Source organism: Sodiomyces alkalinus, assembly GCF_003711515.1.
Source record: "Sodiomyces alkalinus F11 unplaced genomic scaffold SODALscaffold_1, whole genome shotgun sequence".
In the NCBI taxonomy this organism is placed as follows: domain Eukaryota; kingdom Fungi; phylum Ascomycota; class Sordariomycetes; order Glomerellales; family Plectosphaerellaceae; genus Sodiomyces; species Sodiomyces alkalinus.
The window spans coordinates 382,899-438,112 of record NW_021167079.1 but is presented as its reverse complement, the minus strand read 5'-3'; the positions used below and the strand labels follow the sequence as shown (position 1 = coordinate 438,112).

Here is a 55,214-nt window from a genome sequence, read left to right as displayed (position 1 = left end):
CTTTTAATTCTTTAGGGTAGTATTCTTATTATACTATTCGCGGAGTCTAGGGTTTATAGTTATTAGCTATTTAGAGGCTTTACCTAATAGGTAGCAGGAGATACCGCGGGTAAGGGCTTTACTATACCCGGGGCTTATCCCGGTATATTGCTTTATAATATCCGTAAAACGGAATATATCGAGGATGATTAGCTTAATACTTTCCGTGCGGATATCCTAAATAGCGGTAAAGTATTCTAGCGGGTTAAAGTATCCGAGGTCGTCCGCCTTAAAACGAACCTAGGGTTATTACGACTATATTCCGTGCTAAAATTCGTCGATAATAACTAATAAGTCCGACTAACGTATATATGTTTAGTCTCCGCCCGTAAGGGGCGGCTAAATAGGCGCCGGAGAAGGGAGAGGCGTTTTATCCGGCGGTCTAGTACTTTAGCGGATATTCTAATAGCTAAGTCCGGGAGCGCTAAATATTATACTCTCGGAGTTAACCGGGTAGTCGGCTAAAAAGGCCCGGTTAGGGGTATTAAACGTTTAGTATTCTATAGTGTTTAAATAGCGAATAATAGTCTTAGTAGGAGATATATAGGACACGGGCGATTATTATAAGGAGGATTTACTTAGGGAGTATATTAATTCCTCCTCCTTAATTACGGGCTCCTTATCCGTGGCCTTTATAGTAGGACAGATAAGGAGCGAGGCAGGCTTTATTATAATAAATAACGGTTCCCCTAGCTCTCCCGTGATCTTAAGGCGACGCTAATTACCTGGCTCTTATATCCTAAGCCCTATCGTGATAAGCTAGGCGGAGCTAGGTAGAGTAGAGCTAGTATTAGCGGAGCTAGTACTAGTAAGGCTAATACTAGTAAGGCTAGTATTAGCAAGGCTTTTTTAATATAGTCGATTAGGTTAGCCTCGGAATCTAGCTCGCCTATATAAGGAGCGGGACTAACAGTAAACGGTTATATAGGTTATTTCCCCTTAATATCGCGGGGTTCTCCTATACCCGTTAGGATCTCCTTATAAGTAGGTTTTCTATTAAGCTATTTTTCGAAGGCGTCCATAAAGTTATCCGGTCTTCGGATCTATTTCTTTAGGTAGGATATATCGGACACGGACTCCGATCACAAGATTCTTCCTCTTAAGGTTAGGCCGCTCGCGCCGGCTATCCTTAAGGCGTACACGGCCCTCCTAGCTATATTAAGTAAAGCTATATCTTTAGGCATAGGAGATTAGCGATAAGGTCTGGGAAATTATCTAAGAACTTAATAAGATTTTTCGCATTTTTAGCGCTTCGCGGATAAGGATAGTCGTTAAGGAGGTTTATATTAGTTATAATAGCGGAGCTTTAGGTTCTATAACGGATTTTTCGTTTAGTAAAGTCGGTATAATCGCCGAACCTACGTATAAATAGCCGGCTATAATTCGTATATACTCCACGCCTTAGTCTAGTAAAGGAGAGGCGTTTTCGCTTGGCGTGCCAATAGTCGTATAGTTCTATTAGTATACTATGTGTCTATATAGTCGTAGAACACGTAGCTTGCGTTAAGCGGCGGTACGCGAACCTCGCTTAAAAGCTTAGTTACTATTATTTAATATGCCCTGTCTAGGTATATCTCTAGCTAGCTAATACTATCGGACCTAGGGCTTCTAGGGTTCGGAATAGCGACCTTTAGGTATAGAAAATAGGGTATAATAAAGATATCTTCTACTAAACTAAGGGGGAACCGCGCCGAGGATATATCCTTTAGCCGGTTTAGTCTAACTATAATCCGAGTATCTATACCGCGCTATTCCCGTGCGTAGTCCGGGCGCTATACATTCCCTATCCGTATAGATAGTGCCGGAGCTATACATTCTTTATCCGCGCGAATAGTGCCCTCGCTATTCACTCTATAGCTAAGCGGATAGTGCTTAGGCTATCCTTACTAGAGACGTATTAACCTTTTCGGCTATAGCTCTAACCCGGGTGCGTACCCTCTCCCTTTATTCCCTTAACTAAAACCACTAAAGCTAATATTCTACCCGGGACCCTAATAGGTTCCCGGCCGGTTCCGTTACTAGCCCCCTGGTCTACCCCTTTATTCTTCTAGGCTATCCCTTTAATTTATCCATAAAGACTCTCGAAGCCGGTATTATATAGGGTCCGTTATTACTCCTTCCGTGGATTCGTAGCTTCCTTCTTTATACTAAAAATAGGTGTCTATATTACTGCTTTTTAGAGATATCTTATAACCTGCCGTTATTCTCTCTTCCTATTCCTTTCTTCCTCTCCTATACTTAATTTTCCGATTATACTATTCTTTATAAGTTTTCTCCTAATCTAAGATACTGCGTACTAACGTCTTATAGTCTTCTATTAATTAACTACTATCTTATAAGTATTCCCGTATATCCCTTAATCCCTAATACTAGCTAACCACGTGTAGTCACTATACCTTCCCAGGAAGATAATAATAAACACGCCGCTACTCCCGCGAGTATAACGCGAGCCTCTAAGAGGCTTAAGACCACTTCTATAGCGTCGTCCTCGTAGTCCGCTAGGCAGTCCGCCTTATAGCTAGCTACGCCGTAGTCGGCTATACTAGAGCCTCCTACTCCTACTACGGCTACGCCTTTAATATCGATTACTACGCCGTTAGTCGCTCCACACTAGAGGGTAGTGGATATCGGTATAGGCGGGGATCTAAGGGCCCCCTATATACGTTATACGGGTAAGTTAGTAACGATTAACTTTATGGAGAAAATATATACTATCAAGGCCGTGACCTACCGATACGCCGATAACGGTTAGCGTATAAATAAGTGCTACTACTACTCTAAGCATAATAGCCTTATATACCGCGTGGTAAGTTATATATCTTTAATACTATCCCTATAGCCCCTCCCTTCGTGGACTACTCCGTAGGCCCTATTAATCTAATACGTGTAATAGCTCCCTATTACTAGTAAGAACGCTGCTAAGTAGCTATAAAAGGTTTTAGTTATTACTATCGAGAAGGGTAGCCTAAATAAGAGTCGCTATATACGTTTTTCCTAACTATATCCCTTTATTAATTCTGTATAGTACCTTTACTAATCCTATATAATACTAGGCTATAGTAGTTCGATGCTAGGTTATCCTTAGAGAGGCTTTAGGTTAAGCGGCGCTAGAGGTTAACCGGTTATCTACCGAGGAAGCTATATCTACTCGGCGTTAGGCTAAGGAGGTTACCGACGCCCGCTAGAAAATAGCGGAAGATATCCACGAGAGGCTTAATAGTATAGAGTCGCTCCTTAAGTAATTCGTCGGGTTATAGTAGTAACGCCTTACCGTTAAGCAGTAGCGGCTCGATATCGAGTAATAACGCCTAGCGTTATACTAGCGCGACCTTACGGCCTAGGAATATACGGCCGCTGCTTTCGAGTAGATAGCTACCCTTAACCTAGCCTAGGCTTAGGCTATAGAAGGTAATATACCTGTACCCTTAGGGTCTACCTTAGCCCCCGCAGGAGTTAGCTTTATAGGTAACGATATATTTAGTGAGGGTAGTCCTGCGTAACCTTAAGGCTCGCTATCGGAGGTTATAATATCGTAAGGTCCGTAGGGTCCGCCGAATCCTTATAAAATACCCGACGATAACGATATAGTGCCGACCTTATTAGCGAAGAAGGGTAAGGGGAAAAAGGCTTTAACGCCCTCGACTCCTTTATTAGGGAAGAAAAAGAAGAAGTAGCAGAAGGCGAAGACGCCGCTATCTTTTTATCCTTCGATACTATACGCGGGTAGTGGGTAAAAGGGGGTAACGGCTATTACTACGGGGTAGAGCCAGGTATATATAGAGAATAACGAGGCGGTTAGGCGCGAGCCCACCCCTCTAGATAACGAGTTATTAGGGTTTAAGGACGCCCTAAAGGGGCCGTGATAGTATATATAGAGGAACGGTTATTTTGTTTTAGGTTTTTTACTAGCCTTCGGGTTAGGTTTTTCCTTTTTTTTTTCTAGCTTTAGGGTATTCCTATTATAACCCTAATAGTCCTAACTATAATATAGTGTAATATATCGTCTTTAATTATAATATTCGTAAAGGGGAGGGGTAAGGCGGAAGGAGTAGGGATTATGCCCGGTTAGTATATTTATAGGTCCTGATTAGTATAGGTAGGTATATAGATATAGGCGTAAGGGGCCGTTAGCATCCGATAAAGAAAACAGAGATTAGGAGCAGAACGCTTAAGGTGAAGAATAGAGGTTAAGAGCAAAACGCTCTAAAGGACGAAAATAGTAACCGAGACTATAATACCTTTATAGTCCCGTCTAGATTAAGGGGGGGTCCCTGCCTAAGAATTTATCTCTATAACTCACTAAAGGGTTTTACTAGGTTAATATAGCCGATACGTGGGCCGTGTCTTTATTAGGTCCCCTATAGGAATAGTGTATAAACCCGTTAGGTTTCTAGTAAGTCTTATTATCTGTAAGGAGGAGGAAGGATAGAGTAACGCCCTAAGTCGTGTCTATAATATCTCCTATAGGAATAGTATATAAACCCGACTAGTTCCCTGATAGTCTCGCCTTAAAGTAAGCCTCGACGAGTTTATCGGGGATATTCTATTTCGGCTCCTAAGTATTTTCTTCGTCGCTATAGCCAGCCTATTTAATTAGGTATTAGCGCTGTTTACCCTAATATCGATAGTCTAGGATAGCTTCGACCTTATACTTATCCGAATCCGGTTCGATGTCGACTACGGGTAGCTCCGGCTATAACCTATCGCGGGACCTCTATAGTTCTAGCAGAGAAACCGGGAAGACGTTATAAATCCTTATACCTTTTAGTAGTTCTAATTAGTAGGCTAGGCTATATATACCGATAATCTTAGTCACCTTATACGGCTTGATAAACTTATCGCTAAGCTTTTTAGAGGGCGTTTTCTATCAGATATTCTTCGTGGATAGTAAGACGTACTCGTCCACTCTAAACCTCTACTAGGCACGGCCGTTATTATAGTATCGTTTATAGGAGGCCTATACCCTCTTAATAAGGTCCGAAATAAAACGGCGCTAGGCTATAAGGTATTCCGCCCGGGTCTTAGCTTCGGCGGCGCGGACCTCGCCTGCCCTCGGAAGCTATACTTTATTAGGTCCCCTCGGGTTATAGCCTATTAGGGTATCGGATAGGGTATAACGTATCGTAGAATACCACGCTATATTATAGGTGAATTCTGCTAACGGTAACCGGTTAACCTAGTTATTCTATTCCTACTAATAGAATACACGTAGGTAATACTTAAGGTTCTGGTTCTATTACTCCGTCTATCTATCCGTCTACGGGTGCCACGCTATAGATAGGCGTTATACGGTGCCGAGGCACCGATATAAGGTTATCTAAAAACGACTTATAAATAGCGAGCCTTAGTCCGAGATAATACTATTAGGTAGGCTAAAAGTACGGAAGATATAATACTATAGAGACTTAGTAAGTCCTTCTACTATTAGGCCACTACTTAAGGGGATATAAATCGAGTACTTTATTAGGCGGCATACTATTATAAGGATAGTATCCCGTTTCCTATCTATAGCCGTACTATAAACCGGCGGTAAGCCCGTGATAAAGTTAATAGATATCTTCATAACGGGGCGCTAAGGTATTAGGAGACTCGCTAGCTCGCTATATAGCTTATAGTGCCGCGGTTTAGTGCGTTAATATACCCCGTAGGTAGTCATAAACTACCGTATATCCAGTAGGACATAGTCCTAGAAGTAGAAATCTGATATCCTCTTAATAGTCCGTATAACCCTATAATACTCTATACTAGGTCCGTTATAGAAACACTATAGGACCTTTTAATAGAGGCTAGAGTAGTCCGGCACGAAAACACGATTTTTAAAATAAAGGATACTACTACTCCTAGACTATTATCCGTATATAGTATCGTCGCCGTGGGCTTCTCGCTAACGGGTATAAAAAGGGTTATCCGCTTACGCCTTTACTACCTTTTCTAGTAAGGTAGGGGAGTTAAGAGCGGGAAAAACAGGGTTAGACTCGGGGGTATTATGGGAACCACGCTAGTTCCCGATAAGGCCTAAAATACATTACCTTAAAAAAGACTCTAAGACTAAAAGGTTATCCGCTTGTATCTTAACTATCTTTTCCGGTAAGACGGGAGGAGCGGGAATAGCGAGTATACTATACTAGGTCCTATATAGGTCTAAGGCAGAACGCTTCGAAATAGATTCTAAAAAAAGGTTATCCGCTTACGTCCTAACTACTAAGATAGGAGGAGCGGGCTCTGAAAAAATGTTATCCGCTTACGTCTTAACTATTAAGGTAGGAGTAGCGGGAAAATCATAACCGGGGGTACTATGGGAACCAGCCTAGTTCCCGATATAGCCTATAATAAAACGCTTCGAAAAAGACTCTACCGCCTTAGCCCGGTTAGTAACCAGGGCGCGTTTATAGGGCGTATACTAGGGCTTCCTTAATAATCTATCCGCGGGGTTTAACGTCCCCGGGCGGTACCGAATCTTAAAATTAAATAGGGCGAGCTTCTTAAGCCACCGTGCATGCTGCCCCTTAAGCTTCGTCTTATCCAATAGATAACGGTGGTTTAAATAGTCTATTAGTACTATAACAGGGCTTTAACTATAGGCTACGTAGTAGCGCTATATCCGAAAAGACTCAATAATAGCTATAAGCTCGGAGTCGGGCGTACTATAATTAAGCTTAGCACTGCGGAGCTTATAAAATATAAATGCGACGGGTCTCTAGAGCCTATCCTTAAGCTGACTAATAACGGCCTTAATTATAAAAGCAGAAGCGTCAGGCTTAATACGTATTAGCAGAGTAGGGTTAAAATACCGTAAAATAGGCGCTTTCTGGAATAGCAGTTTTATCTCCTTAAACGCAGACGAAGCCTACTAGGAAAGTATAAGAACCCCTATATAGCCCTCTTTTAAATAGTCTATAAGAAGGGCGGCGACCTTAGAGTAGTTCCGAATAAAACGTCTATAAAACCCCGTAAAACCTAGGAAGACCTATATCTTCTTAATACTATTAGGGAGTTCCTAGTCGCGGATTACCTTAACGCGAGCCGGATCTATCCGTACCCCGTCTAGGCTATAGATAAACCCTAGGAATTTAATATCGCGGGTCTTAAACTTACACTTATCGAGGTTAGTATATAGGGACTACTACTTAAGCCTTATAAGGACCTCGTGGACGTGTACGTGGTGGGTAACTAAGTCCTTACTATAGATAAGGATATCGTCGAGGTATATAATATAAATAGTATTAACGAGGCCTGTTAGTGCTTAATTAATATAGCGCTAAAAGTTTATAGGGGCGTTAGTAAGACCGAATAGTATAATAAGATATTCGTAGTGGCCGTATTTCGTGCGGAACGCCGTCTTCTATTTATTACCTACCCGTATACGAAGCCGGTAGTATACGTCCTTAAGATCCAGCTTAGTATAATACTACGCTAACGATAACCGATCTAGGATTTTGTGGATTAAGGGCAGGGGGGTATAGTCCTTAACTATTACCTTATTTAATCCCCTATAATCGATATATAAATATAGCTTACCACCCTTCTTAGGGATAAACAGAATAGAGGTGCCGGCCGGACTAGTGGATAGTCTAATCTATCCTTTCATAACGGTATCCTATAGGTACTAACATAGTACCTTAAGCTCCTAGGCGGCGAGGGGATAAATAGGACCGTAGGGCGGCTTTTTCCTTTGCTCGATCTTAATTACGTGGTCCTACTACTAATACGTTGGTAGCCTCCCGGCGTTTTCGACGTTAAAAACGTTAGCGAAATCTTAATACTATTCCAGTAGCGTAGGGGTAATTACTAGGTCCCCGTCTAGGCCAGGGTAGGCCCCGTCTTCTAAGAATTTATCTCGATATCCTACTAAAGGGTTTCTTACTAGGCCGATATAGCCGATACGTAGGCCCCGCGTAGAACCTATATAGGTTAGAGTAAGGATAGACTTAGCTTATCTAACTACCTTAATATAGCTCTCTTAGGGATATAACTATACTAAGCTCCGCGTAGGACAAGAGATAAGTCTATATACTATACTACTAATTAATATTAGGGCTAACGGCTATAAGCCACGGTCTCCCTAGGATAATTTTTACGCCCGTAAGGCTTATAACGTGGAACTCGGCGCGTTATACCCTTTTATATTCTTAGTGGTCGGTAGCGACGATAATCTTATAGGTAGATCCTAGAGTCGTCTTCGTTTATCCTTCCGTAATCCAGGATACCGGAACCGGGGACCCCTTAGAAACCTAACTAGGTCCTAGGAGGGACCGATCTAAAACGTTAATATCAGCGCCTCCGTTAAGGAGAGCCGTAGTCTATACTTAGTCCCTACCTCGGCGAAGGGATACGTATACCTTTACCGGTATAGTAGTAGTAAAGGGGGTTACTCGAGGTGGGTATTATTCTTAGGGCACCTTACCCGTGATATAGCCGATTATAGAATAAGATATAGATATCGGCTAGGTATTCGGATTACTATTACTCGAGCGCGACCACTCGGTATAAGGGCTAGAGTATATAATAGCGTAATACCCCTTTTAGTTATAGTTATAGTAAATAATAGAATCGAGGTGCGATAACAGTCTAGGGCGTATAGGGTAGCTAGGAGTAGGGGCTAGTATAATAATAGGGGTAGACGTAGGGGTAAACGCGGGGATAGTAGTAGAATTATAGGTAGCCAGAGCGTAAGGATTATAACCGTGGGCACGTAAGCGGAGACGATATTATTAGGTAGCAGACTAGAAGTCTGTCCGGCCGATAGCTAAGCCGTTAGCGATAGTTAAGGCCTTAGCCCTACGATAGGCCGGGGCTAGATCCTAGTAGTCCTTAGGAACCCCTATAGATACTATATAGTCCCGAATAGGCGGAAGGACCCTTATTAGTACTATCTAAATTCTCCACTAGTCTAGGAGTTCGCCCGCTAGTTCCGACTCTAGGGCTTCCCACCATTATATAAATTTAGTGTAAGACTCCCCCTCTCTCTAGGAGGAGATAGACTCGCTTTAGATCTACACCGCTACCTCTTATAGGCGGGTATTATTATCGTTAATCTAATAGGATAGCCAGGCCTATAAGGCTACCTAGCTAACCCTATTAGAGTCCCTATTATATTTATATCGTAGTTTAGCCTGCTAGTATTCCTTAAGGTAGTAGGGGAGGTATAATATAACGAAGTAGTTCTTCGCGGCGTCCGTGGGAAAGGATTAAGAGTCTAGGTCGAACCGCTAGTTAGTTTCCGAGATAAATGTGCGATACTTAGCCTAGGATACACTATCCTATTTTAGAAGGGGAAAATTAAACTTAGCCTATATAGCGGATCCGTGTATAGATAACGTCGTAGATATATCGTGGGTATACTAGGATCCTAATAGGGTTACGATAATACGATGTCGAGGTTTAGCTATACGGTAGTAGGTAATATCGGCCGGGCTAGGATTAATAGTAGGATTAATAGTAGCGACGGCGGCGGTAATAGTAGCGGTGGTAGTATCCGCCTTTAGCTTAGTAAGGTACGCGAGCTTACGCTTACGGTGGTTCTATACCTCTATCTATTTAATGCGTTCGTCGAGTTATTTCTTTATTAGCGTGGCTAGGTTAACGTTTATATACGGGGGCAGGTTAGGGTTATATACGGGTCTCATTATAACTGTGGTCTAAGGAACAGGGACGGTAATAAGGGTAAAGGCAGTAGTAAAGGTAATACTAGCGATAGGAGCAGGTATAGGGGCAGGAATAGGTGCCGGTACGGTGGTAGAGGTAGGAGTAGTAGGAGTAGTATTAGTTCCCGGCGTATTCCCGTCGTGTTCCTCGTCGGCGGGGTCGTCTTCTATAAAGGCGGTCTCGCTATTACGGAGCTATCGCTTAAACTAACTAATAGCCATATTAAAATTAAAGGTAGGATCGTGTATTGTATAATAGTTAGATATCTTAGTGACTCTCCTTAACGGTCTTCGCGCCTTTAGAGGGTAGAGTAATTAAAATATTAAATAGGTAGTCGTAAAGAGTGAAAAGGTATGGTTAAGTAAGGAACCAGGTATAATTATAATAGGATTATAATAGGGTTAGAATATAGGTATAGCTAAAGAGTTAGATTAATCGCTGGCCTCTCCCTCTGAAGGGGAGGCTCCCTCGCTCCTTAAGGCTATGCTCTGCTCCTCGAGGACTACTTGTTTACTTCCTTAACGGCTGCCTTATTTAGTTCGAGGGACTATTCTATTTACTATATAATAACTTACTTTGTTTATGCCTCGAGGGGTCTTAGACTAGGCATACCTGGATCCCTATGGGTTTATACTAGGGACCTATTATGACTACTACTGCAGGCACCTGACAAAGAGCTTCTAAGTCAGGGATCTAGGACTACTTAAGTGGTTTATTAGAATCCGCGTAGAACGCGATTATTAATAACGTAAGCTATAGTTATCGCTTAATAACTATATTATCGATAAGATAAAGGCGTTATAGGTGGAATATAGAGGTTATAGGGTTAAAAGCCCTCTTCCTTATTCTAATATCTTAGAGCCCTTTACCGACTAATAAGCCTCCGAAGAATTAATCTATCTATATCTTCGGAAGGTCGGTTCTATTAACTACGCCGCCTATTAGACCCGGCCTAACGTCTTTAAGGCTGTTTCGAGGCTTACCGAATTTAGTATTAATCCTTTAAAATAGTATTACGAAGCTGCCGATAGGTGCCTAAAGTATCTTAGCTCGATACAGACCCTATACCTCTACTTCGGACCACGTAAAGACTACTAAAAGCCTATACTCTTCTATACCTCCAACACCGCCTTCGCGGACGATCGTAAGACTAGGTATAGCTTATAAGGTTATACGACCCTCCTTTTTAGGGGTCCTATAGACTAGAAGGCAAATAAGCAAATAAGCGTTATAACCTCTAGTACTAAAGCCGAGCTTATAGCGCTTTCTGCTACTACTAAGTAGTATATCGCGATAAGGTGTCTAATAAAGGACCTTAGCCTTACCTTTAAAGAGGAACCACTAACTATATACTACGATAATTAATAAACTAAATAACTACTAGAGTCACCGTGGCCTTAGGTTATTTTAAAATTAAAGTATCTTAATATCCACGCCCTTTAGATCCGATAAACCGTTTAAAAAGGGACTGTCTGTTACGACGGCTTCCGGTCCTCTATAGTATAGCGGACGATAGGGGACTAGCGTCGGGGTTTTAGTTCAAAATAAGAAGAGGATATTAACTAAAGAGCAGTAACTATTGTTCGTAGTGTGTAGTCGTAGTTGCGTCGTAAAGACTAGGCGTCTTCTTTATAAGGTAGAGTCGAGCGTAGACTAATAGTCCAGGTAAAGACTTAGATTAATCGATATCTTATTTTCTAGTAGAAGTAAGACCTAGGATATTCTGGCTTATATAGTGATAGTGCCTCCTTACCCGTAATAACTATTCCTTGCGTGGTCGCTATGCCTAGGTGATTCTGTCGTGACCGATCACTTATTAGTCACTTTATCGGAGTGATCGACCCCGGTCCGTCCTGGACGGTATACTAAGTACCTCCGTACCTGGTGATACGTGACTTAGCACGTGACTCCCTAAGTCACCCTATACTATCCCCCGTCTAGGGCTATCCCGTGGGATATATATTAGTATACCTATAGGGTTAGTCTATATTAGGCGGCCGGCTATAATATTACCTCCCTCCTTTTAAGCGCTATCCTAGCGGTCGTATAAGTAGGTCGCTTTTCCTTAGTTAGTGTTCCTTAGGTTTTTCTTCTTTTTTATTACTAACTATTATATCCGACCGTGTCCAGAAGTCGTCTTATCCTAAATCTCGTTCCGCCGAAAACCGATCGACCGTTTTTGCCCTTATCGCTGATTAAGGCTACGAGGTCGTCCCCTGCACCCGTTATGCCTCTAAGAACGTACCGTGCTTTGTTCTAGACGATATCGCTCGCTATCACGCGTGTTTCCGCTTAGGTCGTTCTTATAACAGTGCTAGAATCCTAATATCTTCTGGTACGCTCCTGCCCTCGCCTTCCCGCTTAGCCTCTATTTACTTACCCCCTCGTCTTCCTAGCGGGTTATATAAACAAAGAGCTAAAGCGCCTCGAATAAGAGGAGGAACGGACCGAGGAGATACTCCACGAGGCGCTCGCCCGCTTATCCCGCCTTCGCCGAACTTATCGCCTGCTACGGAAGAAGGGGGTGGAAATGGTTCGTAAGGACCTTACCGATATAGAGGAGCTCGAGAAGGTGGAGAAGGAGGAAAAAGAGGCCTGTCGGGCCGAGTTAGAGGCGGTGGCCACTATATAAGCTGCCGGTGCTATTAATATAATTAATTGGAATTAGGTAATAGCGTAGGATATAGGTAAATTCTCGGATATTAATTTTATATAGACCGTGGCGTTTAGTTCTGGGTCCTGATAGTGTTCTGTCGGTACTGCTTTAGGAGTTGCTTATAATTAATCAGGTTATCTTTTAGTTCCTATATATTATCGCCGTGATCGTAGTTTTTCTATTTTATAAAATATTCGGTGCTATCTAGCGTCTCTCGGTGGTCAAGGATTCGTTCTGCTTTATATATATCGCTAGTATCGACTATAATCGTGTCTTATATTAGTTTTACGTTTTTCGGTGCTAGTTTAAGTAGTGAAATATAGAAATTATTATATATCCTTATTATCGGAGGTAGTGATAGAATATAGTTCGTATCTGACTTTTTCTCTAGGATTTTAAACGGTCCTAATTTTTTAAAATCCAATTTATCGCTTAGTCGTTATATTCTGATATTTTTGCGGATAAGGTAGACGCGGTCCCCCCTTGAAAGGGTTAGTCCCTTAATCCTCGATTAATTTACGTACCTACTTATTCGTATTCTAACTATCTCTAGGTCGGTTTATAGTTCTTCGTGTAGTTTTTTTATGCTTTTAACTATTTTTATCGCTCTTAGTGCGTCTAGTCCTTCTAAAGGTTTTCTAAATACTATCGGTATATATCCGTAATTTGCTTCGAATGGTGTTTTCTTTATTAACTCGTTTAACGAGCTATTATATATAAACTATATAAGTGGCAGGTATTACACCTAATTATCTTATTCGTACCCTATGTAGTATCGTAGGTATTATTCTAGGACTTAGTTTATGATTTCGGTTTATCCGTCCGTTATAGGGTGAAACGCTGTCGAATACTTGTGTTTTGTTCCTAGCTAGCTTATAACTGCTTTCTAGAAGTTACTGGTAAAGAGCTTATCTCTGTCCGTGATAATTTTATTCGGTACGCTATGATCCCTGATTAGGCGGTCGATGAAGATACTTACTAGTTCCTCTGCTATGGTGTTTTTGATATATAGAATATAAAGAGTGTGTTTTGTGAATCGGTCGATAATCACGAATATGCTATCGTAGGCGGTTCCTGTTACTGGATCTTTAGATACTGGAAATCCTATCACGAAGTCTATTATAATCGATTTCTATAGTCCGTCTGCTACTGGCAGTGGCTTTAGTAGTCCGTAAGGTTTATATCGGCTGCTCTTTACTTTCTAGTAAATATCGTAGTTACGAATAAAGTCCCTGACTCGTTCTTTAGTTCCTGTGTAGCCGTATTATTAGCGTAATCGGTAGTATATTTTGTAAATTCCTTAGTATCTATGTATCGGCGAGGCGTATACTTCTTTAAATATAGTATCGGTTATCCGATTAATACTATTTACCTCTTTATCCTTTAGAGTAAGAGCTTCTCCTTCCTATTAGAGTATAGCTTATGGTTTAGGTGATTTGTTAGGTGTCCCTAGTCGGCTGAGTGCGTCTGCGCGACTATTTTCGCTCCCTTTTATATACTAAATATAGAAATTAAATTCGGCTAGGAATTCTGCCTATCGGATCTATCGTTTATTAAGAACCTTAGTAGTAGTGAATTACGCGAGGTTCTTATAATCCGTGTAGACTTATACCGGGTGTCTTATCCCTGACAGATACGGTCTCTATTCTTTAAAGGCTTCGATAATAGCTATTAGCTCTTTATCGTGGATCTAATAGTTAAGTTCTGGTCCACTGAGTTTCTTGGATATAAAGGCTATAGGGTGTAGTCTTCCTTCTGCGTCGCGCTGTCCGAGTTATGCTCCTAGAGCTTAGTCGGATATGTCTGTTTTGAGTTCGTATTCTTTATCGGGGTCTGGTATTACTAAGATAGGTTCGCTAGTAACCCTTCCTTTAAGAGCTTAGAATACTTCTTCTATTCTTTCGTTCTATTCAAAGTCGAGTCCCTTTTTAGTTACTTTAGTTAAGGGGATAGTAATCTTACTATAGTCCTTAATAAATCGTTAATAGTAGTTTATAAGTCCGAGAAAGGACTAAATATCGCTAATATTCTAGGGTTATAGCTATTTAAAGACGTATTAGACTTTCGCCTTATCTATATAGATCTTATTAGGTCGTATCGTATAACCTAAAAAGTTAACTTTTTACGTATGGAATTAAACTTTTCCTGGTTCGACTAATAGGTTAGCGTCTTATAGGAGTTATAGGATCGTGTAAACGTGTTATCGGTATTCTTCGAGTGTTTTAGAGAAGATTAGGATATTATTTAGGTATACTATAACGAAGTGGTCTAGATACTTCCTTAGGACGTCGTTAATAAGTGTTTAGAATAATACCGGTATATTTATTAGTCTAAAAGGCATAATAAGGTACTCGAAATATCCTCGCTTTATCTAAAACGCTATCTTTTACTCTTCTCCTTCCTTAATCCTAATTAAGTTATAGGCTCCTTTTAAGTCGAGTGCTATAAACTATTACGCTCTAACTAGCTAATCTCGTATTTCTAAGATAAGAGGTAGTGGGTAACGGTTCTTAATAGTTATATCGTTAAGTTATCGATAATTAATATATAGTTATAGTTTACCGTTTTTCTTTAGTATAAATAGGATCGGGTATCCTGCCGGTGATTATAATACTCTAATATAGCCTTTTACTAGTATCTCTTTAAGATATTCTTCTAAGGTATCTAATTCCTTTTAGTTTAGCCCGTAAATTAAGAAGAATTTTAGGTATATCCCTTTCTTTAGGGGTATCTTATGATTATAGTGTCGGTATTTCGGTAATCCGGTTTCTAGATTTTCGGTAAATAGTTTTCCGTATTTACGGTATTCTAGTAATACCTTAGCGAGTCTATTATAATTACTTATTATTAGTCCTTTTTCTGCTTAGACGATTTAGTAGATTCCTTTAATAGTATTAGTTACGTGTCGGTGGTTATGCCGTCGCTACTATCTTAAAGTCTTTCGTACTTCCTTCGTCTTAGTCCCTGACTTCTAGCGGCTATCTAAGTCTCCCTAAGGCTCCTTTATCAGTAAGTCTTTCTGCTATTTTCGACGGATATCGGGATCGGGTAAGGTTTCCTTCGTGGTCTCCTGCTTACTCTTTAATCGCCACCGGAGTTAGCTAAGCTTCTAGTCTATATCGGGATTCTATTTATTAAACTATAGTTCGCTAAGGATAACGTCCTTATAACCTATATCGTATATATCGAACTTTATTATTCTAGTCTTATTCTGGATTTTAACCTAAAAGTATATAGTCTCCTGGTTAATAATAACTTCTTCGTAGGACTAATTCTTTCCCGTATACGGAGTAACCTTATACTCCTCTTCTAGGTGTTTTCTAACCTAGGGAATAAAGAACTTTCTCATAGCTACTAGTAAGATAAAGTTTCCTGCTACGCCTATATCTAATAGTGTGTTTATCTTATATTTATTAAGTCGTATTCTAATATAATAGTGCCCTATACTACTACGTGTTATAGAGTATATCTATTAAGTGCCTCTTATATACTCCTAGCGATAGTATACTCCTAGTTTTTTGCCTGTTTAGCTCGGTGTTCGAGGGATGTTTCCTTATCTAAGAACCCGTACTGGATTAAGAGCCGTTCTATCTATCGTAGGCGCTTATCGAGGGTTTAGAAGCGTGACTCCTAAGCTCCTTAGTCTTATTCTAGTCGTCGGATTTTCTTAGAAGCGTATACTACGTAGCTAGTAGTGTTATATTTATTTAACCGGTACCCGTAGCAGTTATATCTAGGTGGTTAATCGTCCGATCCTCGTAGGCTTATTATTAGGTCGGTAAGAGTGTCTCGGTTTTCCTAAGCGCGGTAAGGTCGCTAACGTGCAGTTTACTGCTATTCCCCGCTAGTATTTATAGGTATCCTACGGTAGGCGTTATCGAAGTTAAGTTTAGTGAAATAAACTTAGTGGGTCTATCTAAGGGGTTTTTCCGTAAGCTAGTTAAGTATCCGTAGCTAGATAGTTTCCTCCTTAATTAGGTCGGCTACTTCTATAGGTTAATACTGGAAGTTCGTGTTATTATCTAGGGTCCTATCAGACTCCGTTTCCTAATCTTACTCTTCGAGTTTAGCGATTCTCCTTCGGGTACGATCTCCTTCCTTCTGGATTTCTAAGATCTGCTTCTGCCTCTTAGCTTCTTCTTTTATCTATCCGTATTTTTAAAGGATTTCTGCGATAGTTTATAAAGCTAGTTTATCCTTATCCTAGTCGGGGATCTTAAGACTATAGTCGTTATCGTACTCGTTACTAAATACTATAGCGAGTATCTTCTAGGGTCTTTTAGGGTAATACCTAGCTCCGTCTTTCCCTGATTAGTATACTAGATAATAGTTATCTAGCAGGTTACCTAATAGAGGTTAATATATAGTATTTCGTCTCTATAAATTTCCAGGTATCTAATAGCGTTAATTTCCTTCTAGGGTCTTTCTTTCTTGATCGTATTTGCTTATCGTTACGGTTATTCTTTCTTAGGCTTATAATAGTCGCGTGCGTAGTAATCTAGCCTATTATAGTTATAATACTTAACTTTCGTTATATCCCTTTTACCCTGCTTATCGCTTTATCGGTTAATGTTATCGAGCTTTATAGGTCTACTATAGTATCTATATAAGGTGTTTCTGAACTAGCGTAGGTGTGATTATTTTTTCTTCGAATTAGCCGTGTAGAACGGAACGCTTATTTAATACTTTTTCTAATAGCGTTATTTATAGTTCCGGTTATCGATACGAATTACTATTACGGTGTATTCGCTAAACGTCTTAGGTTAGTCTAATCGGTATAGTTCGTCCTTTACTTCTTCCTTAAGTCCTTAGTAGTACTAATCTATAAGGGGCTTATCCGGGTAGCTAAGCTTTAACGAGATTTACTAGAAGCTTATAGTATAGTCCGTAGCTAACTTAGTCTAATATAGCTAGCTTAGTTATTCGGCCGCGACTTATTCCTTATCGGGCTAGCCGAAGATAGCGTTAAGTCTTTTAACGAATACGTCGAAGTTCTTAAAGATTACCGTGGTCCCGGGCTTCCTTAGGATCTCTATTCCTATATTCTCTAGGTAGTCTCTGTGGATAGACTCGAACTATTCGTGCGTATCTCCCGTAAGGAGTGCCGCGGTATAGAGTACCTTAGTTTCTTCTATACGGATACTATCCTAGTAAAATAGGAGGTAGCCTCTAAGCTAAGTAATAAAGCTCTAAAGCTATCCCCGAGTCCTATCGTACTTAGGGGGTATAGGGTATCTATACTTAGCCCCGATTCCAGGATAGTTTAACTAAGCTCTTAGGGTTATATTCTCCCCCTAAAGCTAAGTGATTATATCGCGAATCTGCTAAAGGTTATTACTTCTTTTAGTAGTAGTAGTAGGCGTCGCGGTGCTTATAGCGTTCGTGGTACGGTTATTATTCGATATATTAGAAGAGTGATTACTGGCTACTTCGTCGTCTTGTTAAGGTTATTCTAGTCCTTCCTCTTCGTCGGAGGAACTGGATTCTTCAGACGATAATTCTTCTTCAGATAAAGTGACTTCTTCTTCCTTAGGCGAAGTAGCTTCTGCTTCGGGCGTACTGCTTATTAGCTATTAAGGTTAGCTTACCGAACAGGATCGATTAAAATATTACGACGGCTTCCGGTCCTTTATAGTATAGCGGATAATAGGGGACTAGCGTCGGGGTTTTAGTTTAAAATAAGAAGAGGATATTAACTAAAGAGCAGTAACTATTATTCGTAGTATCTAGTCGTAGTTATATCGTAAAGACTAGGCGTCTTCTTTATAAGGTAGAGTTAAGCGTAGACTAATAGTCTAGGTAAAGACTTAGATTAATCGATATCTTATTCTCTAGTAGAAGTAAGACCTAGGATATTCTGGTTTATATAGTGATAGTGCCTCCTTACCCGTAGTGACTATTCCTTACGTGGTCGCTATGCCTAGGTGATTCTGTTATAACCGATCACTTATTAGTTACTTCGTCGGAATAATCGACCCCGGTCCGTCCCGGACGGTATACTAAGTACCTCCGTACCTGGTAACACGTGACTTAGCACGTGACTCCCTAAGTCACCCTGTGCTGTCCCCTGTCTAGGGCCGTCCCGTGGGATATACACCAGTGTACCTATGGGGTTGGTCTATGTTAGGCGGCCGGCCGTAATACCGTCTTAATTAATTAGATCGTTACTAATGATATAGTTAGCGATAGCCTAATAAAGGTACTACCCCCGTAAAAACACAGGGCGTTTATATATCTGCTTAGTATAGAGGTCCTGCCGAAATAGGATTAAAGTAATTAACAGAGATAACGTTCTTCTATTATATTTTTAATTAAAGGAAAACGGTTAATTAGACCATTATTTTAAGTGTTTTTATACCTTTATAGACTATTATTTAGGTACTGTTTTTAATACTTTTTAAATACTTTTTGGCTTTAACACCTATAACGCCGTTAATTAATATCTAGGCCCGATTTACCCTGGATTTTAAGTATTAATTCAACGAGCAGAATAGTTAGAATTAATCCTACTATTCTTGGGGGGGGGGGGGGAAAATACCCATAGCCATCTTATCAAGGTATAATAAACCATATTATATCAGACGTGTGGAGTACCTTAGTCCTATATATCCACCCTTATTTCCTCTGCTTTTTCCGTATAGTTAGACATCCCTATAAAGTATTATAAACTTCACTTAGATAAATACACACATAATTCCGCGTACCTTATTTGTGTTCTGATAATGTACGAAGTACTTTGCATGGCAGGTTCTTAAGGTAAGGTACCTTAGATACAGTGTCTCGGTACCTTCTGCGCTAGTACCGAGGGTACCAATTAGAATGTATTTATCCATAATCGTAAGGTACCTAGGTAATTACCTGACGGACTGACTGCTCCATTTTCCCTTTCTTTTCCTTTTCCTTCTTCTCTCTTTGTTTTCTTTCTTCTTTTGCGCAAGTTCGAATCCAGGCTCAGTTCCTCAGTCCCCTCATAGTTATACGAATGGATATTAGATAATACCTGGCACGTTATTAAGTTAGGTACCTTAATGAATGAAGCAGTACGTATCCCTACTTCTATGTCACTCGGCAGAACAGATAGTGGAGTCAACGGTCCATCATGCTATGACCCCGTAGGTACTCCTTGACGTAAGCAAAACTTCCCCCATATTACTAGCCTGGAAGTAATAGTACGGTACATTAAGGTACGTAGCCATGTTCAAACGGCAGCACTACCTTAATTCCGGACCAAATAATCACAAAGTATCCGTACTAAAATAATACCTATCCGTACTAGCTATGTGACTCGTCCGTCCACTGCCGCACAGAAACCTCAGCTTGCTCACCGTCCGTCCCCCATCCATGACCACTCATGACGAGGCCTAGGCACTTTGAAAGCTGGTGCCGTTGGGGTCCGTGACATATGCCGAGTTGATCAACTACCTTACCTATACTGAACACGATTGCGGACCTATCTACAGATACCGTTTCTGCTGTTGCAACGAAGCTCTGCTCTCCCTCCACCTCTTTCAACGCGCCATTATCGTCAACCTCCCAAGCCATCACAGAAACAACCAGGGTGGCGCAACCAGCTCTTCCTTCGACTTGATCCTATATGATTCCCTCTGTCATTGCCGTCTGTTCAAGACATCTCACACATGTGCGTTGCGAACATCAAGACGACCCCCCCTTAGCCACGCTTGCTCTCTTCATCTTATACCTGCGTTAGCAAGAAACCTAGCAATCTGACCTCCAAACTAACGTTAATGCTGGATAGAGCCAGGTGCCGATCCCTAGTTGCAAGCTTGACACGTATATACGGTACTTCTCTCAACTTCCCACCACAATCCAAACTCATAATATCGCAATTCTGCCCGCAATTCCCACGCCTATTTTGGCACATTTTGAGGATTCTCTCCCAGCCCCTCCTCCTCACAACCCTCGGTCCCTTCGGTGTTACCGCTAGAGTGGATTACGCCAACTCCTCCCCTCTAGCCCCACTTTGTCGAGCTCCCTGCCTCACCTGGTTGCCATCACCTAGACCGACCAACATTTATTTGCTCCTCTTTGCCTGGTCTACAAGCGATCATGGCTACTGTACCGTTTCGAGTCCGGTCCCTCTACGAGTATTCCTCACCTCATGAGGATGACCTACAGTTCCCGCCGGGCGTGATCATAACTGTGACGGACGAGGAGGATGCTGATTGGTATGGCGGAGAATATGTCGATAATGATGGCGTCAAGCACGAGGGCATCTTTCCTCGCAACTTTGTCGAGAAATTCGAACCACAGCCACCTCCTCGTCCCACGAGAGTCCGTACGAGAAAAGAACCCGAAGTTATTGTCCCGGCCCAACAGCAACAGCAAGAACCGCAACAACAACAGCCACCCCCAGTTGCCATCCCTAATGAGCCCGAACCTGAACCTGAAGCCAACCGAGAGTCCGGGCCACATCTAGAGCGGGATTCGGCTCCAGTCGCGGAGGTGGAACATGTCGAACCTGAAAGGACTGACTATGGCAAAGTGCAAACGCAAACTCCTGGACATGCCCCGCTTACTTCGGCTGCCTCTGCCGAGTCTGTCGCCGAGCCCTTCACCACCATTACTTCTGTACCGCCTCTCACCAAGCCTGCGGCGCCGGTTCACTCGACAGTCCCGTCAGTTCCTAAGTCGGTCCCGACCCAGCTAAAACCCGCTGGACCGCCGCCTGTATCGAGTAAGCCATCGAGCAATGCATTCAGAGACCGGATTGCGGCGTTCAACAAGTCTGCCGCTGCACCCATCGCGCCCTTCAAACCCGTCGGCCTGGGTGCTGGCGCACCCGGCGATCCCGGGTTTGTGAAGAAGCCATTTGTTGCCCCGCCGCCCAGCCGTAATGCCTATGTGCCACCGCCCCAGCAGCCAGCCGCTTCCAGAGTGTACAGACGAGAGGAGGATCCCGAGATTAAGGTAAGAGAGGCTGAACAGCACGAAAGCTCCGAGAAGGTAGGGCTTGTCTCTTCTGAACAGGCCGGCGAGAACGAGCCAAAGCCTACTAGCCTCAAAGAGCGGATTGCCCTCCTTCAGAGACAGCAGTTGGAACAGGCACAGCGTCATGCCGAAGCTTTGGCGAGGAAGGAAAAGCCAAAGCGTCCAGCCAAGAAAGCCACCGATAGTCACGAGCCTATGGAAGGCGGCGAGGTCACCGATACCACCGGACTGCCCACGACCCAAGGTCAGCAGCAGCAAGCGGAACAGCATGTCGGTAAAAGTTCTTTCGAGTCGGAGAGGCGCCCGGCGCCTTCCCGGCGGAAGTCCTCCAAGGGTCCGGTAGAAGTCAATAACGACGGCAATGAGGCGGACATGTCCGGCGCTGGCGATACCACAGAAGGTCAAGACGAGGACCTTACCGAGCGGGACGACAGCGACGAGAGACCTGGTCGTATGTCTCATGTGCCCACAGGAGCAGCTCCCATTTCAGGAACGGGAAAGGAAGACGAGGGCGACAATGATGAGGTAGGCGAGGAGGACGTTGACAATGATGATGACGACGTGGACCCTGAGGTACGACGAAGAGAAGAACTCCGTGCCAGGATGGCTAAGATGAGTGGCGGCATGGGCATGATGGGAATGCATGCCATGTTTGGGGCCCCTATAGGCGGAGGTGCGGCGCCGAAGAAAAAGAAAACGGAAAAGCAGCCAGCAGAGCGCCCAGACGAGAGCACTGGATCTGTCGCCACTGTGCCCCCGGTCCCTGTTCTTGGGATGATGCCATTGCTCGGCATGGGTGGTCCGCCACGCCTAGAGGATGCCGCTGACACGGAGATATCACGATCGCCCCCTTTGTCACCGAGAGCACCCCCTCCGCCTCCAGCACGGCAAGCAAGCATCTCTGAAGATGAGGATGATGTAGTTGAAACTACAAGAAGTAAGCTTGCGTGTCCCCGCGTCTGAAGTCATGGTGATTTATGGGTCGGACTGACAGGGGTTTTAGCTCCGTTGGCTGAAGGTGCCGAACCACCTCCTATCCCAGGAGGAAGACCAGCCCCTCCCCCAATTCCTTCTGCGAGTGAGTTCTTAGCCTATTCCTGACTCTGAAGTCCCCACAGTCACTCTTGTCTAACTCAAGGCAAAAACAGCACGACCTGTACCTTTGTCTCCTCGTCCCGCCGTGGCGTCCCAGAGCGAAGGTTCGGAATCTGATGACGAGCTCGAGCTCTCGGGGGCAGTTCCCACGTCGGAGACTACCGAGTACGGAGCAAGGTCCCCGCCTCCGCCTCCGCCGACGTTTCCTGCTGCCTCTCCAACGGAGTCTGGCCGACCGCCACCTCCCGTTCCGCAATCGGGTGATGATGCTCCCCCGACACCAGCGACAGAAGGTCTCCCCCCGTCAGCGAGCAAGCGGATGAGCCGACCACCTCCACCGATCCCCGGTACCATGCCCATTGTGCCGTCAACCCAAACGCGCCCACCTCCGCCTCCGCCTCCCACTGCCGCGCCCAGCGGGCCGCTGAGCCGCCAATCCACTCAGGATATGCCAAAATCCACTGGTCCTATCTCTTCACCGACGCGGGGTGAGATGGGAGGCGATGAGGAAGAGATTACGGAATACGAGGGCGATTACGACACAGACATCGCATCTTCGATGCCGCACAAGGATGCTCGGAAGTCACATGCCAGGGAGTCTAGTTTTGAGGATATCACGCCTGTCAGGTCTCCCGCGTCCGAGGTGCCTCCGTCTTTCCCGCCGCCTATCCCGACTGGCGGTGTGCCACGTTCTGCCCCGCCTCTGGTCCCGACTCAGGCGGCCCCGGTAGACAAGAGGCGATCCGTGGAAGCCCCCCGGGCAGCACCACCTCCCCCGCCTGCGGCGCCACCAAAGGATTTACCGTCGGCGGTATCTGAAGACGACCATGAAGCCTATGGGTATGCTTTTGAAGGACCATCATTCGGGCAGCGCTCTCCCAGATTAGATGACGAATTATACGTCGGAGCTCATCAACCACTACCTTCGCCGCCGCCCATGACGCGAGCTCCCCCCCCCGCGCCGCCCACCAATCGTGGACCACCGCGTCATTCTATGGACGTGTTGCGGCCTTCCGTCCCCATTCGAGGCTCGATAGACGCGCACAGGCCGTCAACGGAATCCGGCTTCATTGCTAATGATGTAGACTTGACTCCGCAGAGCGGTTGGTGGAGACAGCCAAACCAAGTGCCTCCCACCCTCCAGGGCCGTCGCGATATCTACCACGAGTCAGAGGAAGCGACGTCGATGGTTGGCGAGTCCCAAACTGTGGTGACGCGGACTATCTACATACTGTTCCAGGACTACTCACAGACGGTTGTGACGGTGCAGTACGACCCGTACGACGCGGCAAAGGTGATTGAACTGCATCAGCGGCATGAACCTCCCCCCCGCGCTCTGCGGCAGGATCAGCTGGAGCAGTCGTACGAGCGGTTCGGGCGGGCCATCGCCAGCGCCTGTTCGTCCAAGAAAGACTCGGTGGTTGGGGACGGTACGCCCCAGGGTCTTGTTTGCGAGCTCTTGCGGCCGTTTAAGGATGCGCTGGCACCTGTGGGAACGAGAGCATACGGGGCGCTAGTGTATTCGAACCTCGCGAACGCATCGACGCAGCAGTACGACGAGATTCGGCCCGGCGACATCGTGTCCATTCGAAACGCCAAATTCCAGGGGAAGCATGGGCCCATGCACGCGAAATACAGCGCAGAAGTCGGGAAGCCAGATCACGTTGCTGTTGTGGCAGAGTGGGACGGCACCAAGCGGAAAGTTCGGGCATGGGAGCAGGGACGTGAGAACAAGAAGGTCAAGGTGGAAAGCTTCAGGCTGGACGATCTGCGGAGTGGCGAAGTCAAGGTGTGGAGGGTGATGCCTCGAAGTTGGGTTGGATGGAATACTCAGCTCTAAGGTAGCTAGCGACTCAAGCAACTCTTAAGCCGTGCCAGCTAAACGGGGGAAGGTTGAAGGTTGAAGGGGTAAGGGGTAAGGGGGAAAGGGGAAAGGGGGGTGGCCTCCACTGTGTTCATGCGCCGTCGGGTGGCCTGCTGTGGACGGTTTCAACATGATATAAACACGGGGCCAATTTGGGTCGGTCTGATAAGTACCTTATTGTTCTTGTTCCCATTGCTTGAGACTGGAAACAGGAAACGGCACAGCAGCATGTTTCGTTCATTGAGCCTGGACTCACTGACTGGACCAGTTTTGAGAATTTGCGATGGCCGCGTACTCCCCTCCCCGTATGAAGAAATATATGACACAATGCTCTCTCGTTCTAGTCTTGTCCCCCTGTTCTTCTCTCTTTTTTTATCTTTTTTTTTACTTTATTTTTTCGTCTTTTTTTCTTCTTCTCCTTCTCGTCTCCTCCTCGAGGTAACGAGTCATCAAGGACCAGGTCAGGCATGGGTATAATGATAGAGGGACTTCGTTCCGCACTTCGTTTTCGTACTTATCCGTTGGGTGACTTTGTAAGGACTTGGATGTGAGACTTTTCACATCAGTATAACCAATCAATTTGGGGGTTTTGACATATGAACCCAATCTCAGCGACGGGTCGGTCAATCGAGGCTTTCAACTAACCCCGAGTAAAACGCCCGGGGATAGGCAGGCTGCTTGAGGCTCGTCTCTAATAACAGATAACAGAGATGCGATCCAGCGAGCTCAAACTCTCAGACCTCCTCGACTCCAAGGCTTGTCGGGGGGGGAGTTCTCAGCACTGCACACTGGACATGAGCTCCGAGTCTTCTGTCCGAATCATACATAAGACGACAGACAGCACAGCAGAATCTATTCCCTAATTAGCCCGTATAAGGCATCCGCCACCGGGGAGGGTTGACGCAGGCAAGCCCAGCGTGACGCGAGGCGAACCAAGGAGAACCATAGGTTCATGGCATCGTGGGTTCTTTCAACGAATAGAAACCTGCCACACGGCCGCGGTCCAGTCTAGAAGCTCGATCGGAGACAGTTGGTGCCAAGAGGTGGATGTGACGAACGAATCATGGGGAACCTGGTCCGCGTAAGACAGGCTATCTGTAGAACAGGAGAACAACGCTCGTCCTGCATGCACATGCATGACCAACTCGTGAAGGGTTTAAAAAAAGAATAGGAAGAAAAGAGAGAGCAAGAGAGAGAACTGGAGCTGGAGGACGAGATGATATTCAAGTCAAGGCGTCTAAAAGCCATTAGCCTCGAGGCGTTACGTTGTTGGGTGGGGGTTAATCGATTACTTCGTACTTTATCCAAAGAATTCCTCCTGGTGTAGGTAAAGGTACCTACCTACCTAGGTAGTCAGGCATCAGCACACTGCCTGATATGTACGCGCTGCGTATTGTGTCGTGTCGTCCTTTCCCTGGTTCGGGTGGTGTCGGCTCCCCTTATTATACAAAGATAATGATTTCTCGGTAATTACTCCTCTCCGTACATTGCCGAGTACAACATTGCAGCTCGCTGGCAATTGCCTGGGTGGGTGTACGTACGGAGGTACATGTACCTTACTTATTACCTACCTTATACAGTCTAAGGTGAGTAGGAGTACTCCGGAGTGCCATTTTAACATCGTAGATTCGTACCTCTTGGACGTAACTGCATCCTACCACTTCCATTACAACCACCTGCCTCCAAGTCTGCCTCCCCTTCTCCTTCCTCCGTGAATGAGCAGCATGACGTGGTGATGGAATGTGTTGGGTGGATGTATTAGGACGAACAGATAGAAGCTCGCCTTTTTTTTCCTCTCCTCTTTTCCTTTTCTTTTTTTCCTTTTTGTACGTCCACCCACCCAACCAACCAAGCAGCGTGTCGTGTGTTCATGCCTTCGAGGTGCAGCAGCAACAGCAGCACCAAGCCACGGAACCGGCATGCGCTTATGCATAGATGCCATTCCATCTGGTGCTGTTCTCTTAGTATTCTTGGGGCTTGGGCTGCCCTCGGACGATGATGTTCCCACCAGAGGTCGGAACTATCGGCCAGCGCCTTCATTCGATATTGGTCTCGCTCATCCACTCGATAATCGACCGCCTTGCCCATCATCCCGCCCATCATATCATCCCACTTAACCATACATCCTTCGACCCCCTTTCCCCATTTGAGAATCAACTTACTTCTATCGTGGCCATACTCGTGCGCATCCGGTGACCCGGCGACCCAGTGATTCAAGTGGTCCAGTGAATCCATCATCTCTACCCAAGGCTCCCACCCCCCAATTCACCAGGCTTAATAGGCAAGATAGTAACCTTGAACTTGAACTCAAGGCTGGCGTGAGCCAAACTCCTTGATCTGCTCTCCCTCTTATCCAACTAAGAGAAGCTTACCACTATCGATCTTCCTCTCATATTGCTTTCTCGACGCCAAATCGGTCGAGTTCAAAGAGTGATAACCTTCGCGGTGTCATCCTCTTCGGGGGTTTTTTTTTCTTCCTATTCTTTCCTCTCCATTCTCCTGGTCCATACACCTCTTCCTCATCTCCCCTCCCTCAAACCCGTGCTTCACGCTTCGCACAATGGCAAGATCCAACAGTCCGAGACCGCATACTGGCCCCAGCCGCGACACATGCGACTCTTATGAGACGTACGTGTCCGAGAACACGGCGCCTACGTCTCTCTACGCCAGCACTCAAGCATCCGTCGAGAACCCCATGTTCCTCTCCAAATTTCAACCAGTCTACGAGGAAGACATCTCCCCCTCCACGAGCTGCTGCCCCAGGTCGTCCTCCGACACATTTGACTCGGCCATTGCCTCGGAGGAGGACCTCTCCACGGAATCCGACCTCGGTACGCACGACGAAGATCAAAAGATCCCGCCCTTGCCGATCTACTACCGGCCTGACGTCGTCCATCACGACGTCCGCCCTTCCACCCCACATGACTTCGCCCAACTCTTTCCCTCCATGGATCGGCTTTCCATACGTCATGACGATTTGACTCCCGACGGGAACATGAATCTCCGCGTCGACACCATCGTGCCGGGACGACGTCAGCTCACCATGCAGCTCTTTCACCTTCGCATGTACGACTTGACCAGGAGGGAATTCTCTCTACGGAGGTACTGCAGGGATTCGGGTCGCGAGGTGTGCCATTCCCAGCGGAAGTATCTCGATACAGTGAAGGAGAACGGCGGCCCAGTAGTCACACGACGACAGTCCATGTCCGCTGCCCTGAGGTCCATCGCCTCCAGACGCCCGCAGTCTAGCCATTCATATGACAGCCAGCACTTCTCCCCCTCCTTCTCGTCCTCCTCCTCTTCCGCCTCTTCCATCCACAGCCAGCGGAGGAGGGCCCCTCCATCCTCCACAAACACCATCAAGCTCGAGTTCGCCAACTATGCTCGGGTCGAAGTCTCCAGGCGAGGAAACAACAAGTCCAAGCGCTACGACTTCGAGTGGTGGGGACATAAATACCAGTGGAAACGTGTTGTCGACAAGAACATCGACATCGTTTCATTCCACCTCCTGCGAGACGGCAGCAGCTCTGTCCCTGTCGCCCACATCGTCCCCGAGACACGTTCCCCCAACCAAATACACATCGACGAAGCCACCGGCGGCTGGATCCCCCCTTGTCACATGTGGATTAGTGACCAGAGCATACTGGATGCGGCGACTGATGTGGCCCATGTCATCGTCGCCACAGGCCTCATCGCACTCATCGACGACTGCATCAAAAGGCGATGGCAGCCCAAGAAAGTCCATCGCATCCCCGTCCCCTTGACATCCAAAACCGTCGACTTGGAACAGATAGGCCCGAAAGCCATCATGCGCAGCCTTTTGCAGCGCCGTGCTTCTGAACCTGCACCCAGACCGAGCAGGTTCCGTCCCGTTCATCGTACCCCCCTGTACTGAAACGTATACACTTTATGCGGCTATCAACAACCTCTGTTGTGTCATGGACCCCAGGAAACTAACACCGCTTTCCTCTCTCGGGCTGCTAGGGCGAAGAAGAGTCCATACCTGTTCTCTTCAGTCGTTGCGTCCACGGATTTCCTACCTTCGATCCCCTGTGTTATATACAATTTTCTTATCTTTCTTTATTTCTTCTTCTTTCTCTTTGACCACTTTTTTTCTTTCCTCTTCTCATACTCCCTCATCTAACTTCGGGAGTCCTTGTCTTATACTATTTTTCTTTATATTATCTGTGTCATATCAGAGTCAAACATGAACCTGGTGAGCAGCCGAAGGACGAGCGAGACAAACGGGTATGTTCAATCAAAACATACATATGTGATATGAGAAGAAAATGAAGAAACAAAGGGAAAAGGACAGCAAAACAGAGTCATCATACCGATGCAGCACAGAGATCTGTGGCCGTGGGCTACCTGCTTGGATTGCCGAAAGCCCAATGTCACAAATCAAGTCGAGAAATCGCACCCAGTCCACGAAATAACAGATGATGCGGTACATAATATGCATAACATAGTTAATTCGAATGACAAGCATGCTTGACTATTCCCAGTTGACCGAACCTCAGTGTCACGAGAGGTGTGATGTAAGTCACGACACCATATCTACAGACCACCAATGCTCTTAAAGATCATCTCTCACGTGTTTTCATGATGCCTTCTAACGTTACCGCCCTCGTCTTGCGCCAAAGAAGAAGCCACACGGGTGATCATGGGTCCCGTAGCGGCCAGAGAAATAGGCGGCTCAGTCCCCCCAAACGTCGGAATAAATCATGCATGGAAAATCGCGTTCCTTGTCATCACCACCCAGTTGGTCTTGGGTGCCCCAGAAATTCAACTGCAACATACTTGAGCCTCTGATATTTTTGATCACCCCGCCGGCAACGTTCAGTAAGTCTCGTTGCCCAGTCCGATGGCTTCTGCGCCTGATCCGGTAAACCATCCTCCAAACTCCAGCTTCATCAGCAGCCTTTCCACGCCGCCGGCCCTCTCTGGAATATATTGTCCCTGCGCATCATAGACGCCGTCCTCACCTGGGTCTGCAGATGCCACATTCCTTGAAACACGATCAATATCATCGGCAAACCCAGTATCGGCCTCCATCGTCCTCAGCGCAGCGATGGCCTCCTCCACGCCTCCCTTCACTTTCCTCTCCACCTCTTGTAGGGCAGCTTTGACGTCAGCCTCCTCGTTCTCCAGGTCGATAAAGGCGTCCACCACGCCCGCGTCGGCTTCCAGGTCCATCGACGTCCAGATCCCCTGGAGACGCTGAACCAGGGCGACGAGGTGGTCGATGTTGACGAGGAGGCCGAAGAGCGAGTCGGTCCACGGAGTCGAGGTGAGGAGAAGGCGATGGGAGAGAACTGCGAGGTAGCAGGCGTGTGCTGTTGCGAGGCTCTGGGGGTCATGATGGCGCCGGCAGGCCGGGGTCGGAACGGCGGGGTGTTCCCCCCTGCTTCTGGCAGAGATGCGGAGTGCCGAAGTGGACTGGGCTAGCCAAACGTCCTCGGTTCCATTGTCGCATGTACCCTCGAGTGGTGCGGTCGTCGTCACCTTCGGAACAGCTTCCGACGACGGTGGTCTTGGTCGGACCCTCTCTTCGTGCGCAGTCATCCAAGCGTGAAAACCGTCCCAGAGGACCGCGACGACCTCGGTCTGCAGATACGACTCCGTCTCGGCGAGGAAGAACAGGGCCGCGTTCGCCGTCACCCACGTGCTGCGCATGACGTTGGATCGTACCCTGAAGCGATCCCGAAGAAGCCGGACCTTGGCCTTCCCACTGCGCGTGCTACCGGCGGGTGGGCCCGGAGGCGCCGGGTGATGTTTTCGAAGCGATGTGATCTTCCATAGGTCTGTGAGATGAATGTGTGCTCGGCGGATAGAGAGAAGATAGGGGTTGGCGATGGAGTAGGTTTGCAGGTCCGAAGGGCTGAGGAACATATCTAGCGGTGAGGGGATCTCCATGGTCAAAACCACGGGTACGGAAAAGAGGAGATTTCGGAAAGGCGTCGTAGCCAGCGTTCGGGGGATCTGTTGCGAAGGACCGTAGCCGAGGCTCAGAGGGGCATCTGGCTTCGACTTGGTCAGCTGCAAGTGCAGCAGCTCCCGGGCCAGCTCAAGATCCTGGTCCTCGTCCGCGTGCTGTCCTTGCATCAAGCCCATGGAGGCCCACGTTTTGGCTAGCACGGCCATGACCTCGCCTTCTTTGACGGCGAATGCCCCCAGACCCTCGCGCTTCTCGTAGGCGAGGTTATCTGCTCGCTTCCACCGGCTACGAAGCTTTGCGTCTGCTTGCTGGGTCAGGGCCATTGCGAACTCCCCCCTCCCCAAGAGGAAGAAGTCGCGAAGAAATCGTAGGGTGTCGATGACTCTTGAGAGCGGCAGCAGCTTCTGCAGCGTGCTTCTTGACAGGCCAATCCGTATAGTGGTAATGGCTCTAGATAGGCTGGCGGGTTCAAGGGGATACGTCAGGGCGGATAGCTCTTTGAGGTGTGGGGAGAGGTTGTCGAGTCCCTGCAGGCCAGATTCGGTGCTGCTCTTCTCACGCACGTAGTTAAGAGACCTCCCGATGAACAGCATGGAAGATGCAGCGGACTCGCTGACGAAAGTTGGGAGCAGGGTAGGTTCAATGACATAACCCTAGAAGAATCAGATTCAGCGACATCGATCTTGGCCAACCCCAAAACACCCCAAAAGACACGGCGGAAAGAGCGGCATACCTCAACGGCGTCTTTCGCCTTCTGGATGAAGAAATCTTCTCCCCCAAAGCTCGGCAGTCGCCCGTATAGGATCCAGGCCGACACTTGTTTCAACCATGCCGCCTCCGCAGCGGATATGAGGCTCAAGGCAGTTTGTTCAATGTCCAGATAGCCCGTCTGCAGTTCAGTCCGAAGCCTATCAATAAGCTGCGCGCCGCGACAGCCATTGCCTTTGTTCCCGGTGAGGATGAACTGGACAATCCCCCACAGCCACTCCATACGCCTTGTCCAACCGGAGAACTCGCTTACGACGGCCGTGAGGGGCACGATGTTGTAGGCGCCGACAAGGTCCGGGTCCCTGCGCAGGATACCCTCCTCCACCTCGCGGACTTTGCGGCGGAAGGCAGTGAGATGTACGGACTTGATTGCGGTCGCGGTGGCGCGGCAGATTGTCGACGCATGGCCGACCGATACTATCTGGGCGACATGGCTTTGGAGCTTGATGTGCAAGTCGCTCAGGTGAGCCACTGAGGCGAGGAGTTCTCGTTCGGACGGGGAAACGAGGGGGAAGGCATCAGATGGGTTGTCGGTACGGAGGAGCGGCGAGGGGTTCCCGGATAAAGAGAGTAGGATCTCGTGCAGCATAGCAGATGGTATGATCGTCTACAAGTCGGAACGGCTCAAGGATCTGGTGGGGGAAGCTGGTGGTTAGTACGGAGTCTGCTCGGTAGCTAGGGAAGGAAGCAAGTATTTGGGCAGGGAGTTCGGTGTGCTTACCGAACGAACCATTCATGCGGCGGAAGCTTTCCGCCTTTGGATTCGTTTGGATTTGAGGTATGCCGCTATGTCATGAATGATGAGAATGAGACTGCCCAGGATCTCAAGGCGGCACATAGGGAACTTGTTGTAGGACACTGTAGGGGAAATGGGGGAGAGGTAGAGAGGTAAGGTTTGGCGGCGAGTAAGAGAACCAGAGCGATCAAAGAGCCCCGGGAGTTCTCACCAACGGGACGGCTGTAGTCGAATTGACATGTTGGTTTCTCCGTACTTTGGTGATTGCAGGGGAGGGTTTGGATGTCTTTGGTGAAGTTGCTAGCGGTATACGGTCAGCGATCAGGCTGTACAACCGCTGTAATTAGTAAGGTAGGTACCGTTGGAGTTACCTAAGGTAACGTACCTACACCACGTTACCTTAGGTACCTAATTACTTTGTACGGCACCCAGGAGTACCATCAATTTCCTCTCGGTTTAATCAACAACAAGCGCTTGAATACATCGTGATGCCGCTGCTATGCCTATCTGATGACCTTGAAAATTCCAGGGCAGGTCAATTAAGATTCGACTAGGACCAGTCCTCGTTCATAATGTATAATGTATTTCCACTCTGGGCGCATATATATTTCTGTGCAACTTCTCCGTATTTGGACCACGATTGAGGTCATAGGCGCTTTGCTGCTTCAATCCAATTAAAGAAGGGCCAAGAAAAGGGGGGGGGGAAACAAGGAACAGAAAAGACAGCTGCCCGAATGCATCACAACACATTTCTTGTCAGCTTCTGCTCATCTATTCACGTATATCCCAATGCCCGAAATTCAAAGCTGAGATTGGAACCCGTCCAGGTCAGACTCTAAGCCACTGTGGTAGGAATTAGGGAGCGGCACCGGCACCGGCACGGTTTCGGTTCTGTCCGTTCCCGACTCCTCCTTGTCCTTGTGCCGTGATGATACTCGCCGTGCCGCTCTTGCTGCTGCTGTCCCTATACTCCAAAAGAGGCTGGGGTACGGACCCTCCATCGCCGCCCCCGACGATGATGCGGCCTCCACCGTTGGCGACCTTGCCCACAACCATGCCCTTGGCAACGCTCTTGAGCACGGCCCGCCTGGAAACGCCGGTGACGTCGATGTAGACGAGCCCCACGTTCTTGAAACCGCCCCCGAGATTCCGAGATGCCTGGCCAGCCTCGGGGCCCCACCGGTGCTCTACCATCTGGGTGATGCTCGACGTGGTGCCGCCCAGAAGGTTCTTCCCCGCGAGCTCGATGCCGTCGACGACCGTGTTGAATGCCATCAGGCTCCTGTTGAGCAGACCGGGCTTGTACGACTCGATGGGGTTGCCGTCCTCGTCGTAACCACTCCCGGCCCCGGTTTTCTTCCCCGCCAAAGACGCACCGACGTTCTGCGCAACTCGACTGATCTGGCCGACGGTGGTTGCCGACATGTCGGCGGCCTTGCTGGAGAAACGGTTGATGCGGCGGATGTGCTCGTGTGTGGCGGGGTTGAAGGTCACGGGCTTCGCCACCGGCGTGGTGTTGTGAGCGAACGCCTCGGCTCCGCTTTGTAGTCCCTTGGCGATGATGTCGGACGAGGTGACGATGAGCCTCGACGCTCGGGATGCGCTGCTCACGAGAGAGGATTTTTTGTACGCCGGGTGCATGGCCATATCCATGTACTCCTGAGACGCTGGCTGTACTGTGACGGCCTGGGTGCTGTCGGCGGGCAAGGCGATTTCGACCGGCTCTGGGAGAGACAACCGGGTTAGTGATGATCCAACAATAACTGATAAGTTGAAGTAGGTGAGGGTAGGGGGAAATCGCGAGGAGGAGGAGGAGGAGGAGGGGGAGGTTAGGAAATTGGTACCTTTGGAGCCAGGCTTAATGCTGCTATCATCCAGCTGATATCCATCGGTCAGCTCGCCAATGACGCTGCCATCTTCCTCATCGACCAGAACTATCTTGCCGCCCTTGTTCGAGCTGTGGCTGCCCTGGGCATAGCCCTCTCCCGGTTGGAAGGCTGCCGGATTGTAGGCCGGAAGCTTTTCTGACTTGGCGGAGGATTTGGCGGCGGATTTGGCGGACGATGTGGCGGACGATGCGGCCTGAAGGGTCGGCGCAGGTACGGCACTGGACTTGTGGGGTGCGGGCGTGCGTTCGAGAAAAGCGGTGCATTGGGCGAGTATGGTCTCGAAGGTGTCAACGTCTTCTTGCAGGCCTTTCCTGCTGCCGGCCCTGGGGAACTCGATGCGAGTAAAGGCGCCGCTGTCGGGACCCAGATCCCATCTCGGGATGAGGTAGCTGGATGGCGGTTGGTGGTAGATCTGCGTAGTGGCTGGCAAAGGAAGGTCGAGCTCCGGCGGCAAATGCAGGTGCAGATAGAAGTCCTCTGCGGGGGTGCCGAGGCCAGAGATGTCGGCGAAAGGTGACGAGACCGGCACCATCAGAAGAGACAGCGTCTGGGGACCAGCAGGGTTTAGAGGCACTTCTTGGCCGTTGCTGATATGATACGCTTGAACGCCATCGATGGCATAGAGCAGCTTGGGATCCTAACACGTATTCTTTTGTGAGCCACCAACGCAGCAAAGCAGACCAATCGAGAAGCGCATGAACGAGAAGCCGGGATCAGACTGCCAGTCTGTTGCGTTGTGCATTGCGGGGGGAGGGGAAGCCGTACATTTTGTCCCGAAGCCATGTTGAAGTAAGAGGACTGGGTAGGGAATGACGGAGATTCTGCGCGAGATTCTGCGCGACTCTTTTGAGGGTCGCCAGGCCAGGTATCAAGTGCGGGAATGCGGAGAAGGTTCGTCTTGACAGTTGTTGGGAGACGGGTTTGTTAAGAGGAGAGTTGTTATAAGCACGAATATACTCGGTGCGTAAATATCTGTTATGGTGCTAATTATAGTGACCGCCGTATTGCTAAGACGGTAAAGGAAGGGAGAAAGAAGGGTGGTTTGGTTAATGGGCGAGAATTCGAATATTCGCAAGATCAGGGAACAAGTATGGGATTGGTTTAATTAACTTTGTACGGATACTTAGAGGCCCGTCATAAACGTCACATGGAGAAATGTGACAAGCGAAAGGGGGGCGGTGCTCTGAGAAGAAGCTCGTCTTCGTTTAGAAAGCGCTTAAGCTCCAACTCGCCAAACTCTCACCATAGGAGGGGCGCCAATGACGTCGGATTGTGGCCACGCTCCTTACGCGCTTTCCCCTCCTTTTTATGTAGCTCCTGTCAGGGGTGTCGCGAGTAATGTCGCGATTACACTGGTCGTTGAAACAGACTCCTACTGTACCTAAGGTACCTTAGGTAAGGCAGGGAGGTAGTGTGAGAGCATAGGTAGGTAGGTAGGTGCGTACCTATCTCCCCGTACAAGTACCTCCGTACTGACCAAGGGAAGGGAAGGAAAAAAAAAAAGAAGGAAAAGAAAAAGGAATAAGAAAGAAAGGGAAGGGAACAACGCAAAGAAAAGGGGAAAAAAGAAATCCGAACTTGTTAGAGTCTTAAATCCGAAGCCTATGTCCGATCCACTGCAAATCGGGGCCCGGAGCCGGGGGTAGAATATGCCGGCACAAAGCACGTACATCGTGCTTCGGAATTAATAATGTACAGATAAACTCCCCGATCCGTTTCATCTTCAGAGGTTAACATGAAGTACGGACGTTGTATCCTTATATAAGAACGGGAAGGAGTATATTCGGCCTACCTACCTTAATGTCTGCCGAATCTCGTCAGGATCCCCTTTAACGTACCGTCTTATGATATTCGATTCTTTCTCTTACTAGTCTTCGAGGTGGCTTTCTAAACCGAACATTATCGGGCCGAGAAACCTCCAGTGGCCACACGATACACTACCTTACCTATACACCCGTCGGCGAACTCCATCAACCGACAGACACACTTTCCTTTCTCTCTCACTCACGCGACCACCACTCGCCCACATTCGCACGCACCTTTTCTCAATCTCCTCTCTCTAGCATCCATCAGATATCAGATATCTCACATCTCATCTTGAGTATCTCCAGCAAGGACACGTTCATAAACGCACCAACCGAATTCCCCAATTACTACGCATCATCCTCACCACCCCACGACGCGTCAACAACCTCAGTGACCCTGGTCCAATTGAATGAAACCGGCCCTTTTTCTGTATCGTTCACGGCCCGCGCCCGGGCCAAACCGCCACCATTTCCTCCGACTGGTTCAAGTCAGTCCTCTCTCCCAAATCGGGCCCTGATGACACACTGTCTCTGCCCTCCGCCCGGACCACGCCCAAGACGCCCTTTGCCGAAGTCTCCACGCCAGACCTAGGCTCGGGCCCCCCGGCTGCCCCGAGGCCCCGTCCCTTCTGGCCCCCTGGCACGCCCCGATCCGAGGGAGCAGAGTCCCATGTCGTCGTAGCCCCGGTGACGTCCGAGGACCATGAGCAGAGGACAGTGGCTGGGTTCCCGGCCACGAAGAAATCCTCGAGAGACATGGAGGGCCCTACCCGGATACGGTCTAGCATAGCCTGCTTGCGATGCCGAAGGTCGAAGATCAAGTGCGACAACACCGGGCATTTGGATGCCGCCTGCGAGAACTGTATCAAGTCCGGCCACAAGTGCGAGTGGCCCGATCCGTCGCCGCTTCCCCCCAAGAGATCCGACCCCCCCACCAATCTCAGGCAGGACAAAGAATCCGGCCACGAAAGGAAGCGGTTCAAGAAGATCGTGGACACCTCCGTCCAGGACAGCCGGCGTTATGCCGAGGATATCCTGTCGGCGCCCTTCCTCGACAGGGACGTTTGGGACCAAATCTTTTCCACTTACAAGCGTCACTTTGCCACCGAGCTCCCTTTCCTTCACATCCCGACACTAAAAGACAAGATCTTCCAGTCCGATAAAGACCGGACCGCGTCGTCCACTTCCCCCGAGCTCAACCTGGTTCTCCTCGGGCTCTTGGCCCTCACGGCACGGTATCACCACGACCTCGTCAAGTACGTCGACCACATGTCGTCCCATCAGTCGCAAGACAGGTCGACGCCTTCGGTCCCCGCGTCGCAGGACAAGACTGTGGGTTCCAAGTCCCGTGCCGGCCGGATCAGGTCAGAGGCGGCCGCCGCCTCCGAGTTCTTCGCCAACGCCCTCGACAAGGCGCTCGGCTCTCTCAAGACCGCCATGACCAAGGCCACCGTGGAACGGGTGCAAGCCCTCCTCATGCTTGGCCTCTACGAATGGATCTCCAGGAACCACGACGGCCTGGGATCTTGGATGTACGTCGGCATGGCCGTCCGAATGGCGCAGGCCCTCAAGCTCGGCTTCGGCGACAGGCAGCCTCTCGTGGACAAACCGCCCCCCGTTATGACGGAAGACATGATCATTGACCGGGAAGTGAGGAGGCGCACCATGTTCAGCTGCTTCATCCTCGATCGCCTCTTGTCCTGCGGCATAGAACGCGTCTCGCTGATCCGCTCCGAGGACCTGCAGATCCAGTTGCCGTGTACCGAGGAAGACTTCGACCTGACCCGCCAGGTGTACACGGGTTTCCTCAAGACGTCCGACAACGATTGCGCGGATCCCCGACCGGTGGTCGAGAACAGCCCGAATGCCCTCGCTCTTTTCGTGCAGTTGGTCGATATCTGGGGCGACATCTCCCGGTACAGCTATTCCGGGGGCCGGTTTTCCGAGGCCAAGGGCATCACCCCGTGCGACGAAAGAGCCCGCTTCGCCCGTTTGCGACGGCAGCTCGACTGCTTCGGCGAGAGGCTCCAAAACCCAAAGGTGTTCATGAACTTTACACTTTCTCGGTCCAACTATTTCAAGCACGACAATCGCCAGGGCGCCTCTACCTACGTCTCGCTCCACATGCTGCTTTCCCTGTGCAAGATCATGCTGCTTCGCGAGTACATTCCCTTCATCCCCATCAAGTGTGCTAAGCCGAGCGGGCCGTTGGATCCTCCCACTTTCACGCCCGGGGAGGTCCCGCCCGTGTTCTGGGAGGAGACGGCGAAAGAACTGTTCCGCGCGGGGAGGGACATCGTCGACCTGATCGAAATCTGCGGGGACAAGCTGCCGCATTCCTCGCTCGTCGTGTTCGCCATCTGGCAGGCGGCCTTCATTGGCATTTACGCTCGGCACTTTCCCCACATGGACATGGACAACTCCCTGGTCAGCGAAGAGGAAATCCGGGATCGCGCTCTGGGAGGGCACACGGACGCCACGGCGACAGGGACAGGGACAGGGACAGGGACAGGGACAGGGACAGCAAGTGGCACCAAAGTGACGTTCGACGCACTTGGTAAACTGGCGCAACACTCGAACCTGGCCGCTGTATACGTGGCCAAATTTAGAGAAGCCGAGGAATTCTTTGCCAAAGTGGTAGCGGACTACCATCGGAATGTTGGAAGACAAAAAATCGCCAGGGGTCAAGATGGGGGAGGACAGAGGTTAAGCATCCGCATGGGCGGAGATACGGGCGGGATCGAGGAGTGGGTGAAGAGACAAGAAGGGATCACGAACAACGCATCCATTATAGAGGAGGAGCGACAACGCAGTTACGCCGATGGTTACGATGGGCCACAGGGACCACATGGACCACATGGAGCTCACGGACCTCACGGATCTCATGGAACTCGCACGAACCATGCAGACAGTGCTTCTTCCATCGCCCCCGAACGTGTGGGAACGTCTTCCCGGTCGCAACTCTCCTCCTTTTCGGCCATCAACGGCCCCCGGACCCAACCGACGCCGAATCCCGATGCCCACCATTTCCCGGGCATGAGGGAAGAAGCGAGATGCCATCAGCACGTCCACTACGGTCCCGTGTCCCAACAGCTCACCGGATCCGACAGTCCCGCGGCAGACAGCACGATCATGGTCCCCGACACCACGATCGGTTCGGATTTGAAAGTCATGGAAGACGTGGAAGGCAAGCGGTTCGGGACTTCATACGTCGATATTCCGGATTTCATAGGATTTGGCGATTTTGGGATACTGCCGAGTCTGTGGCCGATGGAGCCGGGGATGGGTGCCGTGGACGACGACGGAACCAAGCTCGTCTTTGACCACATCCCGGCAGCAGAGGGGATGGCAGCATCATCCGAACTTGGCTGCTGATTTGTATGACAACTTAGCCTCAGAACACGTCTAGTTTCGACGGATATTGCGACTTTTTTTTTCTGGTCTCCCGAGGAACTGAGACATGTGTTCGGATCTACAAGAGACGTCTTGCATAAATGAAGAATGGGCTTCGCTTCTGATGAGGCATTCGCACAACTTCAACTGCCACATCGAGATCTTTGTTTTTTTTCCACCTTCCTTTCTTTCTTTTCCCCCCTCTTCCCCTCCCAGCATTCCATCTTGTTCAGCTTATTCTTCGAGTGCTAGGGCTTGGAGACAGAGAATACGCCGAGTCATGGATCGACCGTTGACGAAAGCCAATATCTAGGGCGGACCGTCAGATTGCCCGCGCAAAATGGTCACCAACTTGGGATCCTAGTCTCTCTCCTTGTGATTTGCATTCTCGATGCACCCACCGGTGACATCAGTGCCCCGACCCGTGGTCAACGGTGACCTCGGCGAATTTTCGCCATGAGGTTTTGCATGCTTGATAGCCAGACATTGAGTCAGGCAGCCTTATCTGGACCGGATTGCAATGTAAACTGAACGAAAGTGATCTAAGAGGCGGCATCGCGGATGCTACGGGAGTCAGAAAATCTCCGGTCTTTGATCCGACTTCATCCGATTATCGCCGTCGAGTCAAGGCGCAGTATTTGCGGTCAGCTGCTTCTCCCGAGTTCGCCGGTGTGTTGTTGGCAGCTTCAACGGACGACGCGATGACGCGACGATGGGGGACGAGTGGTCGACTCGACCATTTTGCAACCTCGGAGCCGGCAACTTCTTGAGCTTCTTGCTACTTAATTACAGTCTACGGATAGACGGGCTAAACGGGTAGCCCAGTGGCCGCCACCACCGGCCGGGCGGTACAACGACGTAAGACGCAACGCATCGCTAATTTGGTCCCAGGTTTAAATGAAGGCTAAACTGCCTTTCAGAGGATTTGGGCTTGTGGCGAGAGTTTACGCCGTCTTGCTGTTCCTAACCGGCTTTCCTTCCCCCCCTAAACGGAGAAAGCGTAGCAATGACTAGGAGGCCGTTACAGTTGGATTCTTAGCTTGTCTTGCCTACAGGCTCGCAGACAGGCACAGCCAACCATGACCGAGACGCCGGGCTCCTTGGTGCACACTCACAAGCCCAGGACGCTAGAGTTACCCTTCTTCGTGCCGTTCGCGGCTTTGGAGTTTAAAGCCAGGCTCCCCAGACATGTGAATGGTTCGAGGTTGAATCCTGATATTAGTTATCGTGACCCTTGTCCAAATCCTTCGAATGGCAAATGGCCTTGCTGATTTTAGACGAGAGATTCATGTCTATCAAATATCTTTGTAGACAGGATTGGTTGGACAGGCGACGAGTCAGTCCTATCGCATGAACAGACATGCCTCGCTGTTGGCGTGTTGCGACGCTTATCGACGAGCTCTATAAGATAAGACTGACTGGTTGAAGATTGACTGCAAAAAGGCATTGCCTCGCCTTGAGGTTGAAAGCTTTGAGGGAAGACCCGGAAGAAGTGTCTTTTCCGCTCACAGAGGCTGGGTTTACTCTGTTGTTCTTCCCCTGTGACACCACACCATGGCATTGCGCGTCTTCCTCCCTTTCGTTGCCTTGCTGGCCGATACACTCGCTGGCGTGACGCCCGTCCGAACCTACTCCGAAGGCCCCAGCTTTGACGAGAGGCCTCAAGATACTCTTCCTCCTCCTCCTCCTTTTCCTCTTCGGCCTGCAGGAGGTATTCGACCTCGGAGCCATCCCGCTCCAGAACGAGTCGGCAAGGGAACATTCGAGCAGCTGGTGGACCACGACAATCCATCCGGGTCGACTTTTCAACAGCGCTACTGGTTTAACGATGACTACTGGGGAGGTCCGGGGTCTCCCGTTTTCCTGCTCAACGCCGGGGAGATGGACGCTGGTCAGGGGCTTGGGTGGCTTGGCAACGATACCCTTCCCGGGATGTACGCGCAGATATTCAACGGGGCGCTGATTCTCTTCGAACGTATGATAACCCCCCCTGACATGAACAATGAATTACTCTCGCCTTCCGGGAATCCCCGGGACGATCCGAGCCCTCTGACAAACATGACAGACCGATATTTCGGCGAATCCCTGCCCCGCGACGAATTCACCGCGGAGACCCTCCAGCATCTCGACGTCCGTCAGTCCATCACGGACCAGACCCGGTTCGCCCAGCATGTGAAGCTGGAATTCGATCCCGACGGCAAGTCAAACGCGGACCAGTCCCCGTGGGTACTCATGGGCGGCAGCTACCCGGGGGCGCTGGCCGCCTGGACGTCGAGGATCGAGCCGGGCGTGTTCGCAGCCTACCACGCGAGCTCTGCGGTCGTGGAGGCCATCCACGACTTCTGGACATACTACGCGGTCACCGAGGCGGCGCTGCCTCCCAACTGCTCGGCCGACGTACGCCGGGTGGTTAGCCACCTCGACCGCATATTCGACGAGGGATCGGAGCGAGACATTCGGGAACTCAAAGAACAGTTCGGCCTCGGGAGCCTCGACCAAACGGGTGACTTCGTGGCCTACCTGGCGCAGCCGCTGGGGCAGTGGCAGGTGGATCCCGGTTCGGTGTTCAAGTTCTGCGACCGTCTCGAGGCACCCGCCATCAACGGGACGGTAGTCCCCTCGGACGACCAGGCCGGCGTGGGCTTGGAGGCGGCCCTTCCGGGGTATGCGACCTGGATCAAGGAACATTACGGGGAACGGTGCTCCAACGGGTCGTGCAGCACGTTCGGGCATCCCGAGAAGTTCAACCGGCCACACGACCTCGGCGCGGACCGGGCGTGGTTCTGGCTGTTGTGCAACGAACCTTTCTATTGGTGGCAAGTAGGGCCCCCTGTGTCGGACGGGAAGAACGTCGTGTCGGGGTTGCTGCGGCCGCAATACTTCCAGCGCATGTGCGACCTTTACTTCCCCGAGGTGGGCGGGTTTGCGCCGGCCAGCGCCAAGGGTCACACGACGGAGGATATCAACCGGTACACTGGCGGCTGGGACGCCGAGTTCGACAAGGTGCTGTTCTGCAACGGCGAGAATGACCCGTGGATCTCGGCGACGCTCAGCTCGCGGTTCCGGCCGGGCGGGCCCAGAGAGTCGACGGACCAGACGCCCGTGCTGGTTATGAAAGGGGGGAACCATGTGCCGGACTTCGATCTGCGCATGGAGGACGGCGAATTCATGGACTTCGTGGACAAGGAAGTGAAGATTATAGGACAATGGCTGAAGGATTGGAAGCCGAATTCGCAAACCGCTATGTATGAGGCGTAGACATTGGGAAATTCCTTAGCAGCACCAAGGGGCCCTCTGCCCTCTCCTTTGTCGCTATGAAGAAAGAAGCAAATTTTTTTTTTTAAGCATCTCGTCTCTGGTCAACCATCGTCGTCCGGGTCCCCCAAGCCGGGAATTCGGGGAGGGTTGGTCATAAGAGGACACGGAGGTTCGGGCCATCTCAATGTACCTGAGGTGAAAAACCGGGAATACGGTATACCATACGATGCTGATGTGGAAGGACCGACCAGGCATAGGGTAAGGTAGAAACGGCTACTGCAGGTATCTTTGCGGGGAACCCGCGTACTAATGACGTTGTTCATGGATCATGGGAGGGTCCGAAAAGAAATAGAGGGAAACCCCCCTTATCAAGTACCTTGAGGTAAGGAGCTTCCACCATCTACCGGTGCTTACAGCTTGAATGGAATCGACATGTGCACTACTCTCACATTCCTATATTGACATATCGTACAGTTCTGAGAAAATGAAGTTTTGTCTCGATCCGACGTCTTATGCAGCGACCTCGTTGCCTTCCCTGGAGGAATGGGCGGCTCTCTGGAAGGCGTGGAATATCATCGCCAGGGGCATGATCCCAAATGAGGAACTCCACGAGAAGCCCATCAAGTTGCGAAATGCCTGTATCTTCTATCTGGGTCACATACCCACTTTCTTAGACATCCAGCTGTCCAAGACAACCGGACAGCCACCCACTGAACCGGCTTATTATCATTCCATCTTCGAGAGGGGTGTTGACCCAGACGTCGACAACCCGGAGCAATGCCATGCGCACTCTGAGATCCCCGATGAATGGCCTCCGGTTTCTGAGATTACAGAATACCAGCAACGTGTCCGGCCTCGACTCCAGGGGCTGTACAAGGACGGCCAAGATAGTGTCCCAAGAGACGTAGCCCGTGCTATATGGGTGGGCTTCGAGCACGAGGTTATGCATATGGAGACCCTGCTCTACATGATGCTGCAGAGCGACAGGACACTGCCGCCTCCTCACATTAACTACTTAGAGAGGTATAGTTATAGAGCCTATCCTCTAACCGCTAACTACTAATAAGGCCGTAAGTTTAACGCTAAGTTAGCCGAAAGAGTATATGTCGGCTATTTAATCGGTTATAAGAGCACTAATATATACCGAATTTAGGTGCTAAAATTAGGGAGGATTCTGCGCACGAGAGATATTACCTTTAACGAAAAACTGTTATATAAAGATCGCGATATAGAGCCGCCGGTTACCGAAGAGGTCTTCGAGTAATTAAATCTGCTAGTGGATTATTAACTCCACGATTCTCTCGCTATTACTATTAACGTTGCCGATCTTCTGCTTTAACAGCTGCTAGAGCAGAATACCACGAGGGAGGCTATAGCGGAGGCTGCTACTGCTGCTATTGCTGGTGCTTCTAGGGGGGTGGATAGAGGTGCAGGTTTAATAACTACTACAGAATCTGCAGAAGAATAATAATAGTAGGAATAGCAGGAGGCACCTAATTAAGAGGCACGTGGAATAGGGTAAAGAAGCCTTATAACGCCTTCCACGCCTCCGGCGGCATCTACGGCACCTACTTTAACGTCTTCTATAATTGCACCTATAATTGTGTCTTTAACGGCACCTGTGTTCCCTCCTTTAATAACTATAAACGGCCCTCCTATTTAAGATCTTTCTAAAAGGATCTTTCTCTATCCAGGCGGATTATAGTAATCTTTAGGCTATATTATCGCTACAGGAAAAACTTAAAGTTCGCTATTATGTAGAGTGCTGATTTAGCGTTACGCAGGAGTCTAATAACGACCTAGCACGTGTATTATCAGATACTACCACAAACTTATCGAGGTGTAACTTGCGCTATTTATGTACTCGGATGGAGTACTTCCGACCGATGTATCTATATCGATTTCCCCTCCTTTTACCTTATAGTTAGATATTTCCGTAGAGTATCTTTTACTCTTCTTAAATGCATATATATATCTTTTACGTACCTTATTTATATGCTGATAGTTATAAGCCCGGCGTTCTAATAAACGAAGCTATTCCGGAAGATCCTGTAGCTTAGAAGACGATTAATAGCTTTAAGTCTATAGCGGGTAATTTAGTTCTATTAGCTAAGTCCGCCTGCTTTTTTTTAATTAAACGATTAAGTAATTAATCGCTTAATCGCTCTATTTAATCCTTCCTTATTTAATCGCTTAAACGCCTATTCTCTCGTAGTCGGTTCTGATAGTTTATTTTCCTATAGTCCTAGTTAGTTAGACGATAGCCTTAGTTACGGTGATACCTATAATAGGCTATACGATCCTCACCTCACTAAAAGAATAGCGTTAGTGGATCGAGGCTATTATACAGATAGCCTACGCTAACCAGGTATCTAACCTTATTGATCTAAACCTTAAGGAATCTAAATATCCTCAAAGACTCGAATCCTCGGAACCTCTAAAGCTAACGGAAGAAGATAATAATACCTGGGATGGTAAGTTTAAGCTATAGAACGTAAAAGAAAATAGATATTAGTAATAGTAACGAGGTCTAGCTACTCTTTACGACTATATCGCGAAGATAGTTAATCCTAACGTTAAAGATTAGTATATAGGGAAGAAGGAGGTTAAAGATATTCTAATCGCCTTAAAGGACTATCTTAAACCTACTAACGCGGCCTAGAAGTCACTAATTAAACGATAATAGAAGGAATATATATAAAATATACGCAGGATACCCTATAAGCGTTAGCTTTAGGACTTTATATCGCTATACCAAGATTCGAAGACCTATAGCGTTAGATCCTCTAATAGTAAAGAGTACTAGCTTAATACGTTCTTTAGGGCTATGGGTATTATAGCTCCGGAGTGGTTAGAACCGTGCTTTACAGAGATTTTAAGGGAAGATAAGGAAGACTAACCTACTATTATAGAGGTTATAAATGAATATACGGTTTGGTTACGCTATAGGTATCCTTATAGGCTTAATAAGAAGCCTATAGCGTTATCGTTTTATACGGCAATATTCCTAGGAAAGGATCAAGATAGTAGATAGTAGCCTACTAGTTAGGGAGGTTAGTAGTAATAAGGAAAGGAGGCTTTTTCTTTAATAATCGTAACGTAGGAATAGATCTGCAATTACGTTAAGATAGGAAGGAACGCTCGCTACTACGCTCCGTGGCAGAACTGCCCGAACGTTAACTCTACGCGGCGCTAGGAGGGCTTTACGCCCTTAAAGGAGGTAGTGGAACGCTACGACCGTATTATTAAGTCCTAGGATAAAGGTCGCTAAAAGAGATTCCGGGAGGATATTAGAAAGAACATCGATAAGGCGAAAAATCAGGTAAAAGCTAAGTTATAAGAGAAGAATTAGTCTAAGGAAGTATCTAATTTTACTGCCGAATAGTCTAAGGATTCTAATAATAGGGCTTACGATATATATTTTGCCTCTTATTTTATAGGTGAAGAGGTGGTATTAAATACCTCTTTAACTAAGGGTTTACTTTAATGCCTGCGGTAGTAGCTAGAGTAATAGAACTCCACGATAAAGGCTTTATAAGAGAAAAGGCGTTATTAATAGTGTTAATAATAACCTTAGTCGTCGATATCTAGGGGGGTAATAGATAGTGGAAGATTAGAAACCACCGAAAACGCCTCTAAAAACTAATAGGTTACTAACTAAGAGGTATTACGTGGAACGGCTACCACGGCCGCGGTAGGCACGGTGCCTGCCGTTGTGCCTGCCGTTAATTTACCCTTTTTAATTATTGATTTTACCTCTTTAATAACGGCACTAATTTTCCCCTCTTTAATAACCTCTTCTTCTTTAAAAATAACGCCCGTTTTTACACCTTTAACGCTACTATAGGCGCCTAACGATCCTCCTACGCCTACCGCTATAAGAAGTACCTCGGAGTAAATTAACAATACTAGCGAAGCCTCTAATAAGGCTATAGGCGAGGCTATAAGCGATACTACTACTCCTTAATCTATTAATCCACACGTAGCTAAGTTAAATACTGTTGATATTATTATTATTACTAATAATATCCTTGATATCCTTCGAGTATATCCTTTATACTCGAACAAAGGATATCTTCCCTGCAAGCCTAGACCGTTCTCTTTCGAGTCAGTTCATCTGATACGAGTCAGACAAAGGATATAAAGAATTACGATATTACTACGATATCGATCTTTATTATAATACTATTACGATATCGATCCTTTTATAAAGAATAAAGAATATTAACCCGTTCCCTCGGTTCGGTTCTTTGCTTTCTTTTCTTTATTCTTTATTCGAAATCCTTTATCTTAATCACTTTTTCGATCCGAAGAAGACATAATACGCGCGCAGAGATCCTACCTTATAATCCTATTATTACCTTCTTATTTTTCCACCACTTTTCGTGACTGTCGTCCCTTCCGCTCATCCGATATCGTCAAAGATCTTTAAAAGGTTATAAGCCCGGAAAAGCTCGACTAAAGTCTCGAAACAACGTATTCCTTAATTACCTACGGTCGTTAGCCAAAAAGAGAATCCCCCGATTCCAAATAATAGTCCCTATTCCTATCCGATATTCCTTTTTATATACTACCTACCTACCTACCGACCTACCTACCTACCACCCTATATATCTATATACCTATATCTACGATCCTACGGTTTAATCGGTTAGTCGGCTGTGTCGTACGCTTATAAATCTAAAAAATTTACAGAAAAACTATAAAAGCCTACGATTACGTAAATTAAACGGGTGCACTATTCTTTACGTACGGATATAATAACGACATACTATAAGGGCTATTCTAGTTATTGATACTGGGATATCTTCGTTACTTATAAGTCTTTAGTTTTACCTAAGATTTTCCCTATATATTTTCCGACCGTGGAATCCTATATAAATATCGTGTTTTCTACACGACCGTTAATCCCCTCGCTCCGCGAAGACCTATTTTAGGATCCTCGCGAATAAAGGAATTTAACCGAGCCTACTTTAGATCCGCCGGAATAAAGGAATACTATCTTTAGAAATAAAGGAATTCTGTTATCCGCACGTACAGGTATCGTTTTCTTTATCTATAAAGCTGTTTTTTCCTCTTTTAGAATAAAGGACTATATACCGGTTCTACTTTAGACCCGTATAAATAAAGGTATCACTATAATAACTACGTCTATACTTAGAATAAAGAAAATAATAAAGAAAAGAACTATTTTCCTTATTTATAGTATAACTTCGTTAGTTCTTATCTAAAATAAATAGAATAAATACCGTTTAGGAGCTCTTAAGATACCCGCGCAGGCTAAACTTAAGGAAATTAACGTAAAGAAGCTAAAGAGTAGTCAGGACTACTAAACCTAGACGATAGCTATACGTACTTACTTTATATATAAGGGAAAGCTTCTAAAAGAGCTTATAAAACCCCTGCCTAAAGATATCTCTAATAAGGTAAAAGAAGAAGATTTAAAGACTACTAAAAATCTACTCTCCGCTCTATAAGACGGGCCCCTAATATAGGTTTAGGACGTTAATTTTACCTTAGAAATCTAGGAAAAGCTAAAATCCCTATACGAGAAAAAAGGGTTTTAAGTAAACTAGGATATCCTTACGTCGTTTTTTAACCTAGATATCTTAGAATTCCCCACGCTTAAGGAGTTTCTATATAAAGTCTAAGAAAGGTTAATTATTCTTTGAGGAAGGGATATTATTCTACCTAATAAGGTGGTTTTTACCTAGACTCTAAACCGCCTCGATAGGCGTTATAATATAATCACCTCGTAGATTATATAGGCTTTTCGGTATAATATTAATAGCTATACGTTCGATAAAATCGTTACTAAACTAATAGATACGTCGAGGAAAGTCGACTCTTCTACCTTAAAGGCCCTGCTTATAAAAGCATAGACAAATCAGAAACATTAGACGAAATAGTCGAATAGAGGCTACTAGCAGAAGAACCTGTTTTATAGTAACTATAAAAGATCTAGGTATCTACCGACGAACTATTTCTTTTTACACCCTAAAAAAGCCCTTATAGGCTAAGTAGTTAAGGGAAATTCAGGATCGAGGAAAAATACCTAAAATCGGGTAAACAAAAATAAAAAGCCACCAAAGACTAAGACGGCACCGTCGAAGCTATCGTTATAAGAGACTAAAATACTTAATTTCTTCCGCTAGTGCGAGTAATAGAAGCTCCTAGGGAAAATAAGTAACGACGAAACTATTAATTTAGTTTCTGATTTACCACCTACGGAGGAGCCTTTTTCGGAAGCTAATACCGACGATAAAGCCGAAGATTAGCAGGACGAAGAAGAAGAAGAATTAGAAGAAGAAAAAGAAAAAGAAGAAGAAGATTAGGAAAAAGAAGAAAAAGACTCGGATAACGCGGTTCTTTTTTAAGACGTTCCTATTATGTCTAAGCCTTTACGTCTCCCGGACCCCTACGCGGCAGACCTAATAGATATTAAATAGGTATTTATTCTTTAGAATAAACCCTAAATTAATAAAACCCCTTAAAATACTAATATAAATATAGGACGGGTAGTAGAAAAGATTAAGAGGATTTCAGATAGTTTAATTACATTAGATTTGAATTTCTGTATTAATAGTGGTACTATAGCACACGTTATCGTAAATAAAACGCTCTTTTCTATAAATAAAACTACTAAAAGTACTGCTAGTTAGGGTGATATAAATAAACTAAAAATGACAGGTACTAGTGACTGCTTTATTAAATTCAGGGATTCAGAAAAAATAATACTACTTTAGAACTATTTATATATTCCGAATTAGGTATAAATATTATCAGCCTTCCCGTCCTAGATAAGAAGAGAATCTACGGCCTCATAGAAAATAACCAGCTTATTCTATTCCAAAATAACCAAAATAAAACCACCGACGTTTATACTAGAGCTGTTTTATGTAACGGCCTCTACTAGAGTTTGGTACGGGCCCTAACGTATATGTTAAATGGGTAGTCGCAAAGAGTGAAAAGGTAATGTTAAGTAAGGAACCAGGTAGGATCACGAAGGGATTACGATAGGAAAGTGTAGGGGTAGCTAAAGAATCAGATTAATCGCTAGCCTCCCTCTTCTAAGGGGAGGCTCCCTCGCTCCTTAAGACTACGCTCTACTCCTCGAGGACTACTTATTTACTTCCTCGAGGGCTGCCTTATTTACTTCGAGGGACTATTCTGTTTACTATATAATAACTTACTTTATTTATACCTTAAGGGGTCTTAGATTAGGTATACCTGGATCCCTATAGGTTTATATTAGGGACCTAGTATAACCACTACTATAAGTACCTGATATAGTAACCTCCCCCGGATACTCCTACCCTTAGGAGCGCTCGATCCGTGCCGGCCTCTCGGCTCCTCCGAAAACCTAGTCTCCGAGTCCGTCCCCTAAACCCCGATAGCTAAACCAGAGCCTTCTACGATAGGACCCTAATAGGCCCCTAACGGGTTTCTACACAGAGCCTTCTTAGCCGTGGCTCTAACCCGGGTATACACTCTGTCCCTTTAATCTATTAACTAAACCTACTAATAAAGGCCACTCTATCCTTAACCCGAGACTAAAAAAAGCTAATATCCTATCTAGGACCCTAATAGGCTCTAGATAGGTTCTTTCCCGGGCCTTCGAATTCGTCCCTTTATCCACCTAGGATATCCTTTTAATCTATGTATAAAGACTCCCTCTTATAGTATTACGTGGCCCCCGTTATTACTCTTTCCATGGACTTCGTAGCTTCCTTCTCTATACTAAAAATAGGTGTCTATATAACTACTATTAAGGGGATATCTCGTAATCCTGCCGTTATTCCTCTTCCTATTTTCTTTTCCTCTTTTACACTTTATTTTTCGATCGTGTTACCCTTTTTCGGGAAGTCCTGCCTAATCTAAAATATCGCGTATTAATAATTTATAGTCTTAATCAATTAATTAATTAATCCTCCATCTTATAAGTAGTTCTTCTATATCTCTAGTCTATAATACTAGCTAACCACGCGCTATAGTATAGTCACTATACCTTCTTAGGAAGATAATAATAATAATAAGCGCGCCGCTACTCCTATAAGTATAACGCGATTCTCTAAAAGGATTAAGATCGTGGTTACGGCGTCGACCTTATAGTCCGCTAGGTAGTCTGCCCCGTAGCCAGCTACGCTAGAGCCTCCTGCTTCCACTACGGCTATATCGTTATCGACTACTATATCATTAGTCGCTCCCCGCTAGAAGGTAGTGGATATCGGTATAGGCGGGGATCTAAGGGCCCCCTATATACGTTATACGGGTAAGTTAGTAACGATTAACTTTGAGGAAAAGACGTATACTATTAAGGCCAAGATATACCGACACGCCGATAACGGTCGGCGTACTAATAAGTATCACTATTACTCTAAGTATAATAGCCTAAAATACCACGTAGTAAGTTATATATCTTTATCACCACTTAATCCCTATAGCCCCTCCCTTTATAGACTACTCTATAGTCCTATTAGTCTAATATATATAATAGCTTCCCATTACCGGTAAGAATACTACGGAGTAGCTATAAAAGGTTTTAGTTATCGCTATCGATAAAGGTAGCCTAAATAAGAGTTATCGCGTGAGTATTATTAGACGTATCCCCTTATTAATTCTATATAGTACCCTTACTAATCCTATACGGTACTAGGCTATAGTAATTCGATACTAGGTTATCCTTAAAGAGCCTTTAGGTTAAGCGACGCTAGAGGTTAACCGGCCGTCTACTAAGGAAGTTATAGCTACTTAGCGTTAAGCTAAGGAAGTTACTAACGCCCGCGAGAAAATAGCGGAAGATATCCATAAAAGGCTTAATAGTATAGAGTCGCTCCTTAAGTAATTCGTCGGGCTATAGTAGTAGCGTTTTGCTATCGAATAAAAATACCTCGATATTAAATAATAACGCCTTATATTATATAAGCGCGACCTCGCGGCCTAGGAGCGGATAGCTACTACTTTCGAGTAGATAGCTACTCTTAACCTAGCCTAGGCTTAGGCCTAGGAAGACCTGCCTATACCCCTAGGGCCTACCTTAGCCCCCGCGGGGGTTAGCTTTACAGGTAACGATATATTTAGTAATAGTGGCCCTACGTAACCTTAAGGCTTCGTGCCGTAAGGTCCCTAGGGTCCCCTAGATTCTTACGAAGTGCCCGACAATAACGATATAGTACCGACCTTATTAGTGAAGAAAGGTAAGGGGAAGAAGGCTCCAATACCCTTAATACCTTTATTAGGGAAGAAGAAGAAGAAATAGCAGAAGGAGAAGACGCCGCTATCTTTTTATCCTCTAACGCTATCCGCGGGTAGTAGGTAAAAGGGGGTAACGGCTACTACCGCGGGGCAGAGCCAGGTATATATAGAGGATGATAACGGCGAGGTGGCTAAGCGGGAGCCTACCCCTTTAGACGATACGTTAGTAGGGTTTAAGGACGCTCTTTTAGGGCGTGATAGTATATATAGAGGAAACGGTTATTTTATTTTTAGGTCTTTTACTAGCCTTCGGGTTAGGTTTTTCCTTTTTTTTTTTAACTAGCTTTAGGGTATTCCTATCGTAACCCTAATAGTCCTAACTATACCTTACTATAATATAATCGTGTCCTATCGTGACGGTTAATTAAGGGGAAAGCAGAGATAATTAGAGGTTAAGGGCGATAAGCTATTATACCGAAGGAAGAGGAACGGAGTCAGGGGCGGCGTTACGCCCGAGATAAAGAAGAACAGAGATTAAGAGTAAAACGCTTAAAAGGTAGAATAAAGATCGAGAGCGAAACGGTTAAAGGAAGGAAACAGTAACCAAAGCGACAACGCCTATATAGTTCCCGTCTAGATCAAAGGGGGGTCCCTGCCTAAGAATTCATCTCCACGACCTATTAAAGGGTTTTACTAGGTTAATCTTGCCGATCCGTGGACTCTTATCTCTATTTAGTCCCCTATAGGAATAGTGTGTAATCCCGTTTAATTCCTAGTAAGTCTCGCTATAAAAATACCGTCCACTAAAAAAAGGGGGGGGGGGGGGAGAATATATAATAACGACCTTACGTTATCTCTATTAGATCCCTTATAGGAAAAGTATATAGACTTATATAGTTCCCGGATAGTTTTACCTTAAAGTAGGCGTTAACGAGTTTATCGGTGACGTTTTTCTTCGGTTCCTAGGTATTCTCCTCATCGCTATATCCTATCTATTTAATTAGGTATTAACGTTGCTTACCCTGATATCGGTAGGCTAGGATAGCTTTAACCTTATACTTATCCGAATCCGGTTCGACGTCGACCACGGGTGGCTCCGGCTATAACCTATCGCGGGACCTCTATAATTCTAGCAGGGAAACCGGGAAGACGTTATAAATCCTTATACCCTTTAGTAGTTCTAACTAGTAGGCTAGGCTATGCGTGTCGATAACCTTAGTTACTTTATACGGACTAATAAACTTATCGCTAAGCTTTTTTAAGGGTCTCTTTTATCGGATATTCTTCGTGGATAGTAAGACGTACTCGCCCACCTTAAAGGAGCGCTAGGTATATCCGTTATTATAATACCGTTCGTAGGAGGCCTATACCCTCTTAATAAGGTCCGAAATAGAACGGCGCTAGGCTATAAGGTATTCCGCCTGGGTCTCGGCTTCGGCGGCGCGGACCTCGCCTACCCTCGGAAGCTATACTTTATTAGGTCCCCTTAGGTTATAGCCTATTAGGGTATCGGATAGGGTATAATGTATCGTAGAATACCACGCTATATTATAGGTGAATTCTACTAATAGTAACCGGTTAACCTAGTTATCCTATGCCTATAAATAGAATATACGTAGGTAATACTCGAGGTTCTAGTTTTATCGCTCCGTTTATCCGTCCGTCTATAAATACCACGCTATAGATAGGCGTCGGGTAGTGCTAAGGTAGTAATATAAAGTCGCCTAAAAACGACTCGTAAATAATACCCCGTGATCGGATATAATACTATCGGATAAACTAAAGGTATAGAAGATATAATGCTATAAAGACTTAGTAAGTCCTTCTACTATTAGGGTATTACTCGTAAGGATATAAATAGAGTACTTTATTAGGCAGTATACTATTATAAGGATAGTATCCTTTTTATAGCCTAGGCCGTGGACCGGCGGTAGCCCTATAATAAAGTTAATAGATATCTCTATAAAGGGGCGCTAAGGTATTAGGAGACTCGCTAGCTCGCTATATAGCTTATAATACCGTAGCTTAGTATATTAATACACGCCGTAGGTAAGTATAAATTAACGTATACCCCTAGATAAATAATTCTAAAAGTAGAAGTCCGAAAGCCTCTTAATAGTCCTTATAACCCTATAATGTCCTACGCTAGGTCTATTATAGAAACACTGCAGGACCTTTTATCTGAGGCTAGAGTAGTCTAGTATAAGAACGCGATTCTTAAAATAAAGGATACCACTACTCCTACACTAGTATCCGTATATAGTATTATCACCGTAGTCCTTACGCTATGTAGTATAAAAAGGGTTATCCGCTTACGCCTCTACTACCTCTTCTAGTAAGGTAGGGGAATTAAGAGCGGGAACACGATCAGGGGTAGTATAGGAACTATACTAGTTCCCGATAAGGCCTAAAATAAACTGCCTTAATATAGGCTGTAAAAAAAAATTATCCGCTTACGTCTTTAATACCTTTTCCGGTAAGATAGAAGGGGCAGGAATAGCACGGGTCCTATCCTAAGTCCTATATAGGCCTAAGGCAGAACGCTTCGAAGAAATATTATCCGCTTATATCTTTAGTACTAAGATAGGAGGAGCGGGCTTTAAAGAAAGGTTATCCGCTTACATCTTAACCACTAAGGTAGGAGGAGCGGGAAAATTATAATCGGGGCTATTACGGGAACTATACTAGTTCCCGATATAATCTAAAATAAGATGCCTCGAGAAGAACTCTAAAGAGGAATTATCCGCCTACGCCTTTACTACCTTTTCTAGTAAGGGGGAGTTAAGAGCGGGAATGTAAACTAGGGTAGTACGGTAATTACCCTAGTTCCCGATATACCCTATAATAAAACGCTTCGAAAAAGACTTTACCGCCTTAGCCCGGTTAGTAACCAGGGTATACTCGTAGGGCGTATATTAGGGCTTTCTTAATAACCTATCCGCTAGGTTTAACGTCCCCGGGCGGTACCGGATCTTAAAATCAAACGGTGCTAATTCTTTAAGCTAATAGGCGTGCTATCCCTTAAGCTTCGGCTTATCTAGTAGGTGGCGATAGTTTAAGTGGTCTATTAGAACCAGTATAGGGTTTTAACTATAGGCCACGTAGTAGCGCTATATCTAAATAGACTCGATAATAGCTATAAGCTCTAAGTCGGGCGTACTATAATTAAGCTCGGCTTTACGTAGCTTACGGGATATAAACGCTATAGGGCGCTATAAGCTATCCTCGAGTTAACTAATAATAGCGCTAATAGTAAAGGCAGAGGCGTCGGGTTTAATACGTATAGGCAGAGCGGGGTTAAAATACCGTAAAACTAGCGCTTTCTAGAATAGTAGCTTTATCTCCTCGAACGCGGCCTAGGCTTACGGGGAAAGTATAAGGACCGTAGTATGGCTACCGGTAGGACCCCCTTTAAGATAGTCTATAAGAGGGGTAGCGACCTTAGAATAGTTCCAAATAAAACGTCTATAAAACCCCGTAAAACTCAGGAAGACCTATATCTTCTTAATACTATTAGGGAGCTCCTAGTCGCGGATAGCCTTAACGCGAGCTGGATCTATATATACCCTGTCTAGGCTATAAATAAAACTGAGGAACTTAATATCGCGGGTCTTAAACTTATACTGATCGGGGTTAGTATATAGGGACTACTACCTAAGCCTTATAAGGACCTCGCGGACGTATACGCGGTGGGTAACTAAATCCTTACTATAGATAAGAATATTATTAAGATAGACCACGTAGATAGTATTTATAAGACCCGTTAGCGCCTAGTTATTATACCGCTAGAAGCTCGCGGGTGCGTTAGTTAACCCGAATAGCATAATAAGGTACTCGTAATAGCCGTATTTTATACGGAACGCCGTCTTCCACTTATCGCCCTCTCGAATCCGTAACCGATAGTATATATCCTTAAGATCCAGCTTAGTATAGTACTACGCCGATAATAACTAATCCAGGATTTTATAAATAAGGGGGAGGGGG

General features: G+C 46.6%; 9 protein-coding genes across 9 annotated transcripts; 6 read left to right on the top strand and 3 right to left on the bottom strand.

Moving 5' to 3' along the window:
• Window positions 1–20,091: 20,091 nt before the first annotated feature.
• SODALDRAFT_375 (hypothetical protein) lies at window positions 20,092–24,378 on the top strand. Its single transcript, XM_028614720.1, has 3 exons — window positions 20,092–22,226; window positions 22,293–22,367; window positions 22,438–24,378. The coding sequence occupies exons 1-3, from the start codon at window positions 20,408–20,410 to the stop codon at window positions 24,222–24,224; spliced, it is 3,681 nt and encodes a 1,226-aa protein (XP_028469603.1). The 5' UTR covers window positions 20,092–20,407; the 3' UTR covers window positions 24,225–24,378.
• Window positions 24,379–25,780: 1,402 nt separating this feature from the next.
• SODALDRAFT_342 (hypothetical protein) lies at window positions 25,781–26,647 on the bottom strand. Its single transcript, XM_028613064.1, has 2 exons — window positions 25,883–26,647; window positions 25,781–25,815 (listed from the first exon to the last, which is right to left on the bottom strand). The coding sequence occupies exon 1, from the start codon at window positions 26,484–26,486 to the stop codon at window positions 26,007–26,009; it is 480 nt and encodes a 159-aa protein (XP_028469602.1). The 5' UTR covers window positions 26,487–26,647; the 3' UTR covers window positions 25,781–25,815; window positions 25,883–26,006.
• Window positions 26,648–26,808: 161 nt separating this feature from the next.
• On the top strand, window positions 26,809–28,143 carry SODALDRAFT_302682 (hypothetical protein; the record flags this gene model as incomplete). The annotated part of the gene is made up of 1 exon (XM_028608932.1): window positions 26,809–28,143. The coding sequence occupies one exon, from the start codon at window positions 26,809–26,811 to the stop codon at window positions 28,141–28,143; it is 1,335 nt and encodes a 444-aa protein (XP_028469601.1).
• A 547-nt stretch (window positions 28,144–28,690) lies between these two features.
• On the bottom strand, window positions 28,691–31,959 carry SODALDRAFT_302678 (Spc97/Spc98 family protein). The gene is made up of 3 exons (XM_028608931.1): window positions 31,676–31,959; window positions 30,920–31,586; window positions 28,691–30,839 (listed from the first exon to the last, which is right to left on the bottom strand). Exons 2-3 carry the CDS (start codon window positions 31,541–31,543, stop codon window positions 29,088–29,090), a joined length of 2,376 nt encoding a protein of 791 aa, XP_028469600.1. The 5' UTR covers window positions 31,544–31,586; window positions 31,676–31,959; the 3' UTR covers window positions 28,691–29,087.
• A 586-nt stretch (window positions 31,960–32,545) lies between these two features.
• Window positions 32,546–34,362, bottom strand: SODALDRAFT_335794 (hypothetical protein; the record flags this gene model as incomplete). The annotated part of the gene is made up of 3 exons (XM_028612546.1): window positions 32,546–33,414; window positions 33,535–34,216; window positions 34,345–34,362. The coding sequence occupies 3 exons, from the start codon at window positions 34,360–34,362 to the stop codon at window positions 32,546–32,548; spliced, it is 1,569 nt and encodes a 522-aa protein (XP_028469599.1).
• Window positions 34,363–34,388: 26 nt separating this feature from the next.
• Window positions 34,389–38,759, top strand: SODALDRAFT_353910 (hypothetical protein; the record flags this gene model as incomplete). Its single annotated transcript, XM_028613668.1, has 3 exons — window positions 34,389–34,470; window positions 35,561–35,775; window positions 35,874–38,759. The coding sequence occupies 3 exons, from the start codon at window positions 34,389–34,391 to the stop codon at window positions 38,757–38,759; spliced, it is 3,183 nt and encodes a 1,060-aa protein (XP_028469598.1).
• An 85-nt stretch (window positions 38,760–38,844) lies between these two features.
• On the top strand, window positions 38,845–39,870 carry SODALDRAFT_374214 (hypothetical protein; the record flags this gene model as incomplete). The annotated part of the gene is made up of 3 exons (XM_028614660.1): window positions 38,845–38,943; window positions 39,030–39,211; window positions 39,316–39,870. 3 exons carry the CDS (start codon window positions 38,845–38,847, stop codon window positions 39,545–39,547), a joined length of 513 nt encoding a protein of 170 aa, XP_028469597.1. The 3' UTR covers window positions 39,548–39,870.
• A 906-nt stretch (window positions 39,871–40,776) lies between these two features.
• SODALDRAFT_325977 (hypothetical protein) lies at window positions 40,777–42,086 on the top strand. Its single transcript, XM_028610045.1, has one exon. It carries the CDS (start codon window positions 40,836–40,838, stop codon window positions 42,033–42,035), a length of 1,200 nt encoding a protein of 399 aa, XP_028469596.1. The 5' UTR covers window positions 40,777–40,835; the 3' UTR covers window positions 42,036–42,086.
• A 376-nt stretch (window positions 42,087–42,462) lies between these two features.
• SODALDRAFT_225 (hypothetical protein) lies at window positions 42,463–43,274 on the top strand. Its single transcript, XM_028607361.1, has 2 exons — window positions 42,463–43,058; window positions 43,189–43,274. Exons 1-2 carry the CDS (start codon window positions 42,520–42,522, stop codon window positions 43,193–43,195), a joined length of 546 nt encoding a protein of 181 aa, XP_028469595.1. The 5' UTR covers window positions 42,463–42,519; the 3' UTR covers window positions 43,196–43,274.
• The last annotated feature ends 11,940 nt before the right edge of the window (window positions 43,275–55,214 follow it).

What these genes read in the sequence shown, in the direction of transcription:
- SODALDRAFT_302678 (XM_028608931.1), bottom strand. Translation starts at nt 31,543, where the DNA reads ATGCTGCACGAGATCCTACTCTCTTTATCCGGGAACCCCTCGCCGCTC. An exon ending in AGGCGAAAGACGCCGTTGAG is followed by an intron (nt 30,840 to 30,919) that starts GTATGCCGCTCT and finishes TGATTCTTCTAG; the next exon opens with GGTTATGTCATTGAACCTAC.
- SODALDRAFT_375 (XM_028614720.1), top strand. Translation starts at nt 20,408, where the DNA reads ATGGCTACTGTACCGTTTCGAGTCCGGTCCCTCTACGAGTATTCCTCA. An exon ending in TGTAGTTGAAACTACAAGAA is followed by an intron (nt 22,227 to 22,292) that starts GTAAGCTTGCGT and finishes CAGGGGTTTTAG; the next exon opens with CTCCGTTGGCTGAAGGTGCC. An exon ending in TCCCCCAATTCCTTCTGCGA is followed by an intron (nt 22,368 to 22,437) that starts GTGAGTTCTTAG and finishes AGGCAAAAACAG; the next exon opens with CACGACCTGTACCTTTGTCT.
- SODALDRAFT_325977 (XM_028610045.1), top strand. Translation starts at nt 40,836, where the DNA reads ATGACAGACCGATATTTCGGCGAATCCCTGCCCCGCGACGAATTCACC.
- SODALDRAFT_342 (XM_028613064.1), bottom strand. Translation starts at nt 26,486, where the DNA reads ATGATGGATTCACTGGACCACTTGAATCACTGGGTCGCCGGGTCACCG.
- SODALDRAFT_225 (XM_028607361.1), top strand. Translation starts at nt 42,520, where the DNA reads ATGAAGTTTTGTCTCGATCCGACGTCTTATGCAGCGACCTCGTTGCCT.